Source organism: Dipodomys merriami, unplaced genomic scaffold (genome assembly GCF_024711535.1).
Source record: "Dipodomys merriami isolate MVZ:Mamm:240054 unplaced genomic scaffold, mDipMer1.0.p SCAF_509, whole genome shotgun sequence".
Lineage (NCBI taxonomy): Eukaryota > Metazoa > Chordata > Mammalia > Rodentia > Heteromyidae > Dipodomys > Dipodomys merriami.
Window position 1 is genome coordinate 430,355 of NW_027206079.1, and position 71,163 is coordinate 501,517.

Sequence of the window (71,163 nt, forward strand, 5' to 3'; positions counted from 1 at the left end):
GTCCAGCCCTGCTTTTTTGCTGCTTGGAGATGAATCTCATGAAGTTTTCTTCCTGGGCCAGCTCATGAACTTTCCTGGGCTAGCCTCAAACAATCCTCTGGCTTCCAGCCTTCTGAGTCACTAATTATTGCCGGCATGCAAATCACTCTTCTGGGCTCATGTGTTAGTTCTCTGCTGCTGCACAATGATTTATAGCAGAGTTAGCACGCACAACACATCACCTATTTATAGGCCTGAAATTCCAGCACAACTTACCTGGGTTCCCTGTTTGTGGGTTGCATGAGGCACTGCTGACACCCGCTCGGGCTGTGGTCGCATGAGCAGCTTTACTGGGGAGACTCACTCTCAAGCCCCCTCAGACCATTGCCAGACTTTATCTCCTGTGGCCACAGGATTAGGAGCAGAGTTCCTAGCCTGCTGGCTAACAGGCGGGGATTCCACTGTTCCTTGCCAGGTGACCCTCTACCACCAGAAGCTTCTCGACAGCCAGCAGGAGGAGGAAGCATTTCTGACACTGAGAACACTCTTGGAGGTAGACGGCAGGCACTCTAGCCTCTAAGTAAATTACCAGAGCGGGAATGCAACTCAGGATCTAGGTATCTGTCTCCTCTGTCTCCATTCTCCTTTGCTAAGGGTGATGTTGGGCCCACACGGGACTTCAGAGGGAGTGGATTGCAGTCTCCTGAATTTGGAGGCAGGTTTTCTGCAAGTCTTGGACAATCTCCTTAAATTCTGAACTTTACTGGCACCAAATTTTCAGGCACTTCTAGATTCTCCACATCTCACTGAATAAGTGTCCCCATTGCTCAGCGCTCTCCACACCGCACATTCAGGTTTCAGCTGAGTCCAAACAGTGTCAGATTACTTTTTCCCTACAACGTGTGTGTGCTCCCGCAGGCTTGTGTTTGTGTGCACGTGCGCAATGGGGGCGGGTCTTATTATCTGCCCCACCTGGTTCCAAACTCCTAGGTTCAAGGGATCCTGCCACGTCAGCCTCCACCGACTCTGGGACTACAAGCACGTCATCACCCCTGGCTTTCCATGATCTATGTTGTTTTTCCGTAAGAGGCAAAGTACAGAAGTCAACAACAAGAATGGTGACGCTGGGGATGGAATCTAGAACGTGTAGCACATAGCCACCGTCACCCCCCCAGCCCAATGATTGATTGGACAATGTGGATGTCTATATTGCCGAGCCCAGTTTGTTGGTGTTGGACTATTTCTCTAGTTACCTTTTGCACCGTGACAAATGAGTTGTGAGCTGGGTACTGGTGGCTCAGGCCTGTATTCCTAGTTACTACAGAGGCTGAGCTGAGGCTCACAGCTCAAAGCCATCCCAGCAGGAAAGCCAGTCAATCTCCAGTTGGCCACTAAAGGGTCAGGAACATACCTGGGGCTCAAGTGGTAACGCACCAGCCTTGAGCATAATAAAAGACAAGATAGCACCTTGGCCCCGAGTTCAAGCCCCAGAAGCAGCATAAAAACCAAATGAGTTATGGCTGGGCTTGCTGGCACATATGTGTGCAATCCGAGCACTTACTGCAAGTTGAGCCCGGTGTGAGCTCCATAGCAAGGTCCTACCCGCCTCATCCCGTCAACTGTGAACAGCTACTTGGAAGTTGTTCTGTTCATCACCTAGTCATCAATATCATTGTACTTTTTTTTTGTCAGTCATAGGGCCTGAACTCTGGGCCTGGGCGCTGTCCCTCAGCTCTTCAGCTCAAGGCTAGTGCTCTACCCCTTGAGCTACAGTGTCACTTTTCTAGCGGTTTATTGGTGATCTCACAGACTTTCCTGCCAGGGCTGGCTTTGGATGGCAATCCTCAGATCTCAGCCTCCTGAGTAGCTAGCATTCCAGGCATGAGGCACCAGCACCCGGCTCTTCATTGTACCTTATAGTGTCTTCAAATCAGGTAACAGGGCCTCATAGCTTAATTTCCTGTCCCATTCAGGCTCAGAATCAACTTTTGGCTACCTAAATTAAATGTAAATGTATTAATTGTATTAAACCTAAAGATCAAATGCACATCTCTTAACCCATAAACATGGCATCTGATCTCTCATCAGTGTACTTGTTTTCAGCATATTGTATCTATTTTTTTTTGTCTATTTTATCTTAAACCTTTCCTTGGAAAGGGGCATAGGGGGGCAGCTAGAGCTTTTTTTCTTTGGGCCGGTCATGGGGCTTGAACTCTGGGCCTGGGCACTGTCTTTGCGCTCTTCAGCTCAAGGCGAGTGCTCTACTGCTTGAGCCACTTCTGGTTTTCTAGTGGTTTATTGGAGATGAATCTCATAGACTATCTTGCCTGAGCTGGCTTTGAACTGTGATCCCGATTTCAGCCTCCTAAGTAGTTAGGATTACAGGCATGAGCCACCGGTGCTCAGCTACCTAGAGCTTTAAGCATTGTTATTCTTCTAAGTCGAATTGTTTTTGGTGGAGATTGAACTGTGGGGCCCACTGCTTGCTAGGTAAGCACTCTGCTGCTGAACTCCAACCCCACCTCCAGCTTGAGGCCTATTTCTTTCACGTGTGTTTTGTGACGCACTAAACAGTTCGTGTGTTTAGACTTGTACTGGAGAATAATTGTGGGAGGTGGTGACGGAGAATGTCTCCATACGTTCTGGTCCAATAAGTATCTCCCTCCTGAGAGTCTTGCTAGATAAGGAGCCCAGAGCTCAAGTACGGTTGAAAAACGTCTCACTTCACCATCCGAATTCCATACGCAACCTGCTGGAGGGACATACAACACACACACCTTGTGGAGTTCCAGTGGGCTTTTATTGAGATTGAAAAAAAAAAAAATCAAGATTTTACCAGCCATCTTTTTTGAACCTTATAGACTCTGGTCCATATTACGTGTACATAAAACATAACACATCCCAATGAAAACAGAGCCCCACTGGAACAATTGCCAATTAACACAAAGCCAATTTTCCCTTTCCCCGAAATGGTTTCAAAATTTTGGGTTCCCGCGGCTCCCTCCCCGGTAGAACTGGTCCCTTGTGGCTAGGGACATTAGGATTTTCTCCCATTTTTGCTGAACAAAAATTACATTTTTCAAGTTTATTCCAAAAAAGGGAAGCAATTTTGTTTTATCCAAGGACCCCTTCCCAACAACCACTGGTTAAAATACAGCAGGCTGTATCTCAATTGCCCAGCCCTCCCCCCACCCCTGCCCTGCCCTGCCCAGCACTGTCCACGGGAGAATTTAAATACACTTCTGCTGCAGTGTGTCAGCCGCGGAGGGCAGAGGCAGGCGCCAGGCTCTCTCTGACCTCATCGACTGTTACAACCTTTGGACACTGACTCTTTACTCCCAAGATGAGTTTCTACATCAGAGAGAAGTTGATTTTCTTTGGGAGTTTAAAAAATTATCTATGAATATAAAGCAGAACTATTCAACTCACCAGTCTACTTAAGTTCACCAAAAAGCTGATTTACTTCAGTTCCTGTGAGGCCAATAATTTTGCTTAACGAAGTATTTTGGTGAGAAAAATAATTCCACAATTTTAAAGATCCATGAAAGGTGAAAAATGTAGCGAATTAAAATAACATGGCTTAATTCCCAATAACTCATGTAATCTGTTACTCATCTAGAAGGTCAGGAGTGTGGCTAAAGGCCGTTTCTGATGAGGTTCTGAGCTTCCCAAGTGTTTCCAAATCCTTAGTGCACACACCCTCCCTGTGGGTTGCAGTACCCTCCCTCCCACCCCATTAAAAAAAGAAAAAAAAAAAAAAAAGAAATTAAACCAAGTATTCAGAATGAGATGTTTTGGTTTCAATAGCGTGTGCCCAAAGCTTTGTGCCGAGTTGTCCTGCTCTAGCCCAGCACAACGGCATCAAGCACAAAGCCAGCGGCAGAGGAAAGATGCTCCCATCTCATTCTGAAAGCAAGTATGATGCCCGCCCCCCCCCCCCCACCTTTGGATCAACCCTGTATTATGGATGCTGGAGTCCACTGCAAAAAATAAACGCAGGTTTTCCTCCCCGCATTTCCTTCCATGGAAAATCATGTTAAGATGAACTTATCCTATGGGAAAGGAAAGGCAAGAGAAGTTTCACCTTCAGAACTTAGGGGAGTGAAAAACAAAACAGGCCCAGAGGCAGCAGGCGTGTAACAGTCCGTTACCCATCACACAGCTGCATGACCAGGGGTGAAAGCCTGGGTTGGATGTAGTTTTTAGAAACAGAACATAGTTCCCATCCAAATGAACCACTGGAAACATATATAACCATCACGTTCAAGAAAAAAACAAAAACCCAATACTGTAAAGAATCTGAGGACCATTTCCAATAGAAATAATGTTCCTTATTGTAGGGGATAAAAAAAGAAAGAAAGAAAAAAATAAGACCAGGCTTAGTCCTGGTCTTCAGAGCATCTTTCCATTTAGCTGTTCCTATTCGACTCAAGTACCAAAACTGGGCAGCTGCCTCCAACCACGGTGTCCCAGACAAGTGCCTCTCCTCCCAGAGGCTGTACTTCAGTAATACTTTCAATTCAAGTCTGTGCTTTAAGAGGGACCACAGGTATGTGGCACCAGGCAGAGCAGTCTAAGGGTGGCAAAGATGACTGCACTTTTTGTTTAATCACCCCACACTCCCAGGCGAGATACAAAATGGATTTATATTCCTTTGTGTTCTACATAAATGATCCCTCTTACCTCGCCGGGGGGTGGGGGTGGGGTGGGAGGGTGGGGGAAGGGGGGGTGCAGAGAGCTGCATCAGTACAAGGTAAGATTGTTGGTCAAAAGGTGACACTGCAAGTCCCCTCCCCCACCCATCCCTGGAAAAGGTATTTCTTCAATTAGGTTTGCATTTAATAACCAACACTGACCTGATAGAGCATCTATGACTTGGGGGGTTTGTGCTGCGCAGCTCTGGCTACAGTTAAGGAGTTACAGGGCTGTGTGTGATCAGGAGGCATCTGTAGGATTTTAATCCTCAAGGAATTTTGGGCAAGTCACAAAGTTTTGCTTAGAACTAGGCAGTCAAAAAAGCAACTTTGAATAACTGATTTCTTTATCCAGATGAATTAAGCACAAAGCATATGCAGAAATTTTCTTGTAATAAGGTTCTGAATACAATGGGAATATGGAAATCAACTTTTTAAATTTATTTTTTGCTGTTTTTTGTTCTCTAGATGCCTCCTGATTGACCTAGTACACTGGGTTAAAAGGGAATTAAAAACATTTTTTTTTTAAAAAAAAGTTCACTGGTTTTGATTCATCTCACTCCTTTTGCCTGGAGATCAGGCCAAACATCAAGCATGTTGGGAGGGGCACAATTTAAAGCAACACTATTGACTGTAAAGTATCTGCCAGCAATTTACAACGCAAAATGACAGGCAACAGTTCTTGTCAAAACGCAAGAGGATGCAAGCAGCTTTCTGTAGCATGAGTAACAGCTCTCAGGGGTTGCCCGTTCCTGCAAAAGTTTTTCTATCAAGATGGGCAGAGGGCAACACATGTACACACTATAGGAGATGATCCACAGAAAACTAACCTCCAATCTGCTATCCTTACCAAAGTCGACAATGGCTAGTAAGCTCAAACTCCAATCCATGCCTTCTAATACTCTGTTCATAGACACTGCCACTCAACAGAATCCCCGCACGACAAGGAAGGTGAATCCTTTGGCAGAATTTGTAAGGTTCCTCTCTTAGAAAAGGAGAGGTCAAATCAGAGACCTTCATAAAAAAATCATCTTGAATCATAGCTATTAGAAGCTTGCTTGCTTTCTGGTAAGACTTATTTTAAATGTATTGAGACAGTGTGACAGCAAGCAAACAGTGCATCCCAGACACCTGGGCTCCTTTTCTAGCATGGGGACAACAGACACCCACTCTACAGCAACAGGCCAAAGTACTTTTTAGAATTTAGTGTTGCAGAAAACTGAGCCCCTCTCATCTTTAGCTGCTCTCATAATCACTCGAATCCCCTTAATCCCAGCAACCTTCATCCAAAAAAAATAATATATATATATGTATATATATATATATATATATGAACCCAGAAAAAAACTTATTTACAAAGTTTATACAAGTATACACACCCAATTTTCTATGGGACACGCTTTGCCACAGAGGAAAGAGGGTCAAGGCTCTGACATGTCTACACATCAAGTGCCATACTGCTAATGGAGACGTATGTAAACCAGTCTTTAGTGTTCTGTGGTAGAGCACAAAGGCCTGTCATATGGCTCCTGCAATGATAGACTGCTCTTTCCTTTGGGAGCAAGGATGGATCTACTCAGCCCAGAAGAAATCTTTACTTGGGATTGATTTTTTTTTTTTTTAAATACATGTATTTACAGTGCGGATGAACTGCAGTTGCATATCAACTCCTCCAAATAGAGAAAAAGAAAATGGTGTTAACGTTACTAGTAAGATTCATCTTCCAGCCCTGGGCTTGAGTAGAACAGGAAGAGACACACTTTATAACTTGAAACCAAATGAACAGACAAAATTTTAAAAAGAAAAGAAAAAAGAAAAAAAATTACTTTGTTGATTCCTTGGGCTGTGTCTAAAAGATGATATTGTGAATGGTCTCATAGCATAAGGCACTTCGCACAAATAAGTAATAAGCTCTTCAGGCTTAAAAACGGATGACTAATCAGGGAGAAGTTGAAATGCACTCGAGACAGCTGTTGGAGAATTCTGAAGATGTAGACAAGCTTGTGTGTTCATCAACATTCTTCTCTTTTTAGGGTTTCTCCCTTTCTCTTCTTTCCTCCTTTCTTGTCCCCATTCCCCAGGAAACATTTTTAAAAACCAGCAGTTAGTGCAACTAATGTTCAGTCGGCACAGTGCAAACAAGTGGAACAAAAAGGTAGAGTTCTTCTTTTCAGTTTCTTTCTCTTCACCAGTTTAAAAAAAAGAAAAACGTATTTTAAGTCTTCATAGTTCCAAAATAAAAGATGAAAAACCCACAAGAGAAGAGCATCCCACCCAAAAAGCATTAAGTCGCAGATCCAAAGGAGCCTTCTGTTGTCAATGCCTATAGAAAGCAAATAAAAAAAAATCTGCAATCAGCAATACAAAGCCAGTGTGCACAAAGTCTGCATGCAGAGGTATTCAATTCTCCCTAGTAATGTAATATTGGCCCCTGTTCCCCAAGAGAATCCACTGGTAACAATGATGGAATTTCTCCTAAGCATCCCTGAGGCAGATCTTTTGAGTACTGCTGACAGGCCCTCCCTCAAATCTGACTAGTTTTGTTTGTTCAAGAGTTTGTATTTGGGGCTGGGAAGGTGGCTCAGTGGTAGAGCGCTTGCCATGCATGCATGAGGCCCTGGGTTTGATTCCTCAGTACCACTTAAGCAGAAAAGGCTGGAAGTGGTGCTGTGGCTCAAGTGGTAAAGCACTAGCCTTGAGCTGAAGAGCTGAGAAGACAGAGCCCAAGCCCAGAAATCAAGCCCCACGACAAAAAAAAAAAAAAAAGAAAAAAAAAAGAAAACGCTGGGCGCTGGTGGCTCACGCCTGTAATCATAGCTACTCAGGAGGCTGAGATCTGAGGATTTCGGTTCAAAGCCAGCCCGGGCAGGAGAGACTGTGAAACTCCTATTTCCAATAAACCACCAGAAAACCGGAAGTGGCGCTGTAGCTCAAGTGGTAGAGCACTTGCCTTGAGCTGAAGAGCTGAGGGACAACGCCCAGGCCCAGAGTTCAAGCCCTACGGCCGACAAAAAAAAGAAAAGAAAAAGAAAAAAAAACTTGACATTTAACATAGAAAAAACAATTTGAAAATTCTGGCGGTAGTGGTGTTTGAACTTCCTAGAAGGGCACTCTACCATTTAATGCTCTTCTTTGCTTTATTTTTCCTACCTATGCCTCCTAGTCCTCAAAATGTCTGCCTCCTAAGTAGCAGGGATGGGCAGCATGTGCCACCATGAGAGCCTGGTGCCAGTGGCCCATGCCTGTAATCCTAGCTACTCAGGAGGCTGAGATCTGAAGATCAAAGTTCAAAGCAGCCAGAGTAGAAAAGTCTATGGGACTCCTATCTCTAATTAAACTCCAGAAAATGGGCAGTGACACTATGGCTCTAAGTGGTTGTGCACTTACCTACCTGGAGCAAAAGAGCACAGGAGACAGAGCCCAGGCCCTGAGTTCAAACCCCACAACTGACAAAAAGTTAATAAAAAAAAAAAAAAATGTTGATAGGGTCTTGCCATGATCCCAGGATTACTCCTTCCTCAATCTCCAGCATGAAGAGGTTCTATTTTTCAGTGGTACTAGGGTTTGAATTCAGGGCCTTACATTTTGCTAGGTAGGTACTCTACTGCTGAGCACACTCCTAGCTCTTTTATATGGTTATTTTTGAGATAGGGTCTCATTTTCTGCTTGGGCCACAATCTACCTTAATTACTATTATTATTTTTTGGGGTCTGGCCGTGGGGCCTGAACTCTGGGCCTGGGCGCTGTCCCTCAGCTCTTCAGCTCAAGGCTAGCGCTCTACCACTTGACCCACAGCGCCACTTCCGGCTTTTTTCTTTTTGCTTATGTGGTGCTGAGGAATCGAACCAGGGCCTCAGGCATGCAAGGCAAGCGCTCTACCACTGAGCCACCTTCCCAACCTCTCTACCTTAATTATTTAAGGCTTCTCATCATAACTAGCTAGACTGGCTTTAAAATGGAATCCTGCCAACTTCAGCATCCCAAGTAGCTGGGATTATGTATTTCATTATAGAATATATTAATACTAATATACATGTACCTTCTTCCTACTTGATGCAATAGGTGTGCATTAAAGACAAATTTGGTTTCCCAAAATAAGACTATTTGGGGGAGCAATTTTCAGTATGAAAATGTTTTCTGCTTTTTTTCCTTTATACTCAGTTGCCTGCAGGGTTTTTTTTTTTTTTTTGGTTGGTTATGGGGCTTGAACTCTGGGCCTGGGTGCTGTCCCTGAGCTCTTCAGCTCAAGGCTAGCACTTGAGCCACAGCACCACTTCCAGTTTTCTGTTGGTTTTTACTGAGGTAAGAGTCTCCTGGACTTTCCTGTCCAGGCTGGCTTTGACCTGCCATCAGCTCTCAACCTCCTTAGTAGAGGCCTGAGCCACCGGCGCCTGGCTTTGCCTGTGTTTTAAAGTGGAAATTTATAAATACATGATCAGAGTTATGAGGATGTCCACTTTCATATCCCTTACAACCCCAGAATTTTTTTTTTTGGGGGGGGGGGCTGGGAATTGAGCTCATGACCTTGAAAATACTAGACAAGTATTTTACCACTAAGCAACAAACACCCTTAGTCCTTGTTTTTTGAGACAAGATAGTTTTTTGAGGTTGAGGCTGGCTATGAGTTTTTGATTCCATTGTGTCTCCCTTAGGAGTACTGTAATTATAGGTGCTGCACACCTGTAACTCCTTTCTTCTTTGTTGACCCTTTGGCTGTGGTTAGAATGCAATTAACAAATCTCAACTTTAAGCAACATAGGCTGTTTAGGCTTTTAGATGTTTTCCTAAAAAAAGAAAAAAACTGGGGGAAGGGGGAGGTTTTATTGTGGGCTTGAACCTGGGGCCTGGGCACTCTCCCGGAGGTCTTTTTGCTCAGGGTTTGCACACTACCACTTTTGAGCCACAGTACCACACTTGTGGTTTTCTGGTGGTTAATTGGAGAAAAGTCGGGTGGAATTTCCTGTCTGGGCTGGCTTTGAACCGTAATACTGAGATCTTGGCATCCTGAGTAGTTAAGATTATAGGTGTGAGCCACTGGTGTCATCCAGCTGCATTGGATGGATGGTAATTTCCAAATTATACTGACCACCTGACCTATTATTGTAACTTAAGAGTTTTCAAATTTGGTAGAGTGGCTCTGTATTATTGCCTCATTCAAGAGATGTTTGCTACTTAATCTTATTTATGTCAATTTGTGTTTTATTTTATATTGCGTGTTGTACATGGTAGGACACCAGAAAAGATCTTAATTTCTTAACTTGGAGATTCAACTCCTTTCAGATATATACATACATGCTTGTTAGGGTTTTTCATCTTCTACAGGCTCGCTGTGGTATTCTGCCACATACAGGCTCTTGTCAATGTTGCTTGGGATGGGTTTGATTTCAGTTCCCAGCTGCTCCTCAATACTTTTCAGGTTGAAGCGATCATCATATGTGATCAAGTTGATGGCTAAGCCAAGATGACCAAAGCGACCTAAAATGTGTTTAAATTAAATATGAAAACCACACATGTGCAAGTCTTTAATTGAAGAAAAACACAGAATTAACACATCCGTTCTGAGTGCCATTCTGAATAGAAGAAAACACTTCTTTTAAGTTTTCCAGTCCACAACAGAATAGGTAGCTGAAGTAAGTTCCTTATGTATGGATTTAATTAATCTCAGAAGGAAGCATTTCAGGGGGAAATAAAGCAACTGCTCTGAACAGTCTTTTTTTAGCAATCAATCTTTAAATAATACAGTTCAACTACTTTCATAACACACTATATTAAGTATTACAAGCAAGCTAGAGATAATTGTTTACAAATATCCAGACTGAGCCCTGGAACAAGCCCACAAAAGGTACTACTACTACCCGAGCATCCCAGGAACAGTTGGACTTTTCTTCTTCAAATGACAAAATGGATGCTAATTTGTGTCAAAAGTTACCACAACACTAACAGTTCCATCTAATGAAAAGTTTTCAGGTAGTAATTTCATCTCAAATTAAGTAGTAGTAATTAACTTTAACTTTTCTCTCCTTTTTTAAAAAAGAGTCTTGTTATGTATTTCAGATTAGCCTTAAACTTCAGAACCCAGTTAGTAATATAGCAGAATATTAGCCCTAAATAACAACCTGAATTAGTGTTAACTCACTTGTTTCTCATATCTACCACATTCTATCTCACAAATAATCAAAATTTGATGACTAGAGTTCTTAGAAATTATTTCCATCAAAATCATCCCATTTTCCTTACCTGATCTTCCAATACGATGAAGATAGGTCTCTGCCAGCTTTGGGAAGTCAAAGTTTATTACCACATTCACAGCTTGTATATCAATACCTCGGGTAAACAGATCTTAAAAAAAAAAAAATTTTATCAATCAACTCAGCCATGCCTCTAAGTCCAGAGATAGACTGTAATGACTCATGAAACTATAAATTCATAAATGGGCTCCAGGAGTAACCAGTAATTTCCTATCACCTATTTTCTAATATTTAACCCAAGTTTGTAAACTCAGAATAAAGTAATTTTACTAACCATTTATGCCTTTAGAATTCATTTATCATATTTGTAAGGGATACGAAGCTAATATGTAAAATTTCCCGTTCCTTTCTACTCCCACAATTAGTATGCAAATTCAAACTCTGAAAAAAAAAAGGGGGTAACTAGGTTTCCTTGCTCCTATTTCTACTCAAAAAAAATCCATGACGGTTAGAATGACTTCCAATTTACTGTTCTAAATATCCAATACTTTAAAGTCCTCTATGCCATTTTGGTCCTAATTTATTTCTCTAATAAATCTCCGGTCTTTATTTCTACCAAATTAACTCCCTTTTTCTTTCTTAAAGCTCTCTTTGTAGACCTATATGGACCATTTAAAAATTTATAATCACCTAATTTAAAATTCTTTTCAGGGTGCTAGTAGCCTGTGACTGTAATCTTAGCTACTCAGGAGGCTGAGATAAGAGGACTGCAGTTCAAAGCCAGCCCAGGCAGCCACTTGAGTGGTAGAGCTAACTATGTCCTCTCTATATCTGTAACTTATATAAATAAATAAACAAACAAATAAGCCTATAAATTAGCCTATTAAAATAGTAGTCATTGGGCTGGGAATGTGGCTTAGTGGAAGAGCGCTTGCCTAGCATGCATGAAGTCCTGGGTTCGATTCCTCAGTACCACATACACAGAAAAAGCCAGAAATGCCACTGTGGCTCAAGTGGTAGAGTGCTAGCCTCGAGCACAGAGAGGCTCAGGGACAGTGCCTAGGGCCTGAGTTCAAGCCCCAGGATCAAAAAAAAGGGAGAGACATATGTGTACAAAGTCTAAAATATTAAAAAGACATTTCTGCAAAAAAAAAAAAAAGTGCAAGTATTGCCATAAATACTATTTCTTTCATCCCTACTCCTTAAAGAGGTGGCATTTTATATATTCTTACACACACACATATATATATATATATATATAGTTATGCAGTGCTTATTAGTTGATTTATTACAGAACTAGAGATCAAAGCTCTTATTAGGAAACACGCTTAGCCCTGCAGTGCTTAACATTTTATAAACTGTTTGAAAAATCAGAAGACAAAACATGGCACATATTCTATATATAACCACATATATGGCATATAGTCTATAATTTCTGCTACTTGGGAGGCTGAGGCAAGATCATAAGTTCCAGGCTACCTTGGGCATCTTGGCGAGAACCATGCCTTAAAAAGAAAAAGAAAAAGAAAAAAAGGATGTGAAGACTAAAGCCCACACTGTGTAATCTTAGCTACTCAGAAGACGTGAGGGGCCAGCAGGACAGGAAAGTACTTAAGACTCTTATCTCTAAGCATCACAAAAGTTGGAAGTGGGGTTGTGTCCAGTGTTAGAGTACTAGGCTTTGAGCAGAAAAGCTCAAACAGAGTTTATGCCCCAAGACTGAGATGCAAAGATAGGGATATATCTCAGTGATAAGAAGAGTTCTTCTCTGGTGGAGGGGAGGAAGGGGAGAGGAGTGTATTTGTGGAGGTGGGAGGGAAGGGATGGTAGGGGAAAAACAAAGGAGGAGACAACGATATTTGATAAGAAATGTACTCATTACCTTGCTCATGTAACTGTAACCTCTCTGTACATTATATTCACAATAAAAAGAAACTTATTTTAAAAAAAAGGAGTCGGGTGCTGGTGGCTCACACCTATAATCCTAGCTACTTAGGAGGCTGAGATCTGAGGATCACAGTTCAAAACCAGCCCGGACAGTAAAGTAGTAAAGTCTGTCAGACTCTTATCTTCAATAAGCCACCAGAAAACCAGAAGTGGTGCTGTGGCTCAAGTGGTAGAGCCCTAGCCTTGAGCTGAAGATCTGAGGGACAGCGCCCAGGCCCAAAGTTCAAGCCCCACAACCGACCAAAAAAAAAAAAAAAGGAGAGTGCTTGTCAGATATGAGTGGTGTCCCAGGTTCAATCCCCAGTATGGAGACAGGAGCAAGGAAAAAAACATCAGCACTCAAATACATATGATATGAGGGACTTGCAAATAATTAAAATTAAAACCAATTAGCTAGTACAACAATTCATATCAATGTCCAAATGTTATAATTACTAAAAGCATTTTCCTTTTTCTTCTTTTTTGGGGGTATTAGGGATTGAACCCACAGTCTAACCTCAATGTATTTCTTTTTCAAAAAATAAAGCTGGGCACTGGTGGCTCACGCCTGTAATCCTAGCTACTCTGAGATCTGAGGATTGCTGTTCAAAGCCAGGCCAGGCAGGAAAGTCCATGAGATTCTTACCTACAAAACCACTAGAAAAACTGAAGTGGCACTGTGGCTCAAGTGGTAGAGCGCTAGCCTTGAGCTGAAGAGCTCAGGGACAACCAGCGCCCAGGCCCAGAGTTCAAGTCCCATGACAATAAATAAATAAATAAATAAAAATTCATTTGCCTGGTGGCAAATGGTACTTTCTAAATGCCTACAAATCCTGAATTACTTTAAGGTAACTATATAAACAACTCACCATTAACCACTGAACCAGGTCAGAAATTATCCTAGAATATAGCTTCCTCAAATGCAGGAAAAAATTTAATAAATATGAAACATATACACAAATATTTTGTCATAATTTCCCAAAGTATACAAAGGGTTGGGGATGTAGCTTAGTGGTAGAGCACTTGTCTAGAATTACTAGGCCATGAGATTGGTCCCCAGCACTACAAAAAGGAGGAGAAGCAAGTATCTAGCAGAGTAAATACTTGAAGACTATCAATAAATAGCTATTTAGAACTTGTAAGTTATACACGCAAAAGAGAATGAGAGAAAAAGTATGATTTGTTTCTTAATCAAAGGGGGGAAAAATGAAGACTTAAAGTCTAACCTTAAACCTCGTGAGACCACTAAAATAAGTATTTCATAATAATTCTCTGTATTTCTGATAAAATAAGCACAAATATATTCATAGTTTAATTATCCTTTCAGATGTAGGGCTAAGAAGCAAGACAAATTAGAAGAATGGAAGATATTATATATATATATATTTTTTTTTTTTCTTGTCTATTAGAGTTTGAACTCAAGACCTGTTTGCTGCCCTGAGATTTTTTCTACTCAAGGCTAGCACACTACCACTTGAACCACAGCACTAATTCCACCTTTGAGCAGTTTACTGGAGATAGAATCTCATGGCAGGAGCTGGGAATGTAGCTTAGTGGTAGAGTGCTTGCTTAGAATGCATGATGCTCTGGGTTTGATTCCTCAGTACTACATAGAAAAAGGTGGAAGTGGCACTGTGGCTCAGGTGGTAGAATGCTAATCTTTTTTTTTGGTCCGGTCATGGGGCCTGAACTTTGGGCCTGGGCGCTGCCCCTCAGCTCTTCAGCTCAAGGCTAGCGCTCTATCTCTTGAGCCACAGCGCCACTTCCGGGTTTTTTCTTTTTGCTTATGTGGTGCTGAGGAATTGAACACAGGGCCTCATGCATGCAAGGCAATGCTCTACCACTGAGCCATCTTCCCAGCCCCTAGAATGCTAATCTTGAGTAAGAGAAGCTCAGGGACAGTGCCCAGGCCCTGAGTTCAAGCCCCAGGACTGGCAAAAAAAAAAGTCTCTTGGCCGGGCGCCAGTGATTCACACCTGTAATACTAGCTACTCAGGAGGCTGAGATATGAGGATCACAGTTTGAAACCAGCCAAGGGCAGAAAAATCTGAGAGACTTATCTCCAATAAACTGCTCAGAAAAACCCAGAAGTGGCACTGTGGCTCAAGTGATAATGTTAGCTTTGAGCACAAAGAGGCTCAGGCCCTGGAGTCAAGAGACAGGAATGCCACCTGCTCCCCCTGCCCCCCCCCCCCCCGGCCAAAAAAAGTACCATGGACTACTCTGCCCAGGCTAGCTTTGAACCACAACCTTCAGACCTCAGTGTCCTTAGTAGCTAGGATTACAGGTATGAGCCACAGGCACCAAGCCTATATATATCCCCCCCCCCTGGCAGAAAAGTGCTTATGTGGGGACAACACACTGCCTGCCCTGCACGAGTTGGAGGCTTGTGGAGAGAGAAGAGGTACATACATTTTCTTAATGCTTATAAATTATCAAATTAATAATCACTGGACTCATTTCTACAACAGCATTTTTATAAAATTTCTGATCTTGGAATATTCCACATGTGGATCTAGGTGGTGGTTATGAGTCTATACATGTATGAGAATGTATCAAGTAACATACCTGAAATTAGTATTCTTACTTATATGCATATGCTTCAGTTCAATTCTAGTTGTTACTCATAAACTTAGATTATATATTGTCATACCAATAGTAAGACTAGATACCAACTGCAGAAAAGGGAGTGCAATGAATCTATTTACTTTATCTGATTTGATGACCTATCTGCCTCCCAGTGTTTTGGTGGGTCACAGGGCTTGAACTCAGGGCCTGGGCTCTTCTCTGAGCTTTTTTTGGTTGGTTGTGGGGCTTGAACCCTGGGCCCAGGAGTTGTCCCTCAGTTCTTCAGCTCAAGGTGAGTGCTCTAGCACTTGAGCCACAGCGCTACTTCTGTTTTTCTGGTGGCTTATTGGCGATAAGAGTCTCATGGACTTTCCTGCCTGGGCTGGCTTTGAACGGTGATCCTCAGATCTTAGCCTCCTGAGTAGCTAGGATTATAGGCGTGAGCCATTGGCACCTGGCTTCTCTGAGCTTTTTTGCTCAAGTCTAGTGGCTCTACCACTTTGAGCCCTAAGAGCCACTTTCAGTTTCTTAGCAGTTAATTGGAAATAAGAGTCTTTTGGACTTTCCTGCCACTGCTGGCTTTGAATCACAATCTTTAGATCTCAACCTTGAGTAGCTAGAATTATAGGTGTAAGCAACCCAGCACCCAGCCCCACTTTTTCTTTTGATAGTAAAGTAACACAAAATATACTCTAGCCTCTAGCACTGCTGCTGGTGGAGGAAAAAAATAAAGACTATTTCTAAAACATATTCTTCTAATCCTTTTCTGTTATCTTATTCCTATATGCTTAAACCATTAAGAAAACACAAAAATTCCAAAACTAGTTTAAAACCCCAAAATGAGTGCCAGAACAAATCTGAAGATTCAGATAAAGGGCCCCATTTTAAAGGCTGGGAAGGTGGCTCAGTGGTAGAGCGCTTGCCTTGCATGGATGAGGCCCTGGGTTTGATTCCTCAGCACCACATAAGCAAAGAGAAAAAAGCCGTAAGTGGCGGTATGGCTCAAGCGGTAGAGCGCTAGCCTTGAGCTGAAGAGCTGATGGATAGCACCCAGGCCCAGAGTTCAGGCCCTATGACCGGATCCCCGCAAAAAAAAAAAAAAAAAAAAAAAAAAAGGGCCCCATTTTAGTAGTAACTAGAGTTCTCTAATTCAGAAACTGTTGAAGTGGCAATAAGGTATGCCACATTAGGCTATATTGTGTAAAATGAAGAAAGCAAATCCAGAATTAGGAAGGAAACAGTATAAATAAAATACTTACCAGTGCAAACAAGATTGCGGCATAAGCCATTTCGGAAATCATGAAATACACGATTTCGATGTTCCTGTGGGGGGCGGGAGAAGCACTCCATTAATTAACATTTTTTCATCTTTTTCTCCTATCCGATCAGTATTTCATAACCCTGACTAAATCTATGACAGTATTTTTTTTAAAAAAAAATATCAGTCGTGGGACTTTAACAACTCAGGGCCCAAATGCTATCCCTGGAGCTTTTGTGCTTATGACTAGTGCTCTACCATTTGAGCTCCAGCTCCACTTCTAGCTTTTCGGTGGTTTACTGCAGATCAGAGTCTTGCAGACTTTCCTGCCCAGACTGGCTTTGAACCACAATCCTCAGATCTCAACCTCCTGAGTAGCTAGGATTATGGGTATGAGCCACTAGTAACCGACCTCAAGAGCTTTTTGGGGGAGTAGGTGATGGGACCTGAACTCTGGGCCTGGGCGCTGTCCCTCAATTTTTCAGCTCGAGGGTAGTGCTCTACCACTGGAGCTACAGCACCATTTCCCGCTTTGTCTCTTTATGTGGTGCTGAGGAATCAAACCCAGGACCACATGCATACAAGGCAAGCACTCTACCACTGAGCCACCTTCCCAGCCCTCAAGAGCTTTCTATAGTAAATGTTCTGTATCTATCTATACACTCCATGAGTATCTAACTGAACACTTGAAATTTGGTTAGCCTTATTTCATTTTAACTGATTTACATTGCTATTTGTGGCTGTTTTTTTTATTGGTCACTGGGCTTGAACTCAGGAACTGAATGCTGTCCCTGAGCTCTTCAGCTCAAAGCTAGTTCTCTACCTCTTGAGCAACAGTGCCATTTCCAGTTTTCTGGTGGTTAAGTGGAGATAAGAGTCTCAAGGATTTCCTTGCCCAGGTTTGCTTTGAACTGCGATCCTCAGATTTCAGCTCCTGAGTAGCTAGGATTACAGGCGTGAGACACTGGTGCCCCGCAGCTACTGGTTATTATAATAAACAGTATACACTTAAGAGATTATCTTACATATTTCACTTGTAAACTCAATACTCCTAACTACCTTATAAGGTATGAATATGTACTATAAACCCATTTTTAGAGAATTCAACCTCAGAGAGTTAACTAAAAGGAATAATCTTATAGTTACTGAAAATAGTACACAATAGTAGTACATTCCATACCCCTCTTGATTGTAACCAGAGATTGACCCCAAGGCCTTCTCTATCACTAAGGTATACCAAGAATAATTTATCCTTAAACACAGAAATCTGGAAGGGCATCAAAAGCAAGCAAAATCCAAGAAATATTTAAGGAAACATTTTTGGTTAAATCTGTGAAAGTTCTACTTTTACACTTACCTGCCTCATTTTAGCATGGATATAGAAGCAAGAATAACCCAGCTGAGAAATCTTCTTGGCTAGCAATTCAACTCGCTGAGAGGAGTTGCAGAAAATGATCGACTGGTTTATCTGAAGCTAAGCACAGGAAAAAATACATTTGAGAAGGAAAAATAATGCCTTCATTTGTTTTGTCAAATCTTGAAGGTAGTAGCTGGCCAATAGCATGTGTTAAAATTCAGAATCTTATGATGTAAGAGATAGAGTTGTAAAAACTACACATTTTGTTCTCCAATAGTTGTAGATAATAGTTTATGTTTTCGCAATAGAGTATGTGTTAGGGTCACATATTTGCCAACAAGAGTGAAACAGTTGATTCTTTCACATCTCATGCAACAGGGGCTGGGAAGGTGTCTCAGTAGTAGAGCGCTTGCCTTGCATGCATGAGGCCCTGGGTTCGATTCCTCAGCACCACATAAGCAAAAAGAAAAAAGCCAGAAGTGGTGTTGTGGCTCAAGTGGTAGAGCGCTAGCCTTGAGCTGAAGAGCTGAGGGACAGCGCCCAGGCCCAGAGTTCAGGCTCCATGACCGACAAAAAAAAAAAAAAAAAAAAAAAAAAAAAAAAAAAAAGATGCTGTAAGACTCTCTTGTTTTACTAGAACTGAGTGATGGGTAATATGTACAGCAAAATCCTACTTACCCTGGAGAAGAGTGTGTTGAGGCAGTGTACTTTTTGGCGCTCAGTTACATAAGCATAGTACTGGGTTACTCCCTTCAGAGTCAGTTCCTCCATCAGGTTAATCTCATAGGGTTTCTGCAAATGGGAATTCTACCAAAAACAAGAAGTCATAAATGATACCAGTTCTCCTCCTAAAATTCAAAATACGTATATTTCTGTCTTTTGCTCTAAGTGATGTGCCTCTCTTCAAACCAAGTACATAGAAAAGAAATGTAGTAACATAAAATGGGAGGCTTCAGATTGAAAAGTGTGTACGAGTTAGTATTTTGTTTTCTATGTGAAAAAAAGTTGTGACCAACTACCCACCATCACTGAAGCATCTTAAACTGACATTAAATACTAAAGTAGGAAACAAAAAATTTTAAGTATGGGGCTGGGAAGGTGGCTCAGTGGTAGAGCACTTGCCTTGCATGCCTGAGGCCCTGGGTTCGATTCCTCAGCACCACATAAGCAAAAAGAAAAAAGCCAGAAGTGGCACTGTGGCTCAAGTGGTAGAGCACTAGCCTTGAGCTGAAGAGTTGAGGGACAGCGCCCAAGCCCAGAATTCAGGCCCCATGCCTGGACCCAAAAAAAAAAAATTAAATAAACATTATAGCTTAAGATCAATCTGTAGACCAAGCACTGGTGGCTCACACCTGGAATCCTAGCTACTTGGGAGGCTGAGATCTAAGGACTGTGGTTCAAAGCCAGTCCAGACAGTAAAGTCAGTGAGACTCATCTCCAATTAAAGAAAACCAGAAGTGGCACTGTGGCCCAAGTGGTAAAGTGCTACCCTTGTGTGAAAAAGCTCAGGGTCCGAGCCCAGGCCCTGAGTGTACCAATTTTAACTTGTAATTGAAAAAAGGGCACAAAACACATAATCCAAAATGAGATTACAGGCAAAAGCCTACAAGAGCCGGGCGCTGGTGGCTCACGCCTGTAATCTTAGCTACTCAGGAGGCTGAGATCTGAGGATCGCAGTTCAAAGCTAGCCCGGGCAGGAGAGACCATGAGACTCCTATCTCCAATAAACCACCAGAAAACCGGAAGTGGTGCTGTAGCTCAAGTGGTAGAGCGCTCACCTTGAGCTGAAGAGCTGAGACAGCGCCCAGGCCCAGAGTTCAAGCCCCACGAACGACCAAAAAAAAAAAAAAAAAAGCCTACTAGAACAGAACAGCACTAATTCTAAGTACAGATTTATACTTACCATAAACTTTTGTACACTAAGAGGGAAAGTAGCAGAATAGAGTAAAATCTGCCTGTTTTTAGGTAGCGTGAGAATAATATCCTCCATTATCTGCACAAAATCCTGTGACAGCAATTTATCTGCCTGTAGTAGAGAAAACACAATTTTTAAAACCATGAAAAAGAGTCTTTGGCTAATATATAAAGGACAAAGCATAATCTGATAAAAAAAAAAAAAAACCACCCACAGCAAGAAAAACTCCTAATGACTCAGCAGGGGAAATATAATCCCTATCATCTAAGGTAAAGTTAAAAGTATACACTCTTATCTACCTACCCCTCCTATATAAATAGATACCAAACAGGCACCAGTGGCTCAGGTATGTAATCCTCACTACTCGGGAGGTTGAAATATAAGAATCAAAGTTCAAAGCAGGCTAGGCCAGATAAAGTCTATTAACTCAAATTAACTACTAATAAATCAGAAGTAGAGTGGTGGTAGAGCACTAGCCTTGAGCAAAAAAGTTAAAGACTGAGATCTAAGGACTGTGGTTCAAAGCTCGTAGTAAAGTCAGTGAGACTCTTTATCTCCAGAAAACTGGAAGTGGTGCTGTGACTCAAAGTGGTAAAGTGCTATCCTTAAATAAAAAAGCTCAGGGACAGAGCCCAGGCCCTGAAGCCAAGCAAGCTTCAGGCCCTGAGTTCAAAACCAGACCCTGAGGTCTGGGAAGGTGGCTCAGTGGTAGAGTTCTTGCCTGCATGCATGAGGCCCTGGGTTCAATTCCCCAGCACCACATAAGTAAAAAGAAAAAAACTCGAGGTGGCATTGTGGCTCAAGTGGTAGAGCGCTAGCCTTGAGCTGAAGAGCTGAGGGACAGCGCCCAGGTCCTGAGTTCAGGCCCCACAACTGGACCCAAAAAAACAAACAGACCCTGAGGTTCAAGCCCCAATACTGGCACCAAAAACCAAACTAAAATCCTTGCCCCATAACACAATTCAAATGGTTCTTATTAAAGAGGTAATATAATACAATGGGTAAAAATTAACAGGCTATAGAGTCTTAACTGTTAAAATATTGCCTTTTATTCATTAACTATGTTGGATGTTAACCACTGTATTCCTATTTCTAGAACTGTAAAACTAAGTACCTATACAACATTGTAACTACTTTATAATATACCCAACCTTAGGTTATTAGTAAAAATTAACTAATAAAGCATGTTAATAAATGTTACCTTTCATGAGGTAGATTATTTCAAAGATTAGTAAATAATGATCAATGAATTAAATTATCTAAATATAAGCCAAACCAGGAAATAACTATGTCCAACTATTAACACTGAAATTTTCCATGAATAAAACATTACTAGATCCCAGAGTTGGGTAACACAGACTAAAAAAAAAAAAAAAATGATACTAAGTAATACAAAATTAGGAATGGGACATTGTTTTAAAAAGCACACCACTAAATAGACTTCAAATTGACTTGGTTCTGATGTTATTTAGTAACTCCTTTTTTAAAAGGTAAGATCTAGCCAGGCACAGGTGGCTCATGCCTGTAACCTTAGCTTATCAGGAGGCTGATATCTGAGAATGGCAGTTCAAAGCCAGCCCAGGCAGGAAAGTTTGTGAGACAATCACTGACCAAGTGCTAACTAAACAAGCTTTAGGCCCTGAGTTTAAAACCTAAATATTGGGCTGGGAAAGTGGCTCAATGGTAGAGTGCTTGCCTTGCATGCATGAGGCCCTGGGTTTGATTCCTCAGCACCACATAAGCAAAAAGAAAAAAAAAAAGCCGAAGTGGCGCTGTGGCTCAAGTGGTAGAGTGCTAGCCTTGAGCTGAAGAGCTGAGGGACAGCACCTAGGCCCAGAGTTCAGGCCCCACAACCGGACCCCCAAAAAAACAAAAACAAAAAACACACCCTAAACATTGGTAGAAAAAGAAAATTTTAACTGTCTAGTGCTTATTAGGAGGTTATAAACATGAACAACTTTTGCTGTCTTCACTGAAAACAGTAAACAACAAGCATACAATAGTGTAGAACATTATCTTTCAAGTGAAGAGACATTACCTCATCCAATACTATCATCTGGACATGATCAACCTTCGCTACTCCTTTCTTGATAAGATCCAGGATTCTGCCAGGGGTAGCAATCACCACATGTACTACACAAGATTTAGAAAACATTCTCATTAATTTTAGCTTGGACAAAAAAAAAAAGACACTGTAAAGGTTTTTGTTTCTTTCACTGTAAATACTAGTATAAAGATAGAAATGACAACAGGCACCCAGGTTTCTGATGTAGAAGGAAGCATACCTTCAGCCAAGGTCACAAAGTATAAAAACCACAAAACCCAAATCTGCATACAAAGCGTATCAATTAAGGTAACCACATGACAATTTTATGTAAGATTCCAAGTAAAACTTAACTGAAACCATGCTGAAGTAAGTGACTGTATAAACAACTTTATATTTACCAAATTAACTTTCTAAACAAGATTCTTTTTTTGTTTTGTTTTTTCAGTCGGTTGTGGATCTTGAATTTTGGGCCTGGGTGCTGCCCCTCAACTCTTCAGCTCAAGGTGAGTACTCTACCACTTGAGCCACAGCACCACTTCCAGTTTTCTGATGATTAATTGGAGATTAAGAGTCCCTTGGACTTTCTTATTCAGGCTGGCTTTGAACCACAATCCTCAGATCTCAGCCTCCTGATAGCTAGGATAATAGGCATGAGCCACTGGCATCCAGCTGAACAAGATTCTTGGAAACACACTGCCCAACTGCCCACAACAGCAATTATTATATGATAGCCTATTTTCCAGTCATATGTTGAAAACTAATTCTTTTGCCTTGAAAATTAAAATTTTCATTTTAGTTACTTAAGATATTTGTAGTAGTAGCTTTAACAGCCTACTAATGTATTTTTTTTTCCCTTGACTGAAATAGTCATTCTCATTCTTTCTTTTTTCTGCCAGTCCTGGGGCTTGAACTCAGGGCCTGGGCACTGTCCCTGAGCGTCTTTTGCTCAAGGCTAGCACTCTACCACTTGAGCCACAGCGTCACTTCTGGCTTTTTCTGTTTATGTGATAATGAGGAATTGAACCCAGCGCTTCATGCATGCTAGGCAAGCGCTCTACCACTAAGCCACATTCCTAGCCCATTCTCATTCTTTTTTTTTTTTGGCCAGTCCTGGTGCTTGAACTCAGGGCCTGGGCGCTGTCCCTGAGCTTCTTTTGCTCAAAGCTAGCTCTCTACACAGCGCTACTTCTGGCCTTTTCTGCTTATGTGGTGCTGAGGAATGGAACCCAGGGCCTCATACAAGCAAGGCAAGCACTCTACCACTGAGCCACCTTCCCAGTCCTCTTTTTTTTTGGTCAGTAGTAGGGCCTGAACTCTGGGCCTGGGTGCTGTCCCTCAGCTCAACTCAAGGCTAGTACTCTACCACTTGAGACATGGTGCCACTTTAGGCTTTTTCTGCTTATGTGGTGCTGAGGAATCAAACCCAGGGCCTCATGCATGCAAGGCAAGCACTCTACTACTGAGCCTTCCCAGCCCTTCACCCCCATTCTCATTCTTTCTTTTTTGTTGGTCATAGGGCTTGAACTCTGGGTCTGGTGCTGTCCCTCAGATCTTCAACTCAAGGTGAGCGCTCTACCACTTGAGCCACAGCACCACTTCTGGTTTTCTAAGTGGTTTATTGGAGGTAAGAGTCTCAAGGACTTTGAAGCATGATCCTCAGATCTCCTGAGTAGCTAGGATTACAGGTGTGACCCACCAGCACCAGGCTCATTCTTTACCTTTCTACTACAATGTTTTGTTCTCAACTCTTTCTTTGGTGAGGGGGACTGGTGCTGGGTTTAAACTCTGGGCTTGCACTTGCTAGGAAAGCATACTATTGCTAAGCCACAGTATTTTTCACTTTCAGGTTTTTTTTCTTTTTTCTGTGCTGGTACTAGAACTTGAACTCAGTGCCTAAGCACTGTCCCTGAGCTATTCTGCTCAAGGCTAGTCTTCTACTATCTGAGCTATACCTGATTTCAGCTTTCTTTTTGGTGGATAATTGGAGATAAGAGTCTCATAAACTTTCCTGTCTGAGCTGGCTCTTAACAGTAATTCAGTGCTCCTGTGCGCCTGAATGACTAAGATTATAGACATAAACCTTTATTTCTTTTTTTCTTTTTTTTGGTGGGCCATGGGAAGGAACACGCAGGGCCTGAACACTGTCTGAACTTTTTCACTTAAGGCTAGCACTTTGAGCCACAGTGCCACTTCTGGTTTTCTGATGGTTAATTGGAGGTAAAAGTCTCATGGCCTTTCCTGCTTGGGCTAGCTTTGAACTGCAATCCTTAGATCTCAGCCTCCTGAATGGCTAGGTTTACAGGTATGGGCCACCAGCACCCAGCTTTTTTTTGTTTTTTGTGTTTTGGGGGTGGTGGTGGTGTTCAGGTTTGCATTCAGGGTTTCTCACTTGCTTGACTTGAACCATCCCACTTGAACCATCCATTCAGACCTATTCCGTAATTTGTTTTTTTTGTCGGTCATGGGGCTTGAACTCTGGGATTGGGCGCTGTCCCTCAGCTTTTCAGCTCAAGGTGAGCGCTCTACCACTTGAGCCACAGCACCCAGGTTTTTCTGCTTATGTGGTGCTGAGCAATCGAACCCAGGGCCTCATGCATGTGAGGTAAGCACTCTACCCACTGAGCTGAGCCACCTTCCCAGCTCTATCCTATAATTCCTTTTTTTGGGTCCGGTCGTGGGGCCTGAACTCTGGGCCTGGGCGCTGTCCCTCAGCTCTTCAGCTCAAGGCTAGCACTCTACCACTTGAGCCATAGCGCCACTTCCGGCTTTTTTCATTTTTTTGCTTATGTGGTGCTGAGGAATCGAACCCAGGGCCTCAGGCATGCAAGGCAAGCGCTCTACCACTAAGCCATCCTCCCAACCCCCCCATAATTCTTAAAAAACAATTATTATAATTTCCAGAAGACCAAACGAATAAATTATAGAGACCAATGCTATTACTTAATCATTTCCTACCTGTATCATCAAGCCTCATTATATCATCTCGTAAATTGGTTCCTCCTGTGGTTGCCATCACTTTAGCCCCTCCCATGTGTTTGCTGACCTGGATGCAAATTTGACTGACCTGTAGAGCAAGTTCTCTAGTGGGAACAATCACCATTGCTGGAAAATACCAAGAAATAGAGAAAATGGAAGGGGAAAACAGAGAATATATTTTAAAAATTTAAGAAGTTATCAAAACACTTTTTCCTTGTAAACTAGATGCTAAGATAAATTGAGAGGCCCACCTATTATAGACCCCACAGATATATTAACACTTTTACAGTCTTAAAGTACATTTGAAAGTAAGAGATTTTTAATTGAACTACCAAAATACTTGCTGCCTAGATTCTATACGTATCACATGAAAGAATATCAACTATAGATTAAGAAAGTTGAAACCTCAAGAAAAGCCTTAAAAGTGAAATTTTAATTCTACTAGCTTAGGGTATAACTATAGAATAATTCCAAATTGACTGGAAGGGGAAAAAAGGCAACTTGGCTCCAATTTTGAAGCCAGTACTGGGACTTGGACTCTGGGACTGGGCACTGTCCTTGAGCCCCTTTGTGCTCAAGGCTAGCACTCTACTACTTGAGCCACTACATGCCACTTCTGGCCTTTTCTGATTAGGTTATTGCAGGTAAGAGTCTCATGTACTTTCCTGCTTCGAACCATGATCCTTAGATCTCAGCCTCCAAGAGTAGCTAGGATTGGTGTGAGCCACTGGCGCCCAGCTATGGGTCCAAATTTTAAACCACCCTTTTCACTTTAAAACACACAAGAACTTTCCCTCCAACTAACCTTGTATATTGTCCTTCTTCAGGTCTAGCCGTTCAAGTAAGGGAATGAGGTAGGCACCGCTCTTGCCTGTTCCATTTTTTGCTCTAGCTAAGATATCCCTACCAGATAAAGCAATGGGAATGCTCTCCTCCTAGGAGATAAGACAATGAATACTTGTGAATACAAGAGTAGTACACCTACAAATTCTTCTCTAAAATACACTGGATGTCCTACATTTGCATTTACATGAATAGTAAAGACTCGCATATAAGATCAATACCATTATCAACCATGTTTAACCAAACTGACTGAATACTTTTGGTGTGGTCCTGGGGCTTGAACCCAGGGCCTGACCACTGTCACAAAGTTTTTTTGCTCCAAACTGGTGCTCTACTGCTTGAGCCACAGCATCACATCCAGCTTTTTGCTGATTAACTGGAGATAAGTCTTACCCGCCTGAGTTGGTTTTCAATCTCTACCCTTAGATCCCTCCTGAGTAGCTAAGATTACATGTGTGAGCCATGGGTACCAGCATAATAAAAGCTGTGTATATTGTGTATGGAAATAAACAATACAGAAGCATCCTTTCTAAAGAGCCACATGTAGGATCTGAATATACAGATTAAAAACAAAAAGGAGGATGTGGTGTTGAGGCTCAAGTGATAGAGTGCTAGCCTTGAGCTGGAGCTGAGGGACAGTGTCCAGGCCCAGAGTTCAAGCCCCACAACCAACAACAACAAAAAGGAACATTTCCATTAAAAATTGGAAAAATAACAGCAGATAGAGGTATATGGGTACATGATATTTTTCAGACTGGCAGGTCAATTTGATCACAGTCAAAGTCTGTCGACTGGGCTAAGACTACAGAGTATTAGAGGATGAGCTCCACAAATGTAAAAATCATAGTTTGAAACAGTTTGCCCCCTGCACACAACAGAAATCTGGCATGCACTTAAGCACTATATAAACCTTTGATGTCTGTGTCTTCCAGTAAATTTTTGTACTGAAAAGTGCTCAGTGGGGGACCTCAATCCTGTCAGTTATCTCAACCTATGGTTACATCACTGAAGGTGACTTCTCATTTTCTTAGTTGACTTTGTCATGAATGTTTTAAACAAGATTTTGATATTTACTTTTATCTTTGAACACAGTAAAGCATTCCCAACAATTACTGAAAAACTATATACAGAGACAGAAATTAAAGGGAGATTAGGTATATCTGAGTAAAAGACAGAATATTACTATGTTAATTTTTTTCTTTTACAACTAGCACAACCTGGGGCTGGGAAGGTGGCTCAGTGGTAGAGCATATGCCTTGTATGCCAGAGGCCCTGGGTTCGATTCCTCAGCACCACATAAGCAAAAAGAAAAAAGCCGGAAGTGGCGCTGTGGCTCAAGTGGTAGAGTGCTAGCCTGGAGCTGAAGAGCTGAGGGACAGTGCCCAGGCCCAGAGTTCAGGCCCCATGACCGGACCCCCCCCCCCCAAAAAAAAAAAAAACAACTAGCACAACCTGGCTATAATAAAAGACATCAGTCACCTAATGGGCTCTTGGCCCAACAACGGTATGAGACATACATGTTTCATGTTGGAGTATGTGTATTTATGAGCCATGGGTCTTGGATTCAGGCCCTGAGTACTGTCCCTGAGCTTTTGGGGTCAAGGTTAGCACTCTACCACTTGAGACATCCACTTCTGGCTTTTTGGTGGTTAAGTAGAGGTAAAAGTCTTATGGACTTTCCTGTTTGGGCTGACTTTGAACCTCAATCCTCAGATCTCAGCCTCTTGAGCAGCTACAACTATAGGCATGAGTCACCAGTGACTGCCTAAGAACTAAAGTTTTAGTATTCCTTTAAACACAAACACACACACACATAGTAAATTTTTTTTACAAGTTGTGAATTCTCTGACCTTAAGGCAAGTATCAAGTCAAACAATACCTTTCCACATAAATTTATGTCAGCTAAAAATATACCTTTCCACACAAAATTATGTCAGCTAGGCAAAAATTGCCTTCTAATTATAAAATTTCAGGATTAAATGATGCTATTACACTTCAAAAGCAGAGTCATTATTGGAACCTAAGTGGTTCAGGTTTCATTAAATGGCTCCAAATTTTAAAAAAATGAATGGTAGTAACACACAAGTTGCAAGCCAGGTACAGTGGCTCACATCTGTAATCCTAGGTAGGTGGAAGACCACAGGCAGGAAGAACATGGTCTGAGGCTGACCTGGGCAAAAAAATTCTGCCTGAAAAATAACTAAGTTTAACTACTACTACTACTACTTCTGCAGCTGCTACTGCTGCTGCTGCTACTAAGACTGCAAGCCCAAGGCTTAACTTGGAACTGCCCCCATAACCAACTCAGACTTTTAAAGTTCAAACAAATCTAATAGTATTTGATAAAAAGTGTTTGAATTTTAACTCAACTCAGTCATTTTGGAAATCTTTTTTTTTTTTTTTTTTTCAGTTGGTCATGGGGCTTGAACTCTGGGCCTGGGTGCTATACCTGAGCTCTTCAGCTCAAGGCTAGCACCCTACCACTTGAGACACAGTGCCACTTCTGGCTTTTTTCTGCTTATGTGGTACTGAGGAATTGAACCCATGGCCTCATGCATGTGAGGCAAGCACTCTACCACCGAGCTACCTTTCCAGCCCAGAAATCCTTATTTTTGAAAAGACTAAGGCAATTGAAGCTAATGTCCATCATTACATGAGACCTGTAAACTATTCTTTATAGATGTAGCTTAGTGGTAAGAATGCTCACCTAGCATTCATGCAGCCCAGTGTTTAATACCCAGCCTAGGGGAAAAGAAAAAAAAAATTAAGTGCAGTGACTCCTACCTATTCTGGAGGCTGAGATTGAGAGAATTATGGTTTGAGGCCAGCCTAGAAAAAATTCAGGAGACTCTCCATCAAAATGAATGAAAGGCCGGGCGCTGGTGGCTCATACCTGTAATCCTAGCTACTCAGGAGGCTGAGATCTGAGAATCGCGGTTCAAAGCCAGCCTGGGCAGGAGAGACCGTGAGACTCCTATCTCCAATAAAACCACCAGAAACCCAGAAGTGGCGCTGTAGCTCAAGTGGTAGAGCGCTTGCCTTGAGCTGAAGAGCTGAGGGACAGCGCCCAGGCCCAGAGTTCAAGCCCCACGGCCAACCAAAAAAAAAAAAAAAAAGAATGAAAGCTGAGCTCTGTGGCACACTTGTTATCCCAGGTATATATGGGTAGTTAAACAGTATATATGGGTAGTATGACTGTGGGCATAAACACAAGATTCTATATGAAAAGTCAAGGTAAGTTGTCCTCTCCCAATGACTAAGACCAGGTTCTTTGTTGTTGATTTTTTTGTTTTGTTTTATCGGTCATGGGGCTTGAACTCTGGGCCTGGGAGCTGTCCCTCAGCTCAAAGTGTGAGTTCTACCACTTGAGCCACAGCGCCACTTCCAGTTTTCTGGTAGTTAATTGGAGATAAGAGTCTCACGGACGTCCTGCCTGGGCTTTGAACCGGGATCCTCAGATCTTAGCCTGCTCAGGAGCTAGGATGACAGGTGTGAGCCACTGGCACCTGGTACGTGCGCTATTACTGGGACTTGAGCTCTGGGCCTGGGTGTTCTCTTTTACCTAGCTTTTCCACTTAAGGTTGGAGCCCTACCACTTGAGCCACATTTGTACTTCCAGATTTTTTTTGGTGTTAATTGGACATAAGTTTTACAGACTTTCCTAACCAGGCTGGCTCTGAACCTCAATCCTCAGATCTGTCATGCTTGTAGCTAGGATTACAAGCATGAATATCAGCAGCAGCCAGCTGGGCCAGGTTCTTCAAAGGATAAAACTTTTTTTTTTTTTTTTGGTCATGGATCTTCAACTCTGGGCTTGGGCACTGTCCCTCAGCTCTTCAGCTCAAGGATACCACTCTACCACTTGAGCTACAACGCCACTTCTGGTTTTCTGGTGGTTTACTGGAGATAAGAGTTTCATGGTCTTTCCTTCCCGGGCTGGCTTTGAACAGCATCCTCAGATCTCAGCCTCCTGAGTAGCTAGGCTTATAGGCGTGAGCCACTGGCACCCAGCCAGGATAAAACTTTTGAATGAAGTGATACAGTGCAGAATTAGGTTGAATGTGTGATCCATATTGTCAGATTAAAGTCACTGAATTTTATTTCTCCCCACCTTTAACAATACAGCCTTATGGAAACACAAGGTCAAGCTTTCACACAGTACATATGATACTCTTAAAGATTCACTAGTATTTTGTCCAGTATAATGGGCATTAGTTTAAGCAGAGAATTGGTCACATCCATACTAATTTCCCAGAAAATTAGGTATAATGGAGCAAGACAGTTTAAGTCAGATTAAAACATCTATGAAACCTAATAGGAAACTATGGGGTTGCCCGAGATGGGAAAAGAGGATGGAAACTGAAAACTGTTTTACGACTTACTATGTACCAGGCATAATAGTAGGTACTTACATACTTACTTGTTTGTTTGTGCCTGCCCTGGGACTTGAACTCAGGGTCAGGGGACTGTTCCTGAGCTTTTTTGCTTAAGGTTAGTGCTCTATCATTGAGCCACAGTTCCATCCCCAGATTCTTGGTTAAATGGAGATAGGAGTCTCATGATCTTTGTGCCAGCGCTGGCTTGGAACCACAATCCTCAGATCTAAGCCTCCCGAGCAACTAGGATTACAGGCATGAGCCACCAACACCCAACCTTGTTAGAATCTTTTAAGCTCCTCGAAGTATTTATGATTGTTATTCTGAGTGATTAACAGAGTGCCAGCCATGAGTGGAAAAAGTTGAACAAGGGCCTTAAAGACCTGAGGTTCAAGCCCCAGTACTAACACACTCTGAAGTCTAATCCTAACTACTTGGGAGTAAAGACTGAGTAATCAAAGCTCCAAGTCAGTCTAGGTAAGCAAGTTGGCATGGGTAAAATAGTAGGATCAAACATAGTCCAGGGCAGGAAACAAGACTCTACTTCAAAACTAGCCAGTGTGAAAAAAGGCTGGCAGTATGACTTAGGGCTAGAGCCCTTGCTAAACAAGTGCAATGCCCTGAAGTCCAAAGTTCAGTATTTCAGAGTGAAGAAGAATTAGTCTGCTGAATTTATTTCCTTGTTGATAAAACCATTACTTGAAGAATCCATAGCATGTAATAAGCATTTATCCTATACTATTCCCTGTGCTAAGCAAATGAATTATCTCACTCATTCTTCAACAACAACTGAACTATTACTTCAATTTTATAGGTCAGGAAACCAAGGCTTAGAGAGCTATTTTGAAAAAACAACTTCAGATTTAACCAGGCAGTTCATTAGAACAAATTTACGCAAAGACACAGATTAGCTTAATTTCATCAAAACATTCTAAAATAAGCACAGGCATTGTGGTAAGTATGGCGATACAAGTAGTATAAGAACTTATATAGAAAATGTTTCATTCCTCTAGATAAAATGGCTGATATCAACTGCATCCCTGTAATCTAGATCTTGTCTCTACGCAATCACTACCTGAGTTCTCTACCCAAAACAGGACCTTTTCTACAAGGTCATCCACCCTTCTCTAATAGCTATTAGACACCCAATTCTAAGTAGAAAGGTACCCACCATATTATGTTGAAATTATTCATATAATGAATTGCCTTTTCTACTAGACTGTGAGACAGGAACTTTACCTGTCTTGCTCATCACATAATCTCCAGTATTTAACACTTTCTAAGATATTCAATGTTTATTCATATTTAGGAATCTCAAAGCCTTTTTTTTTTTTTTTTGGCCAATCCTGGGGCTTGAACTTGGGCCCTGGGCACCGTCCCCAAGCTTCTTTTGCTCAAGGCTAGCACTCTACCACTTGAGCCACAGCACCACTTCTGGCTTTTTTTTTTCGTCAGTCATGAGGCTTGAATTCTGGGATTGGGTGCTGTCCCTGAGCTCTTGAGCTCAAGGTGAGCACTCTACCACTTGAGGATTACAGGTATGAGACACCAGCACCGGGCCTGGCTTTTTCTTTTATGTGGTACTGAGGAATCGAACCCAGGGCCTCATGCATGCAAGGCAAGCGCTCCACCACTGAGCCACCTTCCCAGCCCTCTCATAGCATTTGTCCTTAGCACAACCTAGACTAGTAAATGTATATTTATCTATGTACAAATCTATGCACTTCCCTGTTCTTTTCTCAGTCCCCACTAAATAGAACTGGAATTGAAGGGAGGTGTATTTAAAGTAGAAAATAATTTTGGCATTATGTTATACCAAAAACTAAAGAAGTAGACCTTGTGCCGGGCGCCAGTGTCTCACGCCTGTAATCCGACTCAGGAGGCTGAGATCTGAGGATCATGGTTCAAAGCCAGCCCAGGCAGGAAAGTCCATCAGACTCTTATTTCCAATAAACCACTAGAAAACTGGAAGTAGTGCTGTGGCTCAAGCAGTAGAGCGCTCGCCTTGAGCTGAAGAGCACAGGGTCAGCGCTCAGACCGAGTTCAAGCCACATGACTGACCAAAAAAAAAGTAGACCTTGGGTTATGGCTCAGGTCAGAGTGCCTGCACAGCAAAGTTTAAGGTCTGAGTTCAAACTCTAGTACTGCAAAATAAGTAACAATAAAGCACCCCAGAAAATGAAGGGAGTCTACCACAACACAGGAACCAATTTGAAGGAGACTTAAAGTGGCCAAATCTGGAATAACTTGAGCACTGAGGTATCACAAAAATAGAAATTCAGGGGCTGGGAAGGTAGCTCAGTGGTAAAGCGCTTGCCTTGCATGTTTGAGGCCCTGGGTTTGATTCCTCAGCACCCATAAGCAAAAAACAAGCTGGAAGTGGTGCTGTGGCTCAAGTGGTAGAGCACTAGCCATGAGCTGAAGAGCTGAGGGGCAGCGTCCAGGCTCAGAGTCCAGGCCTACGACCGGACCCAAAATAAAAACCAAAACAAAAAATAGAAAGAAATTCATGGGGGGGGGGGGGGAAGAGACGGGAAGGGATGGGAAGGGGAAACAAAGGAGGAGGCTACAATGCTTGATAAGAAATGTACTCATTGGGCTGGGAAGGTGGCTCAGTGGTAGAGCGCTTGCCTTGCATGCATGAGGCCCTAGGTTCCATTCCTCAGCACCACATAAGCAGAAAAAAAAAGCCAGAAGTGGCACTGTGACTCAAGTGGTAGAGCGCTAGCCTTAAGCTGAAGAGCTGAGGGACAGCGCCCAGGCCCAGAGTTCAGGCCCCACGACCGGAAACCCCCCCCCCAAAAAATGTACTCATTATCTTGCCCATGTAATTGTAACCCCTCTGTACAGTATTTTCACACACACACAAAAAAATAGAAATTCATGGGCTGGGAAGGTGGCTCAGTGGTAGAGCGCTTGCCTTGCATGCATGAGGCACTGGGTTAGATTCCTCAGTACCACATAAGCAAAAAGAAAAAAGCCGGAAGTGGCACTGTGGCTCAAGTGGTAGAGCTCTAACCTTGAGCTGAAGAGCTGAGGGACAGTGCCCAGGCTCAGAGTTCAGGCCCCACAACTGGACCCAAAAAAAAAAATTTAAAAAAAAGAAATTCATGGGGCTGAGAATGTGGCTTAGTGGTAAGAATGGTTGCCTAGTATACATGCATAAAGCCCTGGGTTCAATTCCTCAGTACCACATAAATAGAAAAAGCCGGAAGTGGCACTGCAGCAGCTCAAGTGGTAGAGTGCTAGCCATGAGCAAAAGCAGCTTAGGGACAGTGCCCAGACCCTGAGTTCAAGTCCCAGGACACAAAAAAGAAAAAAGTTCATGAGTTGATACTGACCATATGTAAGGATGGAGTAGTAAGGGAGGGTTCTTCTTTATAGGCATCAAATATGGTCAGATACACCAGAGCTAGAAACTTATCATATATAACCCACCAGAGCAGAGAGACCCAAATAAGAATCAAAGAAGAGATGGTTATTATGAATAATAGGTTATTTTCATAATTTTCAACTGTTCCCAAGACTGCTAGTTTCAAGGAAGGGGATTTGTAGAAGAGAAAAATCAGATAATATCTTACATGGTAATCAAATTAACATTGCCAATCAAGACTAGATAGACACATTGTACACCATTCAAATACTAACCAGGCCATAACATGATTACTGCAGTATTCTGGCTGAGAAACTGTAATTTGAATCTAATTACATGGAAATATCAAGACAATCCCACAATAAATGGTCTATGGAAGAGGAGAGGTTATATGTCAATGTCATAAAAGAAAAAGATGAGAAACATTCATGATAAAATAAGTTAACAAAACTATTATATGAATACTTGCTCCCAATCTGGCTCCTACGTAAGATTACCCTATAGTAGAGGGGGAAATACTACTACAAAGAGTCAATTAAAAATTAGACAATGTAAATATAAGTGAAAGATGTGATATAAACACGGGATCTATGTTAAATTGATTAAAGGGAACTGTCTTATTATGTGAGAATAAAGTTACTCTTAGGAAAAACACATTGAGACTTGAAGAAAACAAACAATTCTGTAACTTAACCTTTAAAAATTCATAAAAGGTGAGCATACAGGTATGTACAGGACATTGAGACATGCTATACCACTCCCACAAACCAAAAAGTTAGTTTGTAATACATGAAATATAACCTTATATAAGCAATAAAAAGAGTAAACATACCTGAATGGGAGATGGCTTTTCCCAGCCCATTTCAAAAATTCCCATCAGTAACTCCCGCTTTAAACAGTAATCTTCAAACTCATTTCCTTTTGTGGATGTCACATCCTAATAAACCAATAATGTAAAAAATATAACCAGGCTTTTTTAGCAGTTAGCATGCTTAAGAAAATTTGTCTAGGAAAAGCCAGGCGCTGGTGGCTCATACCTGTAATCCTAACTACTTTAAATCTATACTTAAACTTAATCTGTACTTCAGTTTTTCCTGAGAAATCTTATTCTCCTTCAACAAATACAAGCCACTTGAAAGTGAAAATACTGTACAGAGGAGTTAGAATTACATGGGCAAGATAATGAGTACATTTCTTATCAAGCATTGTAGCCTCCTCCTTTGTTTCTCCTTCCCATCCTCCCGCCCCCCTTGTTTTTTTTTTTGTTTTTTGGGTCCGGTCGTGGGACCTGAACTCTGGGCCTAGGCGCTGTCCCTCAGCTCTTCAGCTCAAGGCTAAGTGCTCTACCACTTGAGCCACAGCGCCACTTCGGGCCTCATGAATGCAAGGCAAGTACTCTACCACTGAGCCACCTTCCCAGCCCCTTGTTATTTTTTTTTAATCCAAGTATTGTGTTAGGAATTGTTAAATCTTAAAAATATAAATTCAACCCTGGCTAATCTGGTTCATCATACTACTGAGATATGTATGGGCCAGAAAGTCCTGTTTTTTAGGTTTTTTTGTCTGTCGTGGGGCTTGAACTCTGGGCCTGAGCACTGTCCCTCAGCTCTTCAGTTCAAGGCAAGCACTTTACAACTTGAGCCATAGCTCCACTTCCAGTTTTTTGGTGGTTAATTGGAGGTAAGTCTCAGACTTTCCTGCCTGGACTGGCTTTGAACTGCAATCTCAGCCCCCTGAGTAGCTAAGATTACAGGTGTGAGCCACTGGTGCCCAATGAAAGTTCTATTTTTAGAGGCTAGTATCCACCCAGAGATGATTAACAAATATGCCTCTAGTTACTGTTAAATACATTCTGGGAGACAAAACAAAACCATCCCAGGCTGAGAATATTGGGTTATCTTCTCTACTATGTAGGCATAATATAAAAACCTAACCTGTATATCTGTATCACTAGGTTGCTGGGAACAAAAGTTCAAGGAAACAAAATGTGCACACATATAAACACATTTAAGATATACATTTCATTACTATTTAACGTCACCCAAGTATAGTAGAAAGTGTTAGCAATCCAACATACAATTTTTTTTTTTGGTTGGTTGTTGGGCTTGAACTCTTGGCTTGGGGGCTGTCCCTCAGCTCTTCAGCTCAAAGCAAGTGCTCTACTGCTTGAGCCACAGCACAACTTCCGGTTTTCCAGTGGTTTATTGGAATAAGAGTCTTAAGGACTTTCCTTCCCAGGCTGGCTTTGAAATGTGATCCTCAGATCTTCAGATCCTTAGATCCTGAGTAAGCTAGGATTACAGGCGTGAGCCACCGGCGCTCAGCACCAACATACAATTTTTTACACACTTAAGATAGACATGTTGAACTGAAACCTTTTCATGCAACTACTTTAAAATAAGTTAAAGAAAAAAGTACGATGCAAATGTGGCTTTGTGGTAGAGTGCCTGTCTAGCATGTATGATGCCCTCAGTACCACAGAAAAAGCCAGAAGTAGTGCTGTGGCTCAAGTGGTAGAGCACTAGCCTTGAGCACAGAGAAGCTCACAGACTGAGTCCAGGCCCTGAGTTCAAGCGCCATGACTGGCAAAAAAAAAAGTAAAATATTAAACACATACAGGTTGGAAAAGAGGACAGCTACATAGGAAGACATTATCCAAAAGCAACAAGCAAGCAAAAAAGTGGAACAATGTCTATCATTACTATGACAGATTGCTACACATTATTACATACTTCCCATTTTCTACTTGAATTCTACAACCAACTTACCGAAGTTTTGATTCTTAGATCCTTTGGAGGGAGTTTTAAAGTCTTCTTCCAGTCATCACCAGGTCTAGAGAGAATACAGTAAACAAAATATCAAATTTCCTACTTAACATGATTCATCCTCAATATAATTCTTTTTTTTTTTTTTGGGTCCAGTCGTGGGGCCTGAACTCTGGGCCTGGGTGCTGTCCCTCAGCTCTTCAGCTCAAGGCTAGCGCTCCACCACTTGAGCCACAGCACCACTTCCGGCTTTTTTCCTTTTGCTTATGTGGTGCTGAGGAATCGAACCCAGGGCCTCAGGCATGCAAGCGCTCTACCACTGAGCCAACTTCCCAGCCCCTATAATTAAGTTCTAGAGAGGAAAAACTGGGAGAAAGCGAGGGAAGGGGTGGCACTGTCCAAAAAGAAAGGTACTAATACCTGGCTTACATAACTGTACACCTCTGTACATCACCTTTGTAATATTATTATTTTTTTTGTCAGTCGGGGGGCTTGAACTCTGGGCCTGGGCACTGTCCTTCAGCTCTTCAGCTCAAGGCGAGTGCTCTACCACTTGAGCCACAGCGCCACTTCCGGCCTTTTCTGTTTATATATACTAAGGAATTGACTGCAGGGCTTCATGCATGTTAGGCAAGCACTACCACTAAGCCACATTTCCAGCCCAATAATAAATTCTGAACAAAAGAAAAAGCAGAGTAGGTTTATATCTTGCCATACACTTAAGAATATAGTTAACCAAGGGCTGGGAATGTTGCCTTAGTGGTAGAATGCTTGCCTAGCATGCATGAAGCCTGGGTTCAATTTCTCAGTACCACGTAAACAGAAAAAGCCGGAAGTAGTGCTATGGCTCAAGTGGTAGAGTGCTAGCTTTGAGCAAAAGAACATCAGGGACAGTGTCCAGGATTGGCAAAAAATTAAAAAATGAACCAGCTAGACACTGGTGACTCATGTCTACCTAGCTACTTAGGAAGCTGAGATCTGAGAATCTTACAATTTCAAGCTAGTCCAAACTATGAGACTCTTATCTCCAATTAATCAGAAAAGCCAGAAGTGAATGTGTGGCTCAAGAGGTAACAAAAAAGCCAAGCAAGAGCTCAAGACTCTGAGTTCAAGCTCCAGGAAATAAAGAGAAAAAAAAAGTTAACCAAAGAATTAAACATTAGAGAATGTATTCATAGGAAAATAAAAAGTCTAGATAGAAGGGTTCTTAGGGCCTTCATCTTAAGAACAGCATAGTGCCACTGTTAATCAAAAGATGGTTTGACCTAGAGAGAAAGAGACTGTATTTTTTTTTTGGGGGGGGGGTCGTGGAGGCTGAACTCTGGGCCTGGGCACTGACCCTCAGCTCTTCAGCTCAAGGCTAGCACCCTACTACTTGAGCCATAGTGCCACTTCCAGCTTTTTTTCCTGCTTATGTGGTGCTGAACAATTGAACCCAGGGCCTCATGTATATGAGGGAAGCAGCCTACTACTGAGCTAGCTTCCCAGGCCTAGATAGTATATTGTAAACAGCACCCAAATTTTAAAAATTTTAAGATTTCATGAAAAACTTTAGATTATGGATTTTTTTGAAAAACTGGAAACAATCCTGGGTTCAGCTAAAGAACTGTCTTTACTTTAAAAAAAGAAAGAAAAAAAGAAAGGACACATTTGCAACAATGTTCTAAAGTTTTGAATGGTAACAGTAGAGATTACTAACTAGATTTTAACTCCTCTTTTCTCCTTTGTTGTGGTGCCTGGGGATTGAAACCAAGGCGCCCACCCACCCACCCCCCTTTACACCTTTACACACACACACACACACACACACACACACACACACACACAAGGCGCCCACCCACCCACCCCCCCTTTACACACACACACACACACACACACACACACAAAGTGCTCTAACACTAAACTGCTTTCTGCTATAGGTTAGTCAAACAGCCACCTCCTTTAAATACAGCAAGTAGCTTGCATAATGTCCTCTAGGCATCTTAAGTTTATCACTTCTGGTGACTAGTTAAAACCAAGGTAGCCTAAATACAGTCCCAAATATTTGGGAAGCTAAAGTAGAAGGACCATTTGAACTCTGGAGTTTGAGGACAGCCTATCAACAGAATTCCACTCAAAAACAAACAAAAAAAGAAACAGAAACAGCTGAGTGCTATTGGCTCATGCCTATAATATATTCAGGGGGCTGAGATTTCAGGATCATGGCTGGATCTAGTCTGGGCAGGAAAGTCTGTGAGACTCTTAGCTCCACTTAACCACCAAAAATCAAAAAACCAGAAGTGGAGCCATGGCTCAAAATAATGGAGTGCTAGCAGAGGGGGTGGGGGTGGGGGTGGGTCAGTGGGAGAGACTGATAGGAGAGGGAGAGAGGGAAAGGGAGAGGGAGAAAGAGAGAGACACACACCTAAGACAGCACTCAGGCCCCCCAACCAACAAAAGAAAAAAGTCAAAACATCTAATGTTTAAAAGAAAATACTGCCAGGAATTATTTCCAATTAGCTCACTGTGTCATCTTTAAAACAATTTCCATTTATTTCATTGCAGCCATTCTTACACTACCAGAATCTCCAAATCTTAGACCTACATTTATTTTACTTAAATCTAGAACTTACATAGCTATAAAGCCCTCGATTAGAGACATGAACCTCACGCCCCACTAAGTCAGATAGTGCTTTGCTACCAATTCCAAGACCTGTGTTTGTGTCAGGCTGCATAATCCATGTTTTTTTTGTTGCTGTTGTTTTTTTGGGGTCCAGTCATGGGGCCTGAACTCTGGGCCTGGGTGCTGTCCCTCAGCTCTTCAGCTCAAGGCTAGCACTCTACCACTTGACCCACAGCGCCACTTCCAGCTTTTTTCTTTTTTGCTTACCTGCTGCTGAGGAATCAAACCCAGGGCCTCAGGCATGCAAGGCAAGCACTCTACCACTGAGTCACCTTCCCAGCCCCCATCCATATGTGTTTGTTGTTTTTTTCTTTTTTCCGGGCTTGAACTCTGGGCCTAGGCATGCTCAAGGCTAATGCTTTACCACTTTGAACCACAATACCACTTCCAGTTTTCTGGTGGTTAACTGGAGATGAGACTCACAGATATTCCTGCCCAGGCTGGCTTTGAACCAGGATCCTCAAATCTCAGCCTCCTAAATGACTAGGATTACAGGTGTGAACCACCAGTGCCCAACGGAATTTATAATCTTAAAAGGAGGTAAGACTATTTTAAATGAGAAGTGGTTAAGTATTATGAGTTCTGAGGCAGTTGACAGAAATTAGAAGGCAGAGGTGGCCTATAAACTAAGATCTAAAGAACTGAATAAAAAAAAAAATCAATCCAGGAAAAGCAACAAAGAAGAAACAATATCCACTAGTGTCTCAAATCACAATTTTTTGGGGGGAGGGGGTCAGTCGTGGGGCTTGAACTCTGGGCCTGAGTGCTGTCCCTGAGCTCTTCAGCTCAAGGATAGCACTCTACCACTTGGGCCACAGTGCCACTTCTGCTTTTCAGGTGGTTTATTTCCTGCTCTGGCTGGCTAGAACTGTGATCTTCAAATCTCAGCCTCCTGAGTAGCTAGGATTACAGGCATGAACACCTGGCTAGAATTTATTTTCTTTTTGGCAAGACTGGGGTTTGAACACAGGGCCTTGAGCTTGCAAGACCGGTGTGGTGCTTTACTATTTGATTCATTCCTCGGGCCCTCAAATTATATTTAATGGAAAATATTCCTATAATACAGTAGCAATTTTAGTTTACATCCTTAATAACTAAAATAAATTCAGCTAGCCTATTTGCAAAATAAGGTCAACGATTTTTTTTTTTGGGGGGGGGGGGTTAGTTGTGGGCCTGAACTCTGGGCCTGGGCGGTGTCCCTCAGCTCTTCAGTTCAAGGCTAGTGCTCTACCACTTGAGCCACAGCACCACTTCCGGCTTTTTTCTTTTTGCTTATGTGGTACTGAGGAATCTAACCCAGGGCCTCATGCATGCAAGGCTCTACCACTGAGCCACCTTCCTAGCCCCCCACTTTTTAAAGAATGAATCTTTAAGTTTGTTTTTTAAATTAAGGTTTCAAATTGTTAACTGTCAAATAAGTAGAGTAGGAGCAGACCTGTGGCTCAAGTGGTAGAACACTAGCCTTCAGCAAGAAAAGGCTAAGGGATAGCATCCAAGGCCCTGGGTTCAAGCCCACTACCGAGAGGGAAAAAAGAGAGAGGTGATGGTGATAACTAGAAAATATGTACTGACAAAAATAAGATGAATCCAGGTACTGGTGGCTCACATTTGTAATCCTAAGAACTCTAGAGGCTGAGATCTGAAGATCACAGTTTGAATAAAGTCTTTGACTCTTTAATAAACCACCAAGAGTCAGAAATGGAGCTGTAGCTCAAGTGGTAGAGTGCCCAAAAGCTCAGGACAGCTTTCAGGCCCTGAGTTCAAGCTCCAGCCTGTGTGTGCTCACTTGCATGCATGTGCACACACACACACACACACACACACACAATGAGTCTTATTCATTTTAGAACAAATTCAACTAATAACTTCTATACTGAGTTATGAAAACCTGCATTGTTTCTATAAATAATCTAGACAAAGTTAATATATTACCTGTGTTTATGGTTCATTACTTACTTGAATTAGTTATGGCAGAAATGCATTATTTTATTACAAATACTGACCTCTATCAGAATCATTAATGTGTAGTTAACAACAAAGATCAAACCTTAAACCAATAGTTTTGCTTTTCACTGTAAACAAAATAACAAAAAAAATCTGATTGGTTCCTCAAATATGTCTAACACTTACTTAATAGTGGTGGTCATACTCTGTGCTTGCTGTTGAGTGCCATTATTGATTGTGTTGGTGTTTTTCAACTGGTTCATCTGTTGCTGGGTCGGTGTGCCCCCTCCTCCAGGGCCACCACTGGGCTTCACAGGGCCCCTCAGCTGACCATTTTGACTGGACAGACCCATTATAACAGGGTTCTCTGTTCTGGCCGTGCTCATGCTGTGTTAATTGCAAAGGTGTCTCTTTCAAACTTCAAAACTTTGAAAGTCAGTAGAGAAACTGTAATAACAGTTTATTAGGCTCTCCAAAACGAAGAGATAAATAGAAGTCTTGCTCAATAGATGAGTCCTTTATTGCAATGCAGGCAAGCACCTGTAAGTCTCTGGACGGTGGTAAGCAGCAGTAACTTGCTCTCATGCACCGAATCAGCCTATTTTTTTTAAGCCCTCCAACAAGCTTGAATTATATCTGAGTTCACTCACTTCAATCTGAAACAAAGAAAAAATTATGAAAGCAACCTAGAGACAATTCAGTAGATAGATTCATAAGTTAACATTTTTGTCAAATAACAATCTGCTCCCTTCTGTCTCCTCCCTAGTGAATCCTCTAATCTCTACCTGGTCTAAAAGCCAATGACTTTTTATATTTTAATTACAATTCAGTGAAATATCACTCAACTTACTAATGTAAATCAAAATTTGGACAAAGTGGGGCAAATTGATTTTTTTTTTCTATTTCTGACAGCAACCAAGAATCTTTGGAAGCTAACTGAGCTTTTGAAAACATTGTACTTTCAAAAAACCCACCTATTTCCTTATCTGACTTCAACTAAATTGTGAAGAAAAAAAGGCATTTTTTTCTCCCTTAAATTTTTGATCATTAAAACGACAGTCTCATACAGTAATGACTTGTCTAATACCTTGTTTGAAAAACAGATGAAAACTTTTGCTACCTTCAAACTTGAATGCCACAACTTAGACAACTTTCAAACATCATTTTTCAAAAAATACACATATACTTAAAACACCGCTACTCAAAAAAAAAACTAGTAACTTTAATATAACTTTTCTAAGCACTCAGAACATTCAATCTAATTAACAATAGTTCTTTAAAAATAAACAAAACTGGTCAATCTTCATTTTAAAGTTGTTTCCTCAATCGACTTAATTTGTATAAACAAAAAAATGACAAACATCAGAAAAGATTAGGTCCAACTCCATTTGGCTTATTATTATATTTTGGGTTTTTTTTTTTTTTTTTTGGTCGGTCCTGGGGCCTGAACTCTGGGTCTGGGCGCGATCCCTCAGTTCTTCAGCTCAAGGCTAGCGCTCTACCACTTGAGCCACAGCACCACTTCCAGCTTTTTCTGTTTATGTGGTGCTGAGGAATCGAACACCCAGAGCCTCAGGCATGCAAAGCAAGCGCTCTACCACTGAGCCACCTTCCCAGCTCCCCATTTGGCTTATTATTTAACCAACCTGTACACTGCTTTCCCAAAATACAGTAACTTTATGATCAGTGATTATTTTGCCACATACAAAGTCATCTCAAGTTCAAAATTCTGATATCTGGTATCTCAAAAACCGCCAGAAACATCTTCTTTTATAAAGAAAAAAAATGTGAACACCAATTTTCTCCCAAACCAAATCCTGATGTTCACATACACAAAGCTGTTTGCTTTGACCTCGGTGTTATCCACCCCCGGAGCAGGACTGATTAACAGCTACTCTTCCGTCTTAGTAGGGTTACATGATGGCCAATAATAATAGCACATACTTCACACCGGAGGACTTGTTTGCAAAACACTACGCAAGAGTGCACTCTCCAAAAGACTACCGGAGAGCACCAGCAGGGTCGACCCTGCGCCGTCGGACCCCAGTCCTGGACACCCCTCCCTCCTTACTAAACCGACACCTGCCCGGCAGCCCGCGTCCCCCTGCCCAATTCGGCGCTGCCAGCGGCACTTGCACACGCACACAGCGAGCGAGCCCGGGCGGCGGAGCGGCGGCCGGGGCCCCGCCGGAGTTCACCACCGCCACTTCCGAGCGCCTCGTTAGCTCGCCTGACAGCTTCGCACCCCAACCGTCTCGTCATCTCCAACTACAGCTTTTGTGCGCAAATGCGGCGCAGTTTCGCGCGGCTCGGGGCTGAAAGGGGGTTTCCTCTGAAGGATAAAAGGGGGTCAAGGGAGGAGGAGGAGACGACGGAGACCCCGGACCTTGGGGCGGCCCCTCCCGGCCGCCCCTCCGGGTCGGCTCCGGGCACGAAAAGGGTTGGAGCCCCCGCAATCCTATCTGCGCCACAACAGCCGGAACCAGCTCTGCCCGGAGCAAACAAAGGGGCTCCCCTCCCAGGCCCCGGCCGGCGCCCCCCCAACCCGCACTCGCCTCCCTCCGTCGCCAGACCGGGGGCTCCGCCAACCCCCCCCCTTCCCGGCCCACGAGGCCTACAGCAGCCAGGCGGCCGCCCGAGCGAGCCCGGCCGCCCGGAGGGGCCGCCCGCACCCTATCACCTCCTCCATCGCCACCGCCTCCCCCGGCTCCAGGCCGCCCCGCCGGCCCCCCCACCCGTCCCAAAGACCCCTCCGAGCTCCCGGCGCTCCCCGCGGCGCCCGGACCCCGCGGCGCCCCACCTGCCTACCTCAGACGCCGCCACCCCCACAGCGGCCGCCCGCCCTCCTCCCCGGGCCCCGCAAGGCCTCGGGCCTCCGCCCCGGAACGCCCCCCCACAACGCGGCCCGGGGGGCTCCCCGCGACCCCCAGGGCCCCGCCGACCTCGGCCCCGCCGCCTCAGCCCACGCCCCGCGCCGCCGGCCCGAGTCCTACCGCCGAGGCCACTCCCGCTCGGCGCCCTCGGTCCTTTATTGTTGACTCGAAGCTCCCAAAATGGCGGCGGCTCCTTCCTCCTCGGAAACCTCCGCCCCCCCCACCCCGTCCTCGCCGCGGCCTCCGCCCGCCCCCGCCCCGCCCCCGCCCGGCCGCTCCGGGCGCCGCGCCCGCCCGCCCGGCCGCCCGCAGCCCACGCTCCGGCTCCCGCCTCTACCTCCGGCCGCCGCTGCCCGCTCTCTGGGCGCCGCGGAACTCGCGGCCCGGTAGCGCCGACTGCGCGCCGCGCCCGCCGCCACCCTCCGTCCCCTCCCCCTCCCCGCATGGCGGCGGCCGCGGCTCCTCCTCCGCGCAAGATGGCGAGGGCCCGGCCGCCGCCGCCGCCGCCACACCGCGACGCCCGACTGCGGCACCCGGGCGGGAACAGGCCCGAGGAGGCGGCCCGGGCCCCTTTCGGAGGGGACTGGCGGCCGGAGGCACGGAGGCCGCCGAGAGTCGCCAGGCCGATGGCGGCCCGCGGAGGGTCGTGGTCACGCCAGACCGGGACCCGTTCCGAGACGAGCCCGCCGGGGGCTCGGGGCCGGGCGGCTGACCTGACAGCTGCCGCGGGGCCGGGGAGGTCACTGCTGGGCCGGGGACGCGTCCGGGCGCGCCTCCATCCATCCAGGGACGCGCGGAACTAGCGGCCCCGAGGCGCCGGCGCGCTACCGCGGGGCCGGAAGGGAGGTCGGGAGGGCACCGGGGGTGGGAGGGCCCGGGGAGCACGCGGAAGGGGGGTGGAAACCGGGAGGGTGCCCTGACGGAGTGGGGGTGCCGAGCCGGGCCCGCGCGGGGCACACCTCCCCCAGAGGGCGCGGACGCCCCTCCGAGAGTGGCCGGTGAGGCCGTGGGCAGCAGGAAGCCGGAGGGAGAGGCGCTGCTCCCGCCGGACCCCCACCCCACACACGCAGGCATTTGCTCCCCTCCTCCCCAGACCCGAACGTCTCCGTGGGTGCTCAAAGGAAATGCTCTCTTGTTCCACGTCTAACAGGAATGGGGAGGAAAAAGAGCTAGAGGCTAGCTAGGTCAGGGGAAAGGAAAAATCCAGTCCCACCCAGCTGGGAGACTGAAAATACTAACGGACGGTCGCCAGGCCGTGGGTGACAATAGAACTCCGGCCGACCACTTCAGCCCAATATGCCCAGAATGGTCGGGACTGGGTCAGTGACTGGCAGCTTCGATTCCTCCCATCCCGCTACTTCCAACTCAGGGCCAATCAGAGAAAGCCAGATTTGCTCTTCAAACCAATCACAGGAGAGGATGTGCCTCAAGTTAGCCCACCTCCGGCCAACAACTTCCAATCGGAGGAGTCCGACCTGAAGCCTCTCTCTCTCTCCCTCCACCTCCGGACTCCCAGCCCGCCTGAGTCTACCAAACCCCAGTGCTGCTGTCTCAAGTCCTGGAACAAAACACAAAACAGAACAAAACACAGGCCCTTCTCATTTGGTATTTCTTGTTGATTTCCACACGATCAATGGAAAGGTGGTGGAGCATAAGGAAGACTTTTATTAAGATTACAGAAGTTGACTACGATTTTTTTCCGACTTAGATTTTTAAGCACCTGCTTATGCAAAGGAATACTCCCGCACCTTGTTCCCATCCCAGAGAGATGAGGACAAAGTGGTTTCTTAATAAGAGGACTATGTGTGAAGACTTGTTTGTCCTGATATAATCACAGGCAGCAAGAATCTGAAAGGGAGACTAGCCCTTGTCGGGGTTCTCTTTCCCTAGACCCTTCAAGGTATGGAACCAAGAAAAGGAAAGGGGCCAAAGTCCATAAGCAAACTAACTTTCTAAAAAAAATCAGGCTAAAGTAATGTCAAAAAAGAAGTTTCTTTTAAGACAGACAAATTCTTTTCTAGCTCAGCTATTCGGTCGTTTTTGGCCTTCTGGAAAGAAGTATAGTTTACAATTGAACTCTGGATCATTTTCTTTTTCTTTTTTTTTTTTGGTCCGGTCGTGGGGCCTGAACTCTGGGCCTGGGCGCTGTCCCTCAGCTCTTCAGCTCAAGGCTAGTGCTCTACCACTAGAGCCACAGCGCCACTTCCAGCCTTTTTCTTTCTGCTTATGTGGTGCTGAGGAATCGAACCCAGGGCTTCATGCATGCAAGGCAAGCGCTCTACCACTGAGCCACCTTCCCAGCCCTCTGGATCATTTTCTCTTGGGTTCAGTTTTAATAGTTGATGGGCTTAACTATCCTAATATGTTTTTTTTCCTCTGATTGAAACAGATTACCAAGAATCATGCATTATGACACTTTGAAACTACAAATGAAGGACTGGGAAGGTGGCTCAGCGGTAGAGTGCTTGCCTCTCATGCATGAGGCCCTGGGTTCGATTCCTCAGCACCACATAAGCGCAAAAAGCCTGGAAGTGGTATTGTGGCTCAAGTGGTAGAGCACTAGCCTTGAGCTGAAGAGCTCAGGGACAGTGCTCAGGCCCAAAGTTCAGGCCCCACAACCAACAAAACAACAAAAAGCTTGGAATAAATTATTTGCTAATGCACACTATCTATATTTTTAGTAAGTTGTCTATAAATTCAGAAGAATGTTATAGAAATCAATCCTTTGGCAGTTAATAGAGCTTAATATTTGTGGATTATCTGACGAAGATATGGTTTCTATTCATCATAGAAAAGAGGTTCCCAAGATGTTTTGACATTTTCAGGTTTTTTGGTCAGTTTCACTCTATCCCATCCCACTTTTTTTTTTGGGGGGGGGGTCCGGTCGTGGGGCCTGAACTCTGGGCCTGGGCGCTGTCCCTCAGCTCTTCAGCTCAAGGCTAGCGCTCTACCACTTGAGCCACAGCACTACTTCCAGCTTCTTTCTTTTTGCTTATGTGGTGCTGAGGAATTGAACCCAGGGCCTCTGGCATGCAACGCAAGCGCTCTACCACTGAGCCACCTTCCCAGCTCCCCCATCCCATTTCTTGGACCTTGATGTATGAAGTTGTTAGCTGAAATGGTAGGCACCTAGAGAATTTATACGTAAGATGTGTTTGGTTTTGACAGTTTTGGATTTTGAACGCAAAATCCAAAGTTGCTAGGCAGATTCTATCACTTGAGTCATATCCCCAGCCAAAAGGACATTTTTGAAAGGAAAAAAAAATCACAAATACATTTGAGGTTTTAAATATATGCTTAAAACAAGATTCTTTCCTCAACCTCTCCCCCACAAAAATTGAGGTGGAACTAGTATACTACCTGGAATCCAATCAAAAGAAATATCTGCCAGTCTTACAATTTGACTTCATTTATTTACCTAAAGTAACTAGAAGGGAGTGGGGGAATCATAGGTTAATTTGTATTTAATTTCATTTTGAAATATTTAAAATATTCCATTTAAAATGTTTTAATCTTAAAAGTTCAAGTAGGTTGGATCTGGAATATACATATGATTATATCTAAAACACCCAATGTTCTTACCATGCAAAACTGGATTTCACATTTTTAACTTTTTTGCCAGTCCTGGGGCTTGAACTCAGGGTCTGGGCTGCTTTTGCTCAAGGCTAGCACTCTACCACTTGAGACACAGCACCACTTCTGGCTTTTTTTGTTTATGTGGTACGGAGGAATCAAACCCAGGGCTACCACTGAGCCACATTCCCACTAAACCTTAACTACTTTTTTAAGGGAACATAATAGTTTAGCCCCAAACGACAAGCAAATGTGTTCATTACCTTGAAGAGAAAACGTTTTTTTACCACACATATTTTCAACAAATTGCTTACATAACATGTTTATAGCACAGTATTTTCTTTTTTTAATGATGTCTAGTAATATGATTTCCTAAAAGTCCAATATATAAAGTTCTTTTCCAATTACACCTGAGAAACATCTAATGTTCACTTCCCAAGACTAAGAAGCTAATGAAGCTGGGTGCTGGTGGCTCACTCTGTAATCCTACTACTCATCAGCTGAGATCTGAGGATCATGGTTCAGGGTCAGCCCGGGCAGGAAAGTCCTTGAGATTCTTATTTCCAGTTAACCCTCCCCCCTCAAAAAAAAAAAAAAGCCAGAAATGGAATCCATAACTCAAGTAGTATAGGCCTGAGTCCTGAGAGTTCAAGCCCTAATAGCAGTATGCGTGAACTTACATATGCACACACACACACACACACACACACACACACACACACACACACACACACACACACACAAAAGCTAATGAGTCTTGGGCTGGGAAGGTGGCTCAGTAGTAGAGCGCTTGCCTTGCATGTCTGAGGCCCTGGGTTCGATTCCTCAGCACCACATAAGCAAAAAGAAAAAAGCCGGAAATGGCGCTGTGGCTCAAGTGGTAGAGCGCTGGCCTTGAGCTGAAGAGCTGAGGGACAGCGCCCAGGACCAGAGTTCAGGCCCCACAACCAGACCAAAAAAAAAATAAATAAATAAATAAATAAAAAGCTAATGAGTCTAAGGAACCAAGAGCTTTTGCCTTTGATTTCACTGCAGTTTACACACTGGAAGATGGAGGCATTTTAGTCACTAAGAAATAAAAATAAAAATAAACACAGCAAGTATTGTACTCTTCCAGGAAGCAAAAGGTTTTGCAGGAAAAGAAAATAATCATACTATAGCATATGACTCACTTGTGCATGACATTTATATAGTCTTTATTTTTTTTCTGTTTGTGGGACTTGAACTCAGGGCCTGGGCTACGCCCTTGAGCATTTTTGCTCAAGGCTAGCACTCTATCACTATGATTCACAGTGCTACTTCTAGTTTTCTAGTGGTTAATTGGAGAAAAGAGTGTCACAGACTTTCCTGTCTGAGCTGGCTCTGAACCACGATCCTCATCTCAGCCTCCTGAGTAGCTAGGATTACAGGCCTGGCTTGTATAAACAGTGCCTGGCTATATAGTCTTAATGACTTAATTCTAGAGAGACTTATTTTTGTGCAGGTACTGGGACTTAAGATGACTGGATGCTGTGCCTGAGTTTTTTTGCTCAAGGTTAGTGCTCTACCACTTGAACCACGCCTCTTTTTCTGGCTTTTTGCTGGTTAATTGTAGGTATAAGTCGTAGGAGTTTCCTGTCTAGGCTGACTTTTTTTTTTTTTTGTCGGTCATGGGGCCTGAACTCTGGCCCTGGGTACTGTCTGAACTCTGGGCCTGGGTGCTGTCCCTCAGCTCTTCAGCTCAAGGGTAGCACTCTACTTCTTGAGACACAGCACCACTTCCAGACTTTTCTGCTTATGTGATGCTGAGGAATGTAACCCCGGGTCTCATGCATGCAAGGCAAGCACTCTACCACTGAGCCGCCTTCCCAGCCTTAGGCTGACTTTAAAACTGATCAATTTGGTCTGACTCAATACTGCTTCTGTATATAGCCATGGACAACATCTGTTAGCCTTTCTTCACTGTCACTGAATACTTGAGAAAAACCACTTGGAGGAGGAAAGGACTTGTTGTGGTTTACTGTTTCAGAGGCTTTGGCCTATGGTTGCTTGGCCCATTGCTGCAGGTCTGTGCAGAAGCAGAGCATCTTGAGGACAGATGGAGTGGAATAGAGCTCAGCTAAGGGCAAGCTGGGAAGCAGAGAGAGAGAGAGAGAACCAGGGAAGAGCCCAAAAGAAAATGCTCCCCCAGAAGCAGCCACCCTAAACACATTTCCCCCAAAGATCCACGTCCTTTAGGTAAGCCCCACCCAATTACTATTCAGTTTGAAGTTACTGTCTTCATGATACAATCTCCTCTCAACAGTGCCACCAGCTGGGGACTGAGCCTTTAGCACATGACTCTTATAGAGGACGTTTCCTATTCACATTAATAATGCTACTTTGTTAAATGGCAACTCCTTTGTATAACTACTAAGATAATTTCTTTAAAATGACTTATAAAGCGGGGCGCTGGTGGCTCGTGCCTGTCATCCTAGCTACTCAGGAGGCTGAGATCTGAGGATCGAGGTTCAAAGCCAGACCAGGCAGGAAAGTCTGTGACTCTTCCACCAGAAATCCAGAAGTGGAACTGTGGCTCAAGTGGTAGAGCACTAGCCTTGTGCCAAAGAGCTGAGGGACAGTGCCCAGGCCCAGAGTTCAAGTCCCAGGATTGACCAAAAAAAAAAAAAAAAAGACTTATAATTGACTTTTTAAAAAGTTTAAAAAGTACAAAACTTTTTAAAAAGTTTACTGTATAGACAAATGATTCTACAAACTGTTTTTATACCCCTCCTTAGCACTGTTTTTGATTTTAAAAAGTTTTACATGCATTACAGACTTAGTGATTAGACTTGAGTGTGGTGGTGAATAGCTGTAATCTTAACAATGTGGGAATGGGTGGGGGGAGAGAGACAAGAGGATTCCAAGTTCAAGTTCAAGACCAACCTATACTATGTACTAAGACCTGTCTGGAAAAAAAATAATGATTAGAGAATATATTCTTGTTTATCTTTAACTTGTCTATGCACAATGACTTTTTTTTTAAAAGTTCCTGACTATTGATTTAATAAGGACCCTGTCTTAATAGAGGGTTGATCTACTAGAGAAAATATAGATTTATGTCCAGACCCCAGTGAGTATTTGCACATTGAGGTCTTCATAATCATGCTGTTTTAGTTCCATTCTAAAGGACATAACACGGGATTGGGTGTTTCCATGGTAGTAGGGGTAATTGCTCCTGTTTTCATGTTAAGGTTGTCTGGCCAGAACATACAACCCTAAAAATATCTTCGCTCTCCTCATGTATAGGATGTAAACACGCCGTTCATGGTAGCTCTGTGTTTGATCTCTTAGTTCTCTTTTATAGTTTCCTCATTTGTGAGGCCTGGGCTGGTGGAGCCTGCTCCCAGCACAGAAAGGACAAGCAAGTTCTCATCATGTTGTTTTTTTCAGTGTTTATCCCCAGAGATGTTCCTCTAGTTCCCTGTCTTACATCAGCTCTGGCCTTACACCCACCTGTTGCTTCAGAGCGTTCCGGAAGCTTCTTTTCAGACTCATCTTTTCCAAATCCCACTAAGAATGTCACCATACTGCTGGGTATGGTGGCTCACATCTGTAAATCCCAGGTCTTTGGGAGGCAGAGATCTAGATCTAGAGGACTGCAGTTCCAGGCTAGCCCAGAGGAAACACTGGCAAGACGCCCCCTCCCCCATCACTCATCTTAAGCAATACAACTGGATTTAGTGGAATGTGGTCCCAGCAAGGCAAACCCCACAAGACTGTATTCTACAAACTACTAAAGTAGAAAGCTGAACACCTGCCTAGCAGGCACCAGGCCCTGAGTTCAATAATACTAAAAAATCATACATCATGCAATGGTGAGTGATGAAGCCTTTCCCCACATTATTCCTTACGAGGAAGAATGCAGATTGGAGAAGGAGGACAAAGCAGCTCAATCATGGTTCATCTATGAACCTTCCCCATGTCAGTTACTTCCCCTCAATGCATTTTCTTTGTCTTTAGGCTCCAAAATAACCTAATGTTGAAGTAACTCAGTACTGGCTCTACTTCGTATCAATGTGTGCACCTCCACTACTTTCTTGATATTCTGGGCTGTTCCTATTTCTATTTAAACATATTTTATGAAATATAAAATGACTTATAATTATGACTTAATAAGGAACAAGAGGGTAAGCCTTAAAGTATTCCTAATTCCAATGCCCAAGCAATGTAAATCTATTAAAAAAAATAACTCCAGGGCTTTTGCAAGAGTCATTCCCAGTGATGGGAGGTAAATTTGTGTTGGAAGACAAATCCCCTCTATCCACACACTGAAGCCTGGTGCACCCACACCAAGAAATGGAGACTGGGAAAGAAAGATTTGGGGGAAGAGTAAATGCTTTAGTAGAAAGATATACAGGAAAACTTAGCTGGGCTTCTTTTTTTTTTTTTTTTTTGCCAGTCATGGGGCCTGAACTCTGGGGTCTGGGCGCTGTCCCTCAGCTCTTCAGCTCAAGGCTAGTGCTCTACCACTTGAGCCACAGTGCCACTTCCAGCCTTTTTCTTTCTGCTTATGTAGTGCTGAGGAATTGAACCCAGGGCCTCATGCATGCAAGGCAAGCGCTCTACCACTGAGCCACCTTCCCAGCCCTAGCTGGGCTTCTTGAGGATAAAGCTAAGGGTGGAATTCAGCAGGCTGACTAGAGGAAATTAGTCGTATTTGTTTACATTTCTCTGACAACCAAAGTACCTTAGAAACAGGAAATAGGTCAGGTGGAGAAATAAAAGAGGACAAACCCGCAAATTACAACATCCTTAACCTAACTTTAGGAAAAGCTAGCTGGTTGTGGTATTTAAACTTCATAGTAAACCTGACAGGGATATGCTACAAGTATCTCCATTTTCCCAATGAGGAAACTGAGGAATAACTTGTCCTAGGTTTCGTGATAGCAAGTAGTAGAACGAGGCTTTGAAACCAAGCAGTCTTAACTCCTGAACACACACCCATCCTTGTGCTAGGTCACTTCTAGAATCCAATCATTTCACTCAAGACTTTTATTGAGTGCCTATCACGTGTCAGGAACCTTACTAGGTGCTGAAGCCATGGCAGCCATGAGAAAAATAAGACAAAGCTGTGAAGCAAACAAAATCCCTGCTGTCACAGAGCTAGGGTATAAAGGGAGAGTGGAGGCTTAATGGTATGAAGTTGAAAATTGTGTTGTTGAAGTATCTTTTTATTGTTGGGTTTATTTCAGGAATATAGACACAGATTTTACACAGAAGATTCGTCTATTTGCTGCATACAAATATGCACCATAGTTTTACAGCCTTCTGAGGACTAGAAAATCCCCCAGTTGGGGAAGACCCAGAGAGACAGCAGCAGTCCACCTAGAAGACTGTCTAGACATTAGCTCGTGTGTGGTAGGAAATAGGCCCACACCTGCGCCCAACAGGTATTCAAGGGACTGAGAAAATAGGAACACATGCAAAATGCTTAAGAACCAAATCCTGAGTGAGTTAGTTACAGGGTGATCAGGAAATCACATTGTTTTATGCTATTTTCTAAGAATCTGATGTGATTTGTTTTGGCAGTACTAGGATTTGAACTCATAGCTTCATGCTTGCTAGACAGGCACTCATTTCCAGCCCTTTTGCACTAGTCTTTGTTTGTTTGTTTGTTTGTTTCACCAGTCCTGGGGCTTGAACTCAGGGCCTGAGTGTTGACCCTGAGCTGCTCTATGCTCAAGGCTAGTGTCTACCACTTGAGCCAAAGGGCCACTTCCAGCTTTTTCTGAGTAGTTTCTTGGAGAAAAGAGTCTCATAGATTTTCTTCCCGTTGGCTAGCTTCTAACCATGCTCCTCAGATCTCAGCCTCCTGAGTTGCTAGGACTACAGGCATGAGCCACTGGCACCCAGCTTGCTCTAGTTATTTTTAAGATCCAGTCTAGCATTTTGCCTAGGCTGGACTAGACCTTGATAATCCTGTTTGTTTCCTGATATAGCTGGGAAAACAGGCCTCTACTACCATGCTTAACTTTTTTCTGTTGAAATGGAGTCTTGTGCACTTTTTTTTTTTTTTTTTTTTTTGGCCTGGGCAGGCCTCAAATCTTGATCATCTCAGTCTCCACCTCTTAAGTAAGATGATAGGCATAAGCCACAAACACCCAGCCCAGCCAGAAATTTTTTATTAAGATGCACTAAATATATATGTATGTAAGTATATATCTTTGAGTCCCTATGCCCTCCTTTCTTCCTTCCTTCCTTCCTTCCTTTCTCTTTCTTTCTTTCTTCCTTTCTTTCTTTCCCAGTCCTGGGGCTTGAACTCAAGGCCTAGGCACTGTCCCTGAGCTTCTTTTGCTCAAGGCTAGCACTCTACCATTTGAGCCACAGCACTACTTCCAACTTTTTCTGTGGTACTGAGGAACTGAACCCAGGGCTTCATGCATACTAGGCAAGCATTCTACCACTAAGCCATATTCCCAGCCCTGATCACTTTAACTTCAAGCATCATAGATTAGTTTTGACTGCTTGAGAACACTTAGAAAAATAGAATCACATGAAAAGGATATCCCCCATTTGTGTCTGCTTTCCTTTGTTCAGTATTGCAGTAGTGAAATCTGGGGATCAATAGCTCCCATCTGTAATCCTAGCTACTCAAGAGGCTGAGTTCTGAGGATCATAGTTCAAAACCAGCTTGGGCAGGAAAGCCCATGAGACTCTTATCTCCAGTTAACCAACAAAATGTCAGAAGTGGAGCTGTGACTCAGTGGTAGAGATCCAGTCTTGAGTGAAAAAGCTAAGAGACAATGCCCAGTACCAGCATGTGTTTATGCGCGCGCGTGCGCACGCACACACACACACACACACACACACACACACACACACACAAATTATGTGGGATTCATGTTTTCATTGCACATAATTGCAGTTTGTTCAGTCTTGGCCTGAGTGCTTCTCCATTGGGTGAAGATACCCTATTTTATACTTTCCATTGCCTGTGAACATGCAGATTATTTCCCAGATTTGGCTGTTTCAAATAGTGTTGCTATTCACAATCTAGTTTCAGTGAGCAAATGCATACAGAAATGCACCTTGGATGAAACCCTAAGAATGAAATTGCTGGGTCATAGAGAAGATATTTGATTTGATCAGTTGTAGTGAATACTATCAGATAATTGTTTTAAAGTCATACTCTCTTTTCAAACTGCTTTCAAGAGCTGGGAATGTGGCTTGGTGGTAGAGCGCTTGCCTCGAATGCATGAAGCCCTGGGTTTGATGCCTCAGTACCAAATAAACAGAAAAAGCCAGAAGTGGTGCTGTGTGGCTCAAGTGGTAGGGTGCTAGCCTTGAGCAAAAGAAGCTCAGGAACAGTGCCCAAGCCCTGAGTTCAAATCCCAGGGCTAGCAAAAAAAAAAGATAAGATGTAGCTCAGTCGGTAGAGTACCTGCTTGGTACACGCAAGGCCCTGGGATCAACCCCCAGCATTGCCAAAAAAAAAACCAAAATAATTAATTAAAAGCTGTTTATGAGCCAGTGTGTTAGAGAGGAATAGCAAAGATACAGAAAATCTGTGAGAGAGGAAACAGAACAGACTCATCACAATCAGTCACCAGCTACTGCTTCCTATCTGGAGATTCTATTTCAAAAGCTGAGCATTGAAGGTTTGGGGTGTGTGTGTGTGTGTGTGTGTGTGTGTGTGTGTGTGTGTGTGTGTGTGTGTGTGTGTGTGTGTGTGTGTGTGTGTGTGTGTGTGTGTGTGTGTGTGTGTGTGTGTGTGTGTGTGTGTGTGTGTGTGTGTGTGTGTTCATATGCAGACTGAATGGGTAGGCAAGTGCTCTACCTATGAGTCTTGTCCCCAGACTTTGATATAAGGTCTTGCTTTTATGCTCAAGCTAACTTGTACAACAGTCTCCTATTTACACTGACTGAGCATCTGGGGTGACAAGCATACATCATCTGCCCAGTTTGTTAGGTTTATTTTTAATTGGTTGAGAAAAGATCTTTCTGACATTTTGCTTGAATTGGCCTCAACGCTGGCAATCCCACTATCTCAGATGGTCATTCTGCACTAGCCTCCTAAAGAACATGGTCCAATAGCAGAGACACACAGAGAACACGCGAACTAATATGCTCATACAGTCAGAATGGGACAGCCAACGTTTGAACAAGTGAAATGTCATATCCAACTCCCCCAAAACCCTATGGGACATGTCATTATGCTCCTCATTCTGTAGATAAGGCAGTTCAGAGAAGTGAAATGAGCTGTCCAAGGTCACGACCAGTAATTAGTAAAACTTGCATCCAAACTTAGGTCTGTCTAAACCAATAGCCTGATATTTTCATCATGTGTGCATCAGTCATTTCAAAGTTAAATTTTCCCTGACTCTCAAACACACATCTTGAGTGTTTGCCTCTGATTTTAACTAAATTATATTCATCTGCTGCCTACTACACGCTGAAGACATTTGGGTCACTTAAGCTAATATTAATTTACTTTTTTCAAAACATTCCTTTAAGCAGTGTGCCAGTGGCTTACTCCTGTAATGCTAGCTACTCAGGAGGCTGAGATCTGAGGATTGTGTTTCAAAGCCAGACTGGGGGGCTGGGAAGGTGGCTCAGTGGTAGAGGGCTTGCCTTGCATGCATGAGGCCCTGGGTTTGATTCCTCAGCACCACATAAGCAGGAAAAAAAAAGCCAGAAGTGGCACTGTGGCTCAAGTGGTAGAGTGCTAGCCTTGAGCTGAAGAGCTGAGGGACAGTGCCCAGGCCCAGAGTTCAGGCCTCATGACTGGACCAAAAAAAAAAAAAAAAAGACAGCCTGGGTAGGAAAGTCTATGAGACTCTTCTCCAATAAACTACTCGGAAAAAGGTGGAAGTGGTGGTGCGGCTCAAGTGGTAGAATGCTAGCCTTGAACACAAAGAGGCTCAGGGACAGTGCCCAGGCCCTGAGTTCAAGCCTCAGAACAGGCAAAAACACCAACCAAACTTCCTTTAGCTTCCTGGTTAGGAGGCAGGCTGGTCCTGAGTGAAAACTTTTTTAATTAAAAAAAATTTTTTTTATATATTTTGAAAATTTTATTATTTTTATTTTTGTCAGTTGTGGGGCTTGAACTCTGGGCCCAGGCGCTGTGCCTGAGGTCTTCAGCTCAAAGTGAGCACTCTACCACTTGAGCCACAGCACCACTTCTGGCTTTTTCTGCTTAGGTGGTACTGAGGAATCGAACCCAGGGCCCCATGCATGCAAGGCAAGCACTCTACCGCTAAGCCACCTTCCCAGCCTTTATTTTTATTTTTCTTATGATAGTGGAAGACATGAACGGAGTGGGTAGATCCTTGACAGGGTTAGAGGGAGCTTTTCAGATGCGAGAGGCAGAAGTAGGAGAGAGACACAAAGAGACAGAGACAGAGAGACAGAGAGAGAAAAAGGCTTAGAGGAGACAGCCCCTCAAGGGAGAAGCCTGGAAAGTCTTTCCAACAGAGATTTTTCTCTACTGAGAGCTATGGAATTCTTGAAGGCCAGAGAAAGCGGAATGAACCTGGCGTTCATTGGCCAGCTCTGCCCATCGGGTGACAGATGATGCGGCTGGCCACCTGGGGCCCAGTCCTGGACTCTGGGTTCAGTGATGGCAGCTCCTTGGCACCACAGGCAGACTGTTTGTGACCCTAGGCTGGGGGTGGGGGGGCGGAAGGACAGATACTAGATAATGAGGCAGTGGTGCCAAGACTGTAGTCCTGTGGTAGGGAAGGGGTCTGAGGGGGTCCTGGAAGATGGGATGCAGAGAAGGGAAGGGGAAGGAGGGGAGAAGAGCGAGAATGAGACTGTATCACCTTTCTCAATTCTAGCATGGCTTCTTCGTCCCTGCCCAGCTCCCAGCATAGCTAATGGCTGGGACTGCCCAGTTACCGGCAGTATCAATTCGTTATCATGTAACAGTCATGGCTCCTGTTCAGTTATCTTTCACCCATGCTTCAGGGGGCTCACTGTGGTCCCTGCTCATGATTCAGACTGAAATAGCGGCCTGTTTTGCATGCCAGTTCAGCTTGCATTTCAGTTCTTGTTTCTGTGAAAAGGATCTGTTAGGGAAGCAGTGTGAAATGTCAGGTTCCGGTCTGGTATTCCCCCCACTTACCTTCAGCCTTGTAGCTTGACTTCTGTGGGATTCCCACTCATAGCCAGTGTCCCTGCATGCTAAGAGGCTTGTCTGATTCAGGAGCTGCTGGGTGATGTGGTGGGACATCAGACTTTTCTTTCTGAGGTCACTTTCGATGGTCTGGTTGGAATCTACATGAGTTCAAACCTCATTTTCCCTGAGGACATGCCTGTTAAGGAAAGAAGTCCCCAAGGAAATTTCCACTTCTTCCAACAGGGAAACTAAGGAGACCTGTATAGATTTTTACAGTGATTCCAAATTGTCAAACCTCTGACAGTTGGCTACTCCTTATCAATGTCTGACCCTGGGGTTGGAGGCATGGCTCAGTGGGTAGAGTGCCAACCAATGAGCAAAAGCATCAGACACCAAGTGCAAGTCCCAATATCAGACAAAAAAACAAACGAAAAAAAAGCAATGTCTAACTCATGCCGATCCTCTAACTTTTTAAATTTAGTACTTCTTTTCTTGTCTCAAACATTGTGTCATGGCTTTGCCTCTTCTTTGTAGTGATCTCTCTTTCTCTTGGAATATTTCCCAAATCCAAAACCACTTAGAGCTTTATCCTCATTCTAGAAAGGACCATTGCAAGGTTGTATGTTAGATTTTGGGAACTTGAACTTGGAGGTTTTTTAGTTTGGAAATTCTCTAGACCTTAGAATCTAAGATGTATAATTTTGTCAACTTTTCTAGCTGTGGGAACTAGTCAGAAAGGACTAATATCCCTTACAAAACAGAATAGTTTTACTCTCATCCCATTTATCCACTCTTCCACATTTTGAAGAAGAGCCTTTTCTTATTATTTACGTATTCAGAAAGCCCTTTCCCATATGCTCTGAGTAAAAGATCCACAGGAGCTAAATGTTGGGCGTGAGAGAAAAGCCACCATCCAGAGTAATTAGTGAATCAATTAAGGACCCAACTTAAACAAAAAAATGAACAGTTTTGCAAAAGAGGAAATAAATTGGACTAAAAGACACGTGGGAAAATGTTCAACTTCACTAATAACAAAAGAAATGCAAATTTAAAAAAAGCCAGGTACCATTTTCATCTATAAAACTTAGAAAAGTTTCAAAAAGTGTTGTCAAGCATGCTTGAATGGCATTGTACCCTGCCAGGGCTAGTGTGATCTGCCCACTGCAGGAAACAACCTGGTGATGGGCATCTATCCTATTCTGTTACATTGTCCTAAGACTGGATCAGCAATCTACAAAGACTCACAAAGACACCCTTTTATGTAGAAGACTAAAAGAAAAAATGGCAACAATGTAGATCAGGTAAAAATGTTCTCATTTAAGTAAGTATCATTTAGATACTGAGTAGCAAGAATATTGTTCTAATACTCTGCTTAAATAAGTACAACATGTTCCCATGGTGGACTGTGATTGCACTAAAAGATGCATGAAGAATAAAATGCTTTTATTTTAGTGTTCACTAAAAAGAGCAAAATGCAAAATTGTGCAGATCTCAGAGACAGTTTAAAAAAATTCCAAAACATAAAAAGAGGAGATAAAATGTTCTATATTAATTTATTCATTGTTAATAGGACTAATTGGTAAGTTTTTTCCTTTCTCTCCCCCCTCCCACCTTTTTGGAATACTGAGATTTGAAATCAGAGCCTTGTTCTTGATAGACAAAAGCTCTACCACTTGATTTGTACCCTCATCCCTTCTATTTTTTAAATAATAATAAATATATAGTCTTTTTCTTTTTTCTTTCTTTCTTTTTCTGTCTGTCATGGGGCTTGAACTCTGGGCTTGGGTGCTGTCCCTGTGCTCTTCAGCTCAAGGCTAGAGCTCTACCACCTGAACCACAGTGCCACTTCTGGTTTTCTGGTGGTTAATGGCAATAAGAATCTCATGGGCTTTCCTGCCTGGGCTGTCTTTGAACTGTTGTCCTCAGATCTCAGCCTCCTTAGCAGCTAGGATTACAGGTGTGAGCCACCAGCACCTGGCTCTTTTTCTCTTTTTGAAAGGCTCATTATGTAGCCCAGGCTAGCCTTGAATTCACAATTCTCAGGCCCATTGAGTGCTGGAATTATAGGCATGTACCACCATGCATGGCTCTATATTGTCTCTATAATAAAATGTGAATAGGAAATTCTCCAAGTAAGTTATACAAACGTTCAATAAACAGTTATTAATTTCCTATTAGCACAAATTTGGTGGCTTAAAACAATAAAAACAACTTCATTATCTGACAGTTCTGGAAGCCAGAAGTCCAATGTGGGTAAAAGTGGAAAGTGATTACCTGGCTCTGAGGGCTCACTCCTCACTAGGAGGCTGACCTGTGAGGACTGCAGTTCAAAGCCAGACAGGGCAGGAAAGTCTATGAGACTCATCCCCAACTAACCACCAGCAATCAGAAAGTGGTACTGCGCCTTAAAGTGGAAGAGCAATGGTCTTGAGCAAAAGAGTTCAGGACATCAGGACAGCACCGAATTCAAGTCCCACAACTGACCTCCTCCCACAAAAAAAAAAAAAAAAAAAAAAAAGCATCAGTAGTTTCATTTGGGGGTCATGATCTAAAATTGATTATGGTGATAATGTACAACACTGGGAATAAATTTTAAAATTATATATATATATATATATATATATATATATATATATATATATATATACTGTGTTTATTTTTTGGTAGTCCTGGGATTTGACCTTGTATTTGATTGGCTGGTGCTCTACCACTTGACTCATGCCTCCAGCCCTGCTTTTTGCTGCTTGTTTCAGAGATGGAGGATCTCAAGAACTTTTCTGCCCAGCCTGACTTCAAACCAAGATGCTCTAGATCTCAGCTTCCTGAGTAACAATACAAAAAGCCTAGTGACGCTAAGCAGTGTGGATTATTCACTAAGATAACAACTGTGCTGAAAATAACTTCCTTTAACTCTGTAGCATTTCTCACAGATTAGGACAAATACTGATGATTCCTACAAGTCCTTTTCTTTTCCTATTTTTTTTTTCTATAATAGGATGTGTCTCTGGTATTTAGCAAAGATCCCTTGTACCAAGCTCTGGTCTAAGAGGACAAAATAACACAGACTTGGGCTGGGAAGGTGGCTCAGTGGTAGGGTGCTTGCCTGACATGCATGAGGCCCTGGGTTTGATTCCTTAGTACCACATAAGCAGAAAAAGCTGGAAGTGGTGCTGTGGCTCAAGTGGTAGAGTGCTAGCCTTGAGCTGAAGTGCTAAGAGACAGTGCCCAGGCCCAGAATTCAGGCCCCACGACCAAACAGAAACAAAAACAAAAAACAAACCACAGGCTTGCTAACCTTCCCACGAGGTAAGGGAAGAAATCCCACGAGGTAAAGGAAGAAATCATCAAACCACTACTAACATTAATAACGACATGACGAAAAACAGTGACAAGCACTATGAAGGATCTCAACTTGATGGGAATGGGAGGAGATTACAAGGAAATCTAATTGCGATTCAGTAGAGGCAGCAGATGGGAAGTTGGTCTAAGGAAATTATTCTGAGCAGAAGAAAGAGCACAGGCAAAGACCTTTTGTTCAGTGCATGGTGAGTTTGAAGAACTGAAAGAAAGCTGGAGTTGCTGGAAGGGACCAGGACTGGAAAAATGAAAGGATCTAAATTATGTAAGGCTGAAAGTGTGGCAAAGAGGTTGGCTTGTGTGTTTGCTGCGTGGGGCATGGCATTCAGGACTGTGTACGTGGCAGGCAAGAGATCTAGAGCCACACGCCAGACCAAGAGGCTGACTTTACTCTGGAGTGTGCTAGAAAGTTGTGAAAGGAATTTGAGCAGGAATGTGATTGTGTGCATTTTCAAGGCATCTAAGATAAATTACTCCTACTGAAAAAACTTGTAGGAGTGAGAAACGGGAAATGGAAAGACTTGGAAGAAACATAGGTCCCATGGTTTCCCTTATTTGCAATAACTAGTATATGTCTGAGGCAAGCAGAAACGGTCAGATAAGTTGATGGTAGGTGAAATGAACCCCAAGATAAGGACTCAAATGGTTTTTTCTTGCCATTGTTTCTAGCATATTTATAAGATGATTTCTTTGTTGCTTTGTATGTCCCTCCTCCACAGTGTAACCCCTGTTTTCATTGTATTTGGTGTTGGTATAATTTGTGGAGGGGAAGGGAAAAAACAAATTGTTTAAATAGGGATACAGGTGGACCCATTGCAACAACTTTACAACTTTGGGGAGGGAGGGGGCGGGTGTGGAGTGTAGTCAGGGAGATGCGGAGGGCAGGGATGGGAAGGGGAAACAAAGGAGGAGGCAACAATGCTTGATAAGAAATGTACTCATTACCTTGCTCATGTAACCTCTCTGTACGGTATTTTCACAATTTAAAAAAAAAACTTATTAATAAAAAAAAAAAAGAGCTGGGCGCCAATGGCTCACGCCTGTAATCCTAACTACTCAGGAGGCTGAGATCTGGCGATCACGGTTCAAAGCCAGCCTGGACAGGAAAGTCCATTAGACTCTTATCTCCAATTAACCACTGGGATACTGGAAGTGGTGCTATGGCTCAAGTGATAGAGCGCTCGCAAGTGATAGAGCGCTCGCCTTGAGCTGAAGAGTGCAGGGACAGCGCCTAGGCCCAGAGTTCAAGCCCCATGACCAACAACAACAACAAAAAAAAGTAGAAGGAAGTTACAAGGGGAAAATGTAGACAAACATGACAAACACTACTATGTTAGTCATGTGACCATAACTAGTTTCAAAAATTATCCATTTTTGGCCAATTTTCAGGACTTGAGAATAAAAAAATAGAAATTTCAGATAAACAAACAAGAGGGCTGGGAAGGTGGCTCAGTGGTAGAGCACTTGCCTTGCATGCATGAGGCCCTGGGTTCCATTCCTCAGCACCACATAAGCAAAAAGCAAAAAAGCCGGAAGTGGCGCTGTGGCTCAAGTGGTAGAGCGCTATCCTTGAGCTGAAGAGCTGAGGGACAGCACCCAGGCCCAGAGTTCAGGCCCCACGACGGGACCCAAACAAACAAACAAAAAAACAAACAAGACAAAAAGAAGAAAAAAAAGAACTTTCAGGGCTGGGAAGGTGGCTCAGTGGTAGAACGCTTGCCTTGCATACCCGAGTCCCTGGGTTCGATTCCTCAGCACCACATAAGAAAAAAGCCAGAAGTGGCGCTGTGGCTCAAGTGGTAGAGCACTAGCCTTGAGCTGAAGAGCTGAGGGACAGCACTCAGGCCCAGAGTTCAGGCCCCACGACCGGACCCAAAAAAAAAAAAAGAACTTTCAATGAAATTCCTAGAAATTCCTGGCATTATAAGATATTCTGTATTTTATTAACATTTTACATGTTTTAAATAATAATGCACCTCTAAAATATGATTATATAATATGTATACCGTATACATATTACATTATATATACTATGTTATATAATAGATACTATGCAACTTAAAGAATACCATATTTAATATATATGTATATATAAACATATACATGTGCACACATGTATTTTTATTCTGAGTATTAAACCCAAGACCTTGTATATGTTGATCATACTGACACTGAGCTCAAGCTCTGTAACAACAACACTTTTTTTTTTTTTGGGGGGGGGGGTCCGGTCGTGGGGCCTGAACTCTGGGCCTGAGCGCTGTCCCTCAGCTCTTCAGCTCAAGGCTAGCGCTCTACCACTTGAGCCACAGCGCCACTTCCAGCTTTTTTCTTTTTGCTTATGTGGTGCTGAGGAATCAAACCCAGGGCCTCAGGCATGCAAGGCAAGCGCTCTACCACTGAGCCAACTTCCCAGCCCACAACAACACTTTTTTAATTTTCTTTTTTGAGATATTTTCCAGCTTGGCCTTAAACTCACCATTTCCTGCTGCTGCCTCCTGAATGCTGGGATTACAGGCATGTTCCACTATGCCTGGCTAAATCACTGTTCTTAGAAGTCACACATGGTGCTGCACATCCATAATTCCAGCACTTAGGAAGCAGAGGCAAGAGGATCATAATTTAAGTTCAGGGCCAGCATGGGTTACCTAGAAAGACCCTGTCTTGAGCAAACAAACACAATAAAGTTGCTGTTCTTAAAATAAACAACTTAAACGTATAAATTACTAATTGCCTTGTCTAGTAATCTTAATGTTTCCTGGTAGATAATTCAGATGTAAAAGAAACTTCTTTCTTTATCCAGGTACCAGTGGCTCACACCAGTAATTCTAGCTACTTAGGAGACCAAGGTCTGAGGATCATGGTTTGAAGCCAGCCTAGGCAAGAAAGTCCATGAGACCCTTATCTCTAATAAACTACTAAAACACAACAAAACAAAAAAGCCAGAAGTAGAGTTCTGGCTCAAGTGGTGAGCTATTCTTGAGCAAAAGAACCTCAAGGACAGTACCCAGGTCCTGAGTTCAAACCCCAGGACCAGGGGGGAAAATTCTTTTATTTGTATTACAGTTGAATTGCTAAAAATATATACAAAGCATCTTCAAATCAGGCAGTAGAATGTGTTGCTTCATCAAAGCTTTTCTCTCTCTCTTTTCTTTCTCTCTCTCTTTTCTCTCTCTCTCTCTCTTTCTCTCTCTCTCTCTCTCTCTCTCTCTCTCTCTCTCTCTCTCTCTCTCTCTCTCTCTCTCTCTCTCTCTCTCTCTCTCTCTCTCTCTCTCTCTCTCTGTTGGTCATAGGGCTTGAACTCAGAGCCTGGGTGCTATCTCTAAGCTTTTTCTGCTCAAAGCTAGTGCTGTACCACTTTGAGCCATGGAGCCACTTCCAGTTTTCTTGTGATTAATTAGAGATAAGAATCTCAGGGGCTGCCGGGCGCTGTGGCTCACGCCTGTAATCCTAGCTACTCAGGAGGCTGAGATCTGAGGATCGCGGTTCAAAGCCAGCCCGGGCAGGAGAGACCGTGAGACTCCTATCTCCAATAAACCACCAGAAAACTGGAAGTGGCGCTGTAGCTCAAGTGTAGAGCGCTCGCCTTGAGCTGAAGAGCTGAGGGACAGCGCCCAGGCCCAGAGTTCAAGCCCCACGACCGACAAAAAAAAAAAAAAAAAAAGAATCTCAGGGGCTGGGAAGGTGGCTCAGTGGTAGAGTGCTTGCCTTGCATGCATGAGGCCCTGGGTTCGATTCCTCAGCACCACATAAGCAAAAAGAAAAAAGCCGGAAGTGGCCTTGTGGCTCAAGTGGTAGAGCGCTAGCCTTGAGCTGAAGAGCTGAGGGACAGCGCCCAGGCCCAGAGTTCAGGCCCCATGACCGGACCAAAAAAAAATAAAATCTCATAGACTTTTCTGCCCACACTGACTGGGAATCTTGATCCTGAGATCTCAGTCTCAGCTTCCTGAATAGGTTGGATTACAGGTGTCTGTCTGCTTTTATATATAAAGCTTATCCTAATTCTGGTTTTACTGTTGAAGTTGCTTTTCCAACTTCGGATTTTAGATGAGTTTCTGATTTCATATGAACAAAATTTTCCAACAGTGTTATCTCCTCTGTTTGCAATTTTTTCTGTTAAAGTATTTACAAATAACTGTAACACTTTTTTTTGGGGGGGGGTCTGGTCGTGGGGCCTGAACTCTGGGCCTGAATGCTGTCCCTCTGCTCTTCAGCTCAAGGCTAGCACTCTACCACTTGAGCCATAGCGCCACTTCCGGCTTTTTTCTTTTTGCTTATGTGGTGCTGGGGAATCGAACCCAGGGCCTCAGGCATGCAAGGCAAGTGCTCTACCACTGAGCCACCTTCCCAGCCCCTGTATCACTTTTTTTAAGGCAATGAATATTGAATAATATTAAAAAAAAATCTAACATTTGGATTTCCTGACACTACACAAGGTAGCCCATTGGAATTGCCAATTTAAGTCTTACCTAAACTTATTTGTTTAAGATTTATGTCTGTAAACTCCTCAGATTTATGTATGTAAACTGCACGTATAGACTCTTCACTGTTTATTTGTAAGGAAACTAACTAGCTGATAGCTGCAGTCCCAGTTACAACACATGCTTCTGATATGTGAGTAAGAGCAAATGAACATGGACAACAGGCTGAGGCCCATCAAAATAATACAGCCCTCAGGTAAAGTGGCTCACAGCCATAATTCTAACCAAGGAGGCCGAAGACCAGTGTTCAATGCCAGCCTGAACAAGAGGTTGCCCTATCCCAACAGAAAAAGCTGGAAGCAGTAGCATGTGCCTATCATTCCAGCTACAGTGGAAGGAGTAAATAGGAGGATCACTATCCAGGCTAGCCCAAGCAAAAGGCAAGACCCTATCCCCAAAAACCAAACAAACATAGCTTAAAAGGTTGGAGGTATGGATCAAATGGGAGAGAGCCAGCCTAGCATATATATAGTCCTGACTTCAAGCCTTACTACCTAGTCAATTGTTTCACTGACCCTGTGACCCTCTGAGCAGGACACAGATGAGTATTAGAAATTAAGAGTGAAATGAGACTGTTAGCTGGGGTGGGTGAGGACTTTCGGAAAGGAAGGAGGCCTCTGGGGCAAAGAGGCTTGCTTTTGTGTGTGAGCACAGGACGGGGAAAGTGAACACTGGGCTACAAGGAGGCTCCCCCTCCTAGAAGCATTGCTGGGATTTCACTGACATTTGTATGAGTAACTCTCTGTTGTCATTGGAAAATTAGTGGGACTTTCTCCCCCAAGACAAACCAAACCTTTGCTCTTAACACTGTTGCTATTAAGTATAAATATAAGCATAAATGCATCATCTAATGGCTAAATACAAAATTAATTCTGCACACACACACACATCAGACAGGAAACATGCTGACTTGGGAACAAGGTTTGAGAGCGATACCTCTCACATAGAACAAGGAAACACTTTTGAACCTCAAAGGATCCCGTAGGTTTTCTCTCAGTCACTCCAAGATCCAGCCCAGGTTTACGTTTAACTGTGCTGAGGAGGAGAATGTGCGCCTTCCCAGAATCTCCCTTTCTTGAGTGGTTTCAGGTGAGAGTTGCCCGAAGGAGGAGTTGGAAAGTCTCTGGAAGGCAGGAATGAGGCATCCAGGATGACTCCCTGCGGCTGGACGCAGTGACAGACGTGTTCATGAGCTTATCCTTGCTTTGCTCTGCTCATCATCTAGAAACTTCCTCCTTGCTGGCCTTGTGGCCCACCAGGTGCCCCAGGCCTACCATGGGCTGCTCAGTTGGTACACTCAAGGAGCTGGTGGCCACACAGGCCTTCCAGAGCTTTCCAACCACAGGTTCCTGCCAGAAACTCACATGCTTGACTTTCTACAGCTGACTCCTTTTCAGGTTTTTTACTGCTCTCCTGGCCCTCACTTCCCCAGCCCCTCCCACATTCCGTAAATTATCACCATCATTCCCAGTGGTTGTCTCTCCTGTGTCCTGGTGTAAAGGTGAGAATCTGTATCTTGTTCTCCGGTCTTATTAAATTTAAGTGAATTAAATGCAGTTCTGATCATTGCCAGTGGGAAATAGTATCTTTACTGTAGGTGAGGCTTTGAGTAGCCAAAGCATTTGCTGCTATAGAATATTTTAGTAGAAGCCAGGTGGCTCATAGCTGTAATCCTAGCTACTCAGGGGGCTGGGATATGAGGATCATGGATAGAGCACTGGCCTTGAGTGCAAAAGCTCAGGGACAGCACCTAGGCCTCAAGTTCAAGCCCCATGGCCAACAAAAAAGAAAAAAAAAAGAATATTTGGTAGAAATAAGAGTGTAAGTTGGAGCTGTAGGTCTGCACTAAAACATTTGCCTAGTATGCACAAGGTCCTGGGTTTGGTTCCTCAGTACCACAAAAGAAAAAAAGGAAAAAGAGAGAGGACAAGGAGGCAGGAAGGGAGGAAGAAGAGATATGAAAGGGAGGAAAGAAACAAAGAAAGAAAGAAAGAAAGAAAGAAAGAAAGAAAGAAAGAAAGAAAGAAAGAAAGAAGAAAGGTATAATGAAGAATGTTGGATGATTATAAGCATTGGGACTGTTTGGAGAAATGATGAAAAGAGGGCTTTACATCCCCATCTCAAGTTCTGGGAAAGGGACCAAAAAAACAAAATTTCTGCCCGAAAAGATTTTTTTAGTCCTGTATCCTCAGGGTCAAGATGTCTGAAAACCAAACCCTAAGTTGCTTTGAATCTATAACCTAGCAGGGTCTCTTAGGTAGAAGAAAAAGGAGGAGGAAGAGGAGGAGGAGGAGGAGGAGGAAGAGGAGGAGGAGGAGGAGGAGGAGGAGGAGGAGGAGGAGGAGGAAACAACAACATTGATGAGGAATGAGGAAGACCCAAATTTCTTAAGATGAGGACATAGGGATAGATTCCGATGAAGCTGATACTCTATATCTCACATCCCATTGATTCTCCTTCATTAAAAAAAAAGAAGAGCCTGGAGGCGAGGTCTCCTGGGACAGCTGCTACCCAGGTCTTTCAGATCAAGTCCCAGCAGGGCCCCAGGGCAACCCATGAAGAAAACCAAAAGAATAGTACTTTTGTCTCCCTAGTTTTGATATAACTTCATACTTATCAAAGAGACCAATTTATAAATATAATCAATTCTCTATACCGGTCATCAAGATCTCCGAAACGTGCATTCATCTTAACAGAACCCAGGAAATCTTAGGTATGGAATGGATCCTAAAAATATTAGATTAAGATTACTTGTTGTTTTGGTGACACTGAGTTTGAACCGAGGGCTTTGGCTTGTTAGGTCATGTTAGGCCATACCCCCAGCCCACGGTATTAGCATAGAGTTGGAGGAATACAGTTCTATTTTGGGCTGAATTTATCCATGTGATTGCCGTATTATAAATATTTGAAGTATCTTTGTATGTCATGATGGTGTGTGTGAGTGTGTGCACAAATGTGTGTGTAGTATTCCTTGGCCTCACACATGCTAGGCAAGCACTCTACAACTAAGCTACAGCCTCAGCCCTGTTAGAATGTCACGACATCTTCAAAAGCCTTTCTGATTGTGGGGCCAGTTCGGAGGGCGCTGGGTGTCTGAGGCTCACCCCTGTAATCCTAGCTATGCAGGAGGCTGAGATCTGAGGTGTGAAGTCAGCTTAGGAAGGAAAGTCTATGAGACTCACCATTTTATGGCTAATGGGAATGGCTGAAGAGAATTCCCATTGTTACCTCTTGTGGAGGAAGGCCAAATGGCCACTCCATTTCTGCCATCTCCACAGCTGGCCCCAGGTGTCAGCAGGGCTGTCCCTGTGTGCTGAGTCAACTGAGGGCCTGGCCCCTGCCCCACAGCCCCTACTTGCAAGCTCTGAACGCTTCCTTTCTGGGGCATCAGGGCCAAGTCATTTGGAAACCAGTCTCTGATGATCAAAGTGCTGAGACAGCGAGTGGGCCTCTCACCAGGTCACCAATCTCCCCAATCTCCCCAATCTGGGAGGTGAACACAGGAGAGAGTTTCGCGCTGCGCCTGAGGCAGGGTTCACTTTCACTGCTGGGGCCTGTGCGGTTGCGCTGAGGATGCCACATCGCCGTCCCACTGCGGCCATTTCCTGCCTTTGCCCACCCCGTCCTAGGCAACCAAGGCCAAACCTTGAACCCCACCTACCTCCTGCTGAGCACACTGTTGACCACAGCTGCTTGGGCTAGTGTCATCTGGGGGTTTTGAGGTCAGAAAAATGGAAAAATGAGCTTGGCATCATTTATCTTTTTGCTCTTCCTAGAAACTAGAGTATGGTGACCCACACCTGTAATCCCAACCTCAGGAGGCTAAAGCAAAAGGATCAAAAGTTGCCGGGCACTGATGACTCACACCTGTCATCCTAGCTATTCAGGAGGCTGAGATCTGAGGATCATGGTTCAAAGCCAGCCCAGGCAGCAAAGTCCATGAGACTCTTATCTCCAATAAACCACCAGGAAACCGGAAGTGGTGCTGTGGCTCAAGTGGTAGAGCACTAGAGCTGAAAAGCTGAGGGACAGTGCCCAGGCCTGGAGTTCAAGCCCCATGACCGACCACTATGTAGCCAGCCTGGGCTATATAATGACTCTTGTCTCAGAAAGAAAAGATAAGGGGAAAAAAAAAAAAGAGGGGAGGGGAGCGGAGGGGAGGGGAGGGCAAGGGAAGAGAGGGACAGGAGGGAAGGGAGATGGAAAGAAGAACAGAGAACAGAACTAGCTGGGATTTCCTTCTACAAGAACAGATTCAGGAGACATGGAGCCTTCCTTTCCTCCTGGCTGGCTTTCTCCACGGGCAGAGAGGAGGCCCTGCCGGCACGAAGAATGTGAGAGGACTCCGTGAAGCTGTGAATTCATCTGGGAGTATTACGGTTGTGGTTGTTAGTTTATGAAGATTGGCTTCACCTGGTCATGGGCTTTCAGCACCCTGCCCTGTTTCTCCATAGCACTTAGGGGATTTTAGAGCGGTGTTGTAAGTCACTGCTAGCACTAAACACATGGTCTCTGTGCTGTGAGCCACAGCGGAGCAGGAGCCTCATTTCATTCACCTTCTCATTACTCACCCAGCACCTTGTTCAGCACCCCAGACTCAGACACTCAGGAAGGAAGAACTGCTAAGGTATTTGAGGGATTCCCCCCCCCCCATTCTCACTAAGGGCTTTTATTAGGCTCTTCTGTCTTGTTCACTGCTGAAATCTGGCATGTAGTAGGCAATTAATGAATGTTATTTGGGAAGTGGAGATGAACGGCAGCATCACGGTGAAGGCCCTGCCATTTCCCAGCTGTCCCTCTGTGAATGTGAAGCCCAGACAGGCTCTTAGGCACCTCAGGCCAGCCCACTCTCCTCCCTCCTGTCTGGCGTGGCTCCCACACCTGCCCCAGCCCAGCCCAACTCCCCCTTCTCCCCTCACCAAGTGTGCTATACCCCCTTGTAGACTCTGCTAAGTTCCTCCTTTCCAAGCCCCCTTCCAAGAGCATAAGAACATGTGTGTGTGTATGTTTGTACTGGTGCTTGAATTCAGGGCCTGAGCCACCCTGTAGCTTCTTTGCTCAAAGTTGGTGCTCTAGCACTTGAGCTCCAGCAAAAAGCTCCTGGCTTTTTGCTGGTTAACTGGAGATAAGTCTCATGGACTTTCCTGCCCAGGCTGGTCTCAAACCTTGATTCTCAGATCTCAGCCTCCTGAGTAGCTAGGATTACAGGCGTGAGCTATTGGCCACAATTGTAATTAAAGAAAGAAGAAAAGAAGAAATGGAAGGAGGGGAAAAGATATGAGTATTCAATATTCTCAGTCTTGTTTATGATATTTGTTATAGGTGTGTTTGTGTGTGTGTGTGTGTGTGTGTGTGTGTGTGTGTGTGTGTGTGTGTGTGTGTGTGCACTGCAACTAGATTGTAATTTAAAATACACTTTTGTTGTGTGCTGGTCCTGGGGCTTGAACTCATGGCCTGGGTACTCCTTTAGTATTTGTGCTCAAGGCTAGTACTCTACCATTTAAGCCACAGCTTTATTTCCAGTTTTTTGCTATTTTTAATTGAAGTTAAGAGTTCCATGGACTATGCCAGGCACCAGTGGCTCATACCTGTAATCCTAACTACTTAGGAGGATGAGATCTGAGGATCCCTATTCAAAACCAGCCAGTGCAGGAAAGTCTGTGAGACTCTTATGAGTCTGAGCTCTAAATAATCACAAGGGGAAAAAAAGCCATAAGTGGAGGTGTGACTCAAGGGTAGAGTGCTAGCCTTGAGCAAAAGGAGCTCAGGAACAGCACCCAAGCCCAGAATTAAGCCCCAGGATTGGAAAAAAAAAAAAAAGAATTTCACAAATGTTCCACCTGGGATGGTTTCCAACTATGATCTTCAGATCTCAGCCTCCTGAGTAGCTAGAATTACAGACAACAGTGCCTGCCTAAAATACACTTGTT

The 71,163-nt window shown here is 43.6% G+C and overlaps 2 protein-coding genes across 7 annotated transcripts; one reads left to right on the forward strand and one right to left on the reverse strand.

Moving 5' to 3' along the window:
- Positions 1–2,757: 2,757 nt before the first annotated feature.
- LOC138810775 (probable ATP-dependent RNA helicase DDX6) lies at positions 2,758–45,002 on the reverse strand. 6 transcript variants are annotated; one of them, XM_069998024.1, is made up of 14 exons: positions 44,984–45,002; positions 41,058–41,527; positions 36,269–36,332; positions 34,333–34,437; positions 25,714–25,843; positions 24,888–25,034; positions 21,924–22,018; positions 19,874–19,996; positions 18,649–18,777; positions 17,971–18,087; positions 16,615–16,678; positions 10,911–11,012; positions 9,966–10,148; positions 2,758–6,996 (listed from the first exon to the last, which is right to left on the reverse strand). In XM_069998024.1, exons 2-13 carry the CDS (start codon positions 41,255–41,257, stop codon positions 9,973–9,975), a joined length of 1,452 nt encoding a protein of 483 aa, XP_069854125.1. In that variant the 5' UTR covers positions 41,258–41,527; positions 44,984–45,002; the 3' UTR covers positions 2,758–6,996; positions 9,966–9,972. The 6 variants fall into 6 exon arrangements, with proteins under 6 accessions (XP_069854125.1, XP_069854122.1, XP_069854123.1 ...); XM_069998021.1 differs by lacking the exon at positions 44,984–45,002 and adding an exon at positions 44,458–44,556; XM_069998022.1 differs by lacking the exon at positions 44,984–45,002 and adding an exon at positions 44,082–44,159.
- On the forward strand, positions 43,159–44,456 carry LOC138810796 (proline-rich protein HaeIII subfamily 1-like). Its single transcript, XM_069998072.1, has 2 exons — positions 43,159–43,311; positions 43,443–44,456. Exons 1-2 carry the CDS (start codon positions 43,159–43,161, stop codon positions 44,454–44,456), a joined length of 1,167 nt encoding a protein of 388 aa, XP_069854173.1.
- Positions 45,003–71,163: the final 26,161 nt, after the last annotated feature.

Bases quoted from the DNA above. Each gene is read 5' to 3' on its own strand.
- LOC138810775 (XM_069998024.1), bottom strand. From the start codon at position 41,257: ATGAGCACGGCCAGAACAGAGAACCCTGTTATAATGGGTCTGTCCAGT. The intron at 18,778-19,873 runs GTAAGTATAAAT...TGTTTTTGGTAG, and splicing joins TTAGTGTACAAAAGTTTATG to AATTCCCATTTGCAGAAACC. The intron at 11,013-16,614 runs GTAAGTATTTTA...TTTTTTTTTAAG, and splicing joins CCGCAATCTTGTTTGCACTG to ATCTGTTTACCCGAGGTATT.
- LOC138810796 (XM_069998072.1), top strand. From the start codon at position 43,159: ATGCGGCGCAGTTTCGCGCGGCTCGGGGCTGAAAGGGGGTTTCCTCTG. The intron at 43,312-43,442 runs GTTGGAGCCCCC...CTCCGTCGCCAG, and splicing joins CGGCTCCGGGCACGAAAAGG to ACCGGGGGCTCCGCCAACCC.